This window comes from Magnolia sinica, chromosome 17, assembly GCF_029962835.1.
Source record: "Magnolia sinica isolate HGM2019 chromosome 17, MsV1, whole genome shotgun sequence".
Lineage (NCBI taxonomy): Eukaryota > Viridiplantae > Streptophyta > Magnoliopsida > Magnoliales > Magnoliaceae > Magnolia > Magnolia sinica.
Window position 1 is genome coordinate 27,458,190 of NC_080589.1, and position 72,089 is coordinate 27,530,278.

Here is a 72,089-nt window from a genome sequence, read left to right on the forward strand (position 1 = left end):
CTGGCGGGGCTTTGATAACCAATCCTCCATCCTCCAATAAGCATTGGAGGGATAAGTGATTCTGGCCCTACGAATGCTGGGAAACAACCGAACCAGAATTAATTCAACCTCTTATCCGCTGAGCCTTTTTCGAGCCAGGTCAATGTAGTAGTCATTTTAACTTCTGTTGGTCGGCCTTTATTGTCATCTGATTTTGCGTATGTGTCTTCCTCCACAACTATCCCTAAACACCCGTTGTTGCTCAACAGTGGCTCAGTAGCTCAGATCAGGGACTTGCGGGCCCTAAGTTGGGAGAGAAGATCTTGGAGAGTGCTTCTCCAACTAGAGTGACTCTTCCAGTCAGGCTTAGACACAGCTCTGACAGGTACGACCTTTGGTAAGACCTTCAGTTGAACCTCTAAACTCTGAATTTTGCTTTGAAAATGCTCCTCATGTATTGACGCATTATTCCGTGTTTTGATACAGAGATGTCTAAAGCTCGGCCTTTCCTTCGGCCAACCTCCAAAGTTTGCGCACCTCCTTGGGATGATACGTCCGCGCCGAGGAGGAAGAAACAGAAGACCTCCACCAAGAGTAAGGGGAAGGCTGGTCCTTTTTGCCGGATCGTCATAGAGGTCGTGGACGAGGGTGTGGAGGTAGCTCCTCCCGAGGCCTAAGAGGCTGCCGAACCCCCCCTAGGGTGTAGTCTTCGGGAAGGGAAGAGGTCGAGAAAGGACAAGGGAGCCTTTGTCGGACCATGGAGGGAATCCTCCCATGGGTAGATCGTCAGGGCGTGTCGAGTACTTCATCGGCTTGTTCGACTCTCCCATGGATCCAACCCTCGCGTGTATGACGACCACCCTTTTCTCGGTAAGAACTTCGTCAGATGTAAATTTTATTTATTTATTTATGAATTGCTCATCTTAACTTCCTTTCTCTTCTGCAGTTCGCCCCGTGTGCGCTGAAGGCCCACGCCGACCTTACTTAGGTGCATAGACGGGCAGAGAAGGTTGAAGCTCAGACTTCAACTGTTGAAGCCGAGCTAAGAGCGGCGAAGGCAGCTCTCGAAGCGTCTTCTGCCAAGAAGGTTGAGATGTCCTCGCGGTTGCAGGAGGCCAAGGTGTTGCATGATGAATGTCATGCTCAGCTCGTTGATACGAGCGCTAAGTTGGAAAGGCTAAAGACGGAGACCAAAGTCGTCCTCTCCATTGCACGAAGGGACGCTGTGAGGGGGTTTCAGTCGTCTCAAACATTCCTGGATGAGAGGGATAACCTTTATCATCAAGGTTATGCTGAGTGTGTGAAGGCGATGAAGGAGAGTTTTTCAGAGCTTGACCTCTCCGCCTTTGACGAGCTTGAGTCGGGCTTTGATGGGTCGGGCGATGAAGCGGCTCTCGAGGTGGCTCCGGAAGTGGCTTCTCAGACGGCCTCTTAAGCGGCGATCGAGTCTTGAAGTTAATTTTGTAGAGTAGTATTTCCTTCATCCTGCTCCCTTTTTTGGCTTCAGGCACTTCAAGCGCCAGAGCTTTAAGCACTTCAAGCACATCAAGTGCCCGAGCTTTAAGCACCTCCAGCACACTAGGCGTCATTCTTGTTCACATATTGTATTTTTGTTTTGCCCGTTATCCGATGTACAAACTTTGGAATTATAGTTAATGTAAGGCTAATGTAACCACACCATTATGGGTTTTATTAATGAAAATGTCCCCTTTTGAAGATCTATTTCCATTTTCCCTTTTTTCCATTGGATGAGTTACATAATAGATGTCGGCATCTATTAAAGTCTGTATAAGCAAGATAGTTTGGTAATAGCCCGGACGTAGGTCGGGCAAAGATCGTTTGTAGATCTGATCTAAGTCAGACATTGATCCGGATGTATCTCGGACATAGATCAGACATAGTTCATCTGTACATCTGACCGAAGGGTAGTAGATCTTCAAGTGCTCGACATTCCATGGATGATGGAGTAATTGGCCAGTTAGATCTTCTAGTAGGTATGTACCTGGTCGGACGGTACTCGAAACCACGTAGGGTCCTTCCCGATTTGGGCCCAAGGTCCTTATTCCTGCTTCCTTAGTGTTCTGGAATATCTTTCGGAGAACCAGGTCTCTGCTCGACACCTTCTGACCTTGACTCGAGCATTGTAGAATAGCGACACTTATTGTTGGCGAACAATGGTTCGAAGTCGAGCTTGCTCCCTTCGCTCTTTTAGAAGGTTGAGTTTGAGGGACACAAGCTCGTCGTTGGCCAGTTCATTGAACGAGCTTGTGCGGGTCATGGGTAGTCCGATCTCTACGAGAGCGACCGCCTCTGTTCCTTATGCCAGGGAGAATGGTGTTTCTCCAGTGGCCGTTCGGGCCATAGTCCGGTAGCCCCATAGGACTTTTGGGAAGTTCCTCGGCCCAGGCTCCTTTGGCATTTTTGAGCTTGGTTCATAGGTGATGTTTGACAATCTTGTTGACAACTTTGACTTGCCCGTTCGCTTACAGATTCGTGGTGACAAGTAAATGCTACGAATTCCAAGATTCTTGCACATTTCCTGGTTCTGTTTGTTGTCGAACTATTTCCTGTTGTCGGAAACGATAGTCTGAGGTATCCCGAAGCGACATATGATATTCTTCCAAACAAAATCTGTGATCTTTTGTTCGGTTATCTTTGCGAATGGTTCTGCCTCTGCCCATTTGGTGAAGTAATCTACAGCTACAACAGCGAACTAGGTTTAACCTTTTCCCATGGGGAACAACCCGATAATGTCGATCCCCCACTGAGTGAACGACCAAGGGTCGGCCATGGGGGTAAGTTCTTCCGGTGGCTATCGAGGAACATTCACAAACCTCTGACATTTTTCACATCTCTAGACGAGCTTCTGTGCGTCGTGCTAATGGTCGGCCAGTAGTAACCCTGTCAAATGACCTTATGAGCTAACGATCGCCCTCCAGAGTGATTCCCGCAAATTCCTTCGTGGATTTCTCTAAGGACGTATTCAGCTTCTTGCGGCCGGATGCATCTAAGTAAGGAAGGTAAAACATCTTCTTGTAGAGTATGTCATTAAGCATGGTATATTAGACGGCCTTAATCTTCATTCATAGTGCTTTCGCTCGACCTTAACCTTTCGGTCGGATTGATGTTTAGTCGGTGCGTGATAATGGTGGGGTCAATCCTCGGCATGTCCTCGTGGGACCATACAAAAACATCAGCATATCATCATAGTACGACTACCGGTTTATCCTTCAACGGCGGAGTCAAAGATGACCCAACTTGTATGGTCTTGGAGGGGTTGGACTCGTCCACTGGGATCTGAACAAGGTATTCCACAGGTTGACCTTGCTAGGGAGATTCCTCGCGCGGATCCAAGAACTCGATCGTCATTACCTCGGGTGGAGCTCTGTAGACACCCCACCCAGGCAAATATCTTGAGAAGGCTAAGACAATCCAGGAACTGTGATCTATCCAAAACCAAAATCCAAACCTGACCCGAATATGAAACCCTAATCTAAACCTTACCCGAACCCGAAACCCAAATCCAAATCTTACCCGAACCCGAAACCCTAATCCAAACCTTACCCGAACCCGAAACCCTAATCCAAACCGTACCCGAACCCGAAATCCTAATTTAAGTCATTAGAAACTCCCAAATCTAGAACCCATATAGAGTCAAGATAGCCTAGAAATACACCTGGCCAAGCCAAAAACTCGAAAAAGGGACCACCAGACAAACATGCATGCCACACGAGGACCGCACGTGCGAGGCCGGCCCGGGCGGTAATTGGACTACCGCCGGTGGTACTCCGATTACCACCGCTCGCCGAACACGTGTGTCCTCCGAGCAACAGCTGTCCCCTAGGCTGAAAGTCAACTTTCCTCTAAATTTACCCCTCTAGGGTTTACTATTTACCGTTTTATCAACCCTAAGAGCCAATGAGAGAGCGCCATGTGGAATTTCTCTCTCCTCAACCAACCATAACTTGCCTCCTCATCTTTTACCCCTCCGAAACCCTACAATTACCATAAGACCATTGGAGAAGGCTATAAATAGCCTTATCCTCTTTACACTTCAAGCATCCACTTCTCATTTCTAGAGCTAAGTGAGAGAGAGAGGGAGAGAGAGAGAGAGGAAGAGAGTGAGAGTGAGGAGGAGCTCCCAAGCCTCCAAATCCAGACTTTTCAGCTATCACCTTAGTCTACTCCCTACCTTCCTAACCATCCTAATCTCCAAATCTATCCCAGATTGGTCATGGCTCAGTCCATGTCTTAGCCTACTCAAGACCAAGCCAAAGATACATTCATTTTGCATAGAAGCATTCATCATGACATTTATTCCCTTCTCAACTCCCTTGCTTCTCTAGATCTTTAATGAATGCATGCTCTGTGACTTGTCGTACATCGGATCCTGTCACAACAAAAATTCCTAGTGATCTAGTCCATTTCTTTATCTCTTTGCATAAACATCATCACATCTGCCTTCTAGATACGCCGTTGGACGTATGCTCTGGGGCTTGTCGAAATCTCAGATCTTGCCGCATCAGAAATCCATGTGTGTGCGTAGTCCTATCTCAACCACATCATCCATCCCTTGAGATTGTTTACCACACAAAGTAGAGACTGTACGTTCGTACGGGCAGAGAGGGTGCCTAACACCTTCCCTCTTTGTAATCGAGGTCCCTTACCCGGAATCCCGAATCGTAGACCAGGAGTCAATTTAAGATAGGAGAGTCTTCAGATTTCTCAAACCTTACATATTCCGCGGGTTCTAGCCGACTGCGGGATTCTGAGATTAATTGGCTAGTAGCGACTCCAACATCTACAAACCAGTCTAATCACCCCCCACTACCAAAACCATAACATTTAAATCAACGTGAACGCCGATTTCCAGTGTCCACAAGCTCTCAAGGTCATTGCATAGCATCGTCGAGCATCGTGTTGGTCGCCCTTAACAACTCCCACGCCCTACTCAGTTGGGAATTTCATGGAGAGGTAGTAGGCCAACACTATTGCTTGGAGGAGGTACAATGACGGTCGTCCAAGAATAGCATTATAGATAGACGATTGATCGACCACCAGGAAATCGACCATCATAGTGGTTTGATTTTGCCCGTCTCCAGCTGAAAGAGGGAGCTGGATGGCTCCTTCGGGTAGGATATCAAGGGAGTTCTCACTGGTCAGAGTGTGGACCGATCAATACCCATCTTGTCAAAGGCTTAAGTGAAAAGCAAGTCTGCAGACGACCCTATGTCGACGAGGACTCGAAATACCTTTCGATTGGCTATGGTCACTGAAATTACTAAGGCGTCGTCATAAGGGTGATGAACACCTCGGGCATCTTCATTGGTAATGGTCACATTTTACTTTTCCAGTTTTCTTTCTTTTGAAGGTCGGTCGAGGACCATAATTTCTCCCTCGGGGCGATTAATGCTCATTGCATGCATTTTTTGGGCATTGTTCGAATCACCTTCACCCTTGTGACCCCTAACGATCGTGCAGATCTCTCCAATTAACTGTTATCAATTGGGCGTTCCTCGGCAGTCGTGATCCAATTTCCTCCTCGGTCCACATGTTCTTTGAGGTGGCCCTCTCTGATGAGTCTTTCAATCTCTTGCTTGAGGTTATAGAAGTCGCTCGTGTTATGTCCGTGGTCCCGGTGAAAATAACAATATTTATTCTTACTTATTCGATAGGGATTACTTCGTAACTTGTTCGGCCAGTGGATGAAGCATTTACTTTTTATCTTCATCAGGACATGCTCATGGGATTTGTTGAGTGGGGTGTAAGTAGTGAACTTATTGTCAGGTCGCTTGTTCGACCTACAATCGTCCCAAGATCGATCATCTTTTCACTTTTTGCTTATGTTGGTCGAATCGGGCTCTTTCTTCGCTTGTTCTTTGGCCAGGGCATTTTTGCTTTGAGCCGCGTCCCGCAAGATCTGGGATTCCTCGACATTGGCATATTTTTGTGACCGGTTCATGAACTCGGCCAACGTAGTAGGAAGGTTCTTATCCAGAGAAAAGAGGAATGGTTTGTCCCTTAATCCACTCATGATGGCATTCAGTGCGGTCTCATCCGAGTGCTTTCAAACCTCTAACACCTCCAGGTTAAAGTGCTTAATGTAATCCTTTAAGAGTTCACCATCTTTCTGAACGATGTTCATAAGGTTGGCCGGTGCTTTGAGCCTCTTTTTCCCCCAATGAAGTTCGTGACGAATGCCTCATTGAGTTCTAAGAATGAGCTAATGGACCTCGGCTTTAACTGTTTAAAGCAGAGCCGAGCAACGTCAGCTAAGGTCAGTGAGAAGGCTCAGCACATGACCATGTCCGATGCGTCATGTAGTTTCATGTAAGTCCCGAAGGACTCCATGTGCTCTGTTGGGTCGGTATTCCCTGTGTAGGGTATGATCTGGGGCAATCGAAACCTATATGGCAACCATGCTCGTATTATGTCGACTGTGAATGAAGACTCAGTCTTTTCTGCCACAGTCCTATTAACTTGATAGGTTTGCTTCATGTCCGCGATTTGCTTCTGCAGATTCTGGAGTTCGACCATCCATGGCTCCTCACTATCAGCCGTTGCTTCGACCAGAGGTTAGCTATGCATTCTCCGATCTATTTCATGACGTAAGTCGGATGTATGTAACGGGATAGTCCTTGAAACATGGGATGGGACAGGCTCGACCGGAACATGCTGCTGGCTTGATTGTGGGGTGGCCTGCGCAGTGGAAGGCCGAGGAGGGTTGGTGTATGGTTGGACATCGCTCAACTGTCCTCTCCTCTGATCAGACCCCAGCACTCGCTGAGGCTACATTTCCTCTAACATCTGTTTCATATAACCCAGGTCGACCTTGATATCTCCGACCTCCCTCTCGAGGGCATTCTGTCGCCCATTCCTTCTATGATTCTGTTGGCCGCGTCTGCTTGAACTTGAGGTGGCCTGATGCTACGGAGCGCCCTAATAGCTTTCCTGGTATTCAGGTCGTTCCATAGATCGCGGGGGCACGCTTTGGTGCGGGTGGAGTCGAAATCGGAATTGCTACTGGAGGGGATTGAGCTTTCTTTTTTCCCTTAGCCATTGCCGAATTTAAAAGATTCATTGGTAAAGCCGAGACAGCTTATAGACGTCGAATTCCCACATACATCGCCAAACTGTTGATGCAGTTTTCCGGCAGATTCCTTGCGCAAACCTTTCCTAGATCTGTAAAAGCATAAAAGAGGGACAAAGGAGGCCCTGGCTAGTGCAGAGGACTCTCCGATGCCTAAGTCAGGATCAGGGTCTTAAGAATAGGGTAGGATCTCTAAAAAAGAGATACTAGTAAGATTTTAGGGTTTCTCTGTGAACATACCTTGAATGGTGGGAAGTACCTCTATTTATAGGAGACACAGAATACCATTTTGGTTGGATTCTTCCCTGATTTCTTGGCTCTAATCTAGGATTTTCGTGAGATGAGCGGGTCTCGAAATTGTCGAGATCCAATATTATCCTTTGGAGATCTTAAAGGATCTTTTAGGGCGTTAGAAGATTATCTGAATGTTTAGGTCGGCTTTAGGTCGGAACCCGAGACAGGCCTTGACTTGATCAACGGATCAGCCCTCGCTATTTAAAAAGCTATTTGAGAGCATTGTTAATTTATGGCCGAGCGACGATTGATCTATAGTCGATCCATAATCAACTCGTGGCCGAATTGTAGTCAATCCGTAATCGACTTGAGGCCGATCTATAGTCGACCCGTAATCGACTGTCGGCTGAGTTATGGTCGATTCATAATCAACTTATGATCGACCTATGGGTTAGGTCGGTAACATATGACCACTAAAAGGGCTTATCGGTGGGCTCTTTTAGTGTCCTTAAAGTTGCATCAATCTCCTTGGAGGTTACGTTCTCTGGACATAAAGGCCTTGTTAGGCTTAGCGCTCGATGGGCCTGAGCCATTTCAGTAGAGTTGGTTCATTCCATAAGCCAACTTATCGACTTATCCAATTTTTCCCCAACAAGCCTTACATCTCACTATTTTCACTAGTGTCGTTCACTTAAGCTCTGGATCCGCATAATTTTTGAGATCATGCCCTAAAATGAGCTAGAAAAATGGAGATAGTGTGGATAAAACATATAATCATCGTGGTCCCACGGACCTTGGGTCACATGGTGCCGAAGACCTACCCTGATTAATGTCTTTTATCTACACCGCCCATCTGTTTTACTCCATTATTTTAGTGCATAAACCCAAACTTGAAGCATATCGAAATCTCAAGTGGACCCCACCACAGGAAACATTTTGAATTCAACGGTTATCATTGAAAACTTCCTGGGAGATAGTGGAAGTTTTGGATCAAGCTGGATATTTTTGTTTTCCCTTCATCCACGTAGGCGTGACCTTGTAAACAGATTTCCAATAAACATCATTGTGAGCCAAGGAGGGCTTCAATGGTGGAAATCGTTATTCAGACTGTTTACTGTCGTGTGTTCCACATGAGCTTTGGATACGATTCGTTTTTAGGATCGCATAATAAAATGATCTTCAAAAATAGATGTACGGAGTGGATAAGATACATACATCATTGGTGGCCCACAGCGTACCCAGTAACTCAGTACGCATTCCGCATTCCCCGTGCGGGTGTCACCGGCAATCCGCTTCCGTTGCACTAATCACTAATCGGGGGTGCCACACGTGCTTGGAGAAATGGACCAGAATGCCCTTACTTTGGAAAAGACCAAATTACCCTTATCCATTTCCATGGCTAATAATAGACGTCAGAAGAACGTTACTTATCCCCATTCAAATCCAACCACCCAATCCAAATCCAAGCCACCCAAATTCGAAAAAGTAAGAAAATAAATAAATAAATAAATAAAAGAAGCAAGCACCTCTTCTTTTTCGACCATTCCCCGCATTTCCCCTTCTCTCTCTTCCATGGAAGCCATCTTTTCCCCTCCCTCTTTCTGCTCTCTCTTCAATCCAAAACCACCCATTTCGAAGACCGTCTTCTCTCCTTCTCTCCAACCTAATTCCCATTCTCCCTCTCTCCTCAAAACCCCCATCTGTAATCTCGGAAAGCCGCCTTCTCCTTCTATAATACCGCCACCCAAGAGCTGGTTTTCATATGCGCACCATGGACTGGCTGCACTGGCACTCTCTCTTGCCATCAATTTCTGTCCGATCACGCCCATCAATCAGGCAGTCGCCTCTGAATTCGATGTCCTCAATGGGGGCCCGCCAACTGAATCATATGTCGTAGATGATGCGGGAGTATTAAGCCGAGTGACGAAATCTGATTTGAAGCAGTTGTTGTCAGATGTGGAATCGAGGAAGAATCTCCACATAAATTTCGTCACAGTTCGAAAGCTCACAGTAAGCTCCTACTATTTTGCCTTTTATCTTTGATCGTGGTGGTTTTAGCGGCATTATATAATGCTTTTCCGAAATTATCAGGTTGGCCTTCTTTTGGATGGGAATGAATAAAAGCAAAGAGAGAGAGAAAAAAAAACATTCATTGGGCAGTGAAATACATCCAATCAGTGGAATTCTGCCCATTACGTACAAACCGTTGGAAATTCTTTTATTTAATCGTTCTGCTTACGGGCCTGTAATCCAAATGTTAGGATTGTTCGATGGGGGAGTTTTTGTTGCAGCATCGCCTATCCATGGTGTGTCTCACCAGATTAATAGTCCAGATTAGTGTAAGGTGGGCCCCACCTCTGCATGATGGTCGGAACAAAGCACCCGTGGTTAGAGTAGAGCATCCTGTGTTTGCTCATACCCATGACTAGAGTAGAGCATCCCGTGTTTGCTCATATGTTTCTGCTGCTTCTGTGGTTTGTGTTTTTATCTTGCAGTCTTGTTTTCTTGGAACCCCCATTTGATAATTCGAGCATTGAAGATGTTAATTTGTGTTTTCTTATGCATTTCATTCAGAATTGTGAAACTGTGGAATGACGATGAGATTGCAGAATATGGACTATTGAGTTCAAGTATTTTGGGTTCTCTTTCTCAGTCAGAACATGTTGGGTGAGAGACCGGATCCAATACAAAGCTTTGTACGTTAACCTTAACATACAACATGCATGCATCTAAGTGCTTCTAAGTACTTCATCTTAATGTAAAGTTAACCTAGTGTACTTAGACATACTGAAATGCACTTAGATGCATGTTGTATGTCAAGCTTAAAATACAAAGCTGTGTACTGGGTCCTGTCTATCCATCAAGTTATATCACTGGTCATAGGATGCATTTGGATCCCAAATCAAGTACGAAAACTATTTTGGCAAAATAGATAACCATTCATTCAATTGTAAGTTGGAGCGGAATGGAAACTGCTAACAACATTACCTGGGGTCCTGGGCTACCATTTTTTTGCATTTTCCCATCCCGTGTTCATACCCGGAACATTCCAAGTCCAACTTGAGACATTCCCATTATTGATTTGGATAGAAAAGATTCAAACCCAACTGAAAAGAGTTGAGAGTTCTAAAATGAAGCCTTGGGATTTTCCATTTGTTTATGGGCTTGGGTTTTTTGATATATATATATATATCCAAAAACCCAAGCCCATACACAAATGGAAAATCAGTAGAACAAGCCTCCACACTTTGTAGAAAACTCAACTAGTAATGTATTTGTTTTCTTCCTAATATCAGAAAGTATAGTAGATTTTCTTTTCCTTTCCATTCCTCCTCTGCTTTTCAATGTCACTTATAGCAGATCAAGTGGCATTCAAGGCTTTTGATTTTCTCATTTGAGTTTATGGTTTAAATTCCGGTTGCAGAGCAAAGCTGATGCTTTTGAGTATGCTGACCAAGTGTTGGAGCGTTGGTATCCAACCATTGAAGAAGGCAATAATAAGGGAATAGTTGTGCTGGTCACCAGTCAGAAAGAAGGGGCCATCACAGGTGGGCCAAAGTTTGTTCAAGCAGTGGGAGACACTGTTCTTGATGCCACTGTATCCGAGAACCTTCCTGGTAAGGCATTTGATTATTTGTTTATTTATTTATTTGATGCTTATATACATGTTGTTGTTGCCTGCCTTTTCCCATCTCCAGTGCTTTACATGAGGTCTGGTTGGTTTAGATTTATGAGAAGTTCTGATGATGAAAAACTACCTACTGGAAATTCATTTAATTGCTTTTAGTCCTTAGATACGGCATTGGTAAATGATGATTAGCAATGAAAAGTATGCCGTGGAGGCTGTAGGAGTGCCTCATTAATTCAACTCATGCATGTGGGCAGAAAGAGGATGTTGATAATGAGGTAGTACACAATGGAGGTAATAAGGAATTTTGATATTGAAATGATAGATTTGTAGGTTCAAATCTTAACTTAAATCATCAATATCTCAAGACTGCTTTCCCTGCCCTTTTCTGGATATTCCAGCAAGTGTAAAAGAAGGGAATGGTAAACTTTCTTCAAGATAGAATAAACTCACAGATATGAAATTTAAGACAAAGATTTACACATCCAAGTACTAAACAGATCTCCAAGTACTGTCAATCTGTCACTGATGCCTCAAAAATGTTCTCAAGTGGACAAATAAAGAGGGAGCAGAGATGAGGTTACTAGCCTGTGGATGGCTTGATCCGGGAATTTTGTGTGACATATCTTAAATTGAAATGTCCAGGATATATAAATTCTGTAGGGACACACGTGTGCCTATTCAGGAAATCCATACACTATTTCACGGACTCCAACCATCATGTCATTAATGGAAATGAGTTTTCTTGGAGCAGTTTTTTTTCCCCTCTCTTTTAGACAGATTATAACACAACAGTAAAAACCTGCTGATACATTGCAACATATGCAACGCCTACCTAAATCCTAGTCAGCCCAACTATCACCATACGTTCGGCATGTGTTGACGATGCCACGTATAAGGCCATATTTCAGGCACCCAACCAACACAGTGGTTGGATCCCTAACTCTATTCCCATGCACCTGTTGATTGAGCCACTTTATAGACTCTGGTTCAACTACGATCATACAATGGCTCAGATGGATCTGAACATTTTCCAAAAATTATAAGGCTCCTTGCAATGATACACAAGAGCAGCCCTACAGCCCATGCTACGCGTGCACCAACAGTCCCCCTACCACTAATCCACACAGGTATTTTTGAAAAAGTTTCCATATGTAATATATTTACTTCAAACATAAAATATTTTATTTTTGAAAATTATTTCTCTTAGCAAAAACACAATAGAGAAGTCCTTGGACCCCAAGTTCTGAGAAGTTGGGCCCATGGTTCGGTGAACACTAATGTTGATTCAAGGGCTCCAGCAGGAATGGACCATGCACAAAATTCCACAGATTCAAAGATTTCAACCATCAAATAATTGGTTTCTTATTCTGTTAAATGCAGAGTTGTCACATTTTTTACTTAATCATCTACTTCTAGGCCAACAATCGACATGTTAGAATTGTTCCATCTAGGAGATATTGGGGTATATCCATTAACAATGTAACCCATCTGACCCCTGGTTAGACCACTAAACCATCAGACCGGCTTGAATGATTCATGCTGTCAAGGATCATACAATTCTTTAGGAAGAAATTGGTCCAAAGTTGAGGATGAAGTAAAAGAATTGTTCTCAGAGATGAACTCAATAACTGCAGGTAGAAATCAATTCCCATACATGGAAATTAGAAAAACAAGCCGTTTTGTGCAATTTGACATCCAATTGTCAGTAAACTGCCTACATAAACAAGATCATGTTAGAAATGCCCAAAGAAGGTCACACCTTCTTGAAACCGAATTTAACAAATATTAAAAAGAAATATTTGGAAAAGAAAAAACAACAATGCCGTAATTGTTCATCTAGAACTCATGTTTTGGTAGATTATTATCTCTCTCTCTCTCTCTCTCTCTCTCTCTCTCTCTCTCCAACTGGCAAGTTCCCTGTTTGGCACAAAGCCTGTTCAAGTGGATCCCATGATTCAGGAATCCAAATTTGATATGACGGCACCGACCTTGGTTGGATGGTACCCTGAAACTTTTCCAATTTGGAATATCCTGGCCATCTGAGGTTTAGCTTTCTAATATTGAACTGTTGTATTTTTTTCAAAAATGTCTAATTGCAAGCCACCTCCACTGTTTCTTGTAGTAGGATCAGGGTATTCCCATCTTGAAATTTTTGAGGGATAGTCCATTCATGATGGGCCAGCAGATCAATGGTCTAGATCAAACCAGAACTCCACTTTTGTGAACTCTGTGCTGTAATAGGGAAGTTCCCTGTTTATCTCAAATACAAAGCTTAGGCTTGGTTTGCTGGCGGAATAGTCTCTCTCTCTCTCTCTCTCTCTCTCTCTCTCTCTCTCTCTCATCATTGTTTTTATTTTTATTTTAAATGCCTTGAATACATGCTAGTCTTTTCTTTTGAATAGTACATCTGCTAATAGAATAGAAATCCATACAAACCACTATGAGCTTGTAGATTATTTCTTAGAGTTGTACTGATGATCAAAGTGCTGGGTTATTGCTGCAGTCTTGGCTACGGATGAGAAGTACAATGAGGCAATACTAAGCAGTGCCAAACGACTAGTTGCTGCCATAGATGGACTGCCGGATCCAGGCGGGCCCAAGTTTAATGATAACAAGAGGGAATCCAACTTCAAATCAAGGGAAGAGACTGAAGAGAAGCGTGGACAATTTACTCTTGTGGTTGGAGGTTTACTAGTGATTGCGTTTGTGGTTCCAATGGCACAATACTATGCCTATGTCTCCAAGAAGTAGGTTTTGTTGGTGTGCAACAGTTGGTTGTACAAATTCTTATGTAGAGAGAATGATTGAAGAGTAGTTACTGATAAGCACACAAAAACAGTATTTTGTATTATATATGTATCTAGATTTTCATTGAATTTTTCATCCCACATTGTGTACTAGTATGATCCAAAGGGATTTCACTCTTACAGAAGAAAGGATGTGTACTGCCTGCAACAACAAGTGATGAAGATAACAAGAATTACGGATTGCAGCTTGACCATGTTCTTCATCATTTTCTTCTTTTAGGGCGTGTTTGGTATCTTGACATGCATTTGGGGGAATTATTTTCTGCCCAAAACTTATATCCCAGCTCATTTTGTCCAACATCAAATGCGTGGTATATTGATTCTGGGGAGAAAAGAAAGAGTAGTAGTAGTCTGCCTAATGCAGAACCTGCTTTCTGTGACATTCCAAAATGCGGTATCTTTTTAGAGCAAGGTGGCCACAAAACATTTCCACCAGAGAATAACTCCAAAAGCAGTCTTGTATCTTCCTTTGCCTCTTTTTTCCCCAAGTATTCACAATGAGGTGAAGCAACCTCTTAATGAGGGGTAGTAGGTCTCTAATTTCTTTCATGCCCCAACTTAAAAAGTAATGAGATTTCAATTTGGAGGCCAATCTGGTCTGTATTATCTTTTGGCCATGGAGGCTACTGTTTCATTTTATTTTTTCTTTTTAATCTTCTTATTAAGATCTTGATGTTCTCCACAAAAAATGAAAAAGAATGGAGGCCCTCCATATCAATGCTAAGGAAGGTGATAGCATTTTGGATTTTCCAGTTTCTTAGAGTACCAATTGCAATTCAATTTGTTACTGCATCCAATCACACCCTGTGTTCTTTCTAAATTGCCATCACAAGAAACTATCAAAAAGTTGTGATGTTGATCGCTTGCACAAGGAAATAATGCTAATAAAAGCAGATTCTTACTTATAGCATAAACACACTCCTAACAAGCAGAATATAGACAACACAGTGGGGTAGGAGAGCAACTCAACATTTGCGTATATGCATACATAGATAACACAGAGAAAAGATTCAGTGCATTAGGAAGCTTGGACAATTCTAGCAGTTGGTCTGAACTATCCATTAGGTGCATCATACATTTCATGGTTTACCATATAAAAAATCACACCAATCAGACAATTCCAAGTGTTTGATCAATGGCCTATAGAATGGATGGTCTTGATCATTTCAAAGAAGTAGGTTCAATCACTGATTTGAACAATCTATTTGTTTGAGCTTATCATGGATCACTTATGGCCCTGTCCACGGCCTGGAAATAAAAGGCTATAAAAATAAGGTAAATGGAACTGATAATCCTATCAGTATGGTTTTTGCTTGGTAGCGCATGAAATGTGTGCTGCACCTAGTGTAAGGTCCCGATCATCGATTGGATTGTGTTAAGCGTCCTGATGCAAGTATGAGCACTATAAATTATAGTGCGTTGAGAGAACTGGATCTATATGTTTGTTTCAAGCTATTTTAGTCCCTTCCAGACATTGTTATGCATTTTGCCACAATCGAAAACTTATTTGAAGTTCGTCATTTCCTTGATCATATTGAGTTTGATAATACATCTTGCCACCCTTTCCTACAATCAAAGTTCAACGTCTTGCCACCCTTTTCCTACAATCAAAGTTCAACGTCTTGCCACCCTTTCCTACAATCGAAGTTTAGAATGCCATAAGTTGGCAGTGTCACTTAAACAAGGTGACTGCGAGAGAGATGTGTAGTATGGGGTACACCAAACATACTATACATTTAGAATACATGTTTTTGTATGACTTAGCTGTGTGTGCTATGTGCTTTTTCATTTTGCCCTTTCGCTACCTCCCTCCATAGTTGATGCATTAGGGTATATATTCATCCTTTTCTATGGCCTCTCCTCAATATGGTATAGAGCGTATTGATTGGCTTGATTTCCTTTAGTCTTACATTATTTTCAGTTTCCTTTTATTGATTGCTGGAAGGGCTGTTTTCTCTCAATTGGTTGAAGATCTCTCTTCTCAGATTTGTATCCATTCATTTTTGGAGGCAAAAACTCATTTAAGTTAATTAAGTACCATAATTTGCCCTCCCTTTTCGCTGTATATCAACCCACATCTCAGTCAGCTCGTGAATAGTGTGATCTACGCAATTTTTTCTTGATATAGATTTAGATCTTGTTAGCTTGTGGATAGAGTGTCTCCTTTTTTATTGGATACTGATTTAGACTGTGTTGAACTCAGATCTGTATTACATTTTTCTTGAAGAGGTTGAATCTCTTAAATTATCTTCCTCCCAACAGGTGAAAATCTTCTTTTTTTTACTCCAACATTTGGGATTTTTTCTTTTAATGGCTGCTAGTGATTAGAGAGAATTTCCATTAAATTCTATTGCAAAAAATTATATTCAATGGGCCTTCTGTTTTCGTCACTTTATTAAGGCTAAGGGGTTGGGTTTCTAGATGGTTCATTGGTTAAACCTTCTGATAAAAAAGGACAAATTGAACAGAGCATTAACAATTCTAAGGTCATGACATGGATCCTAAACTCTGTGGATTTAAATATCGGATTTACTCTTCATCCCTTTTTTAAGGCTGCTAAGACGTGGGTCCATCTCAAAAAAAAATGGTATTAATAAACAAATAAGACCAGTAAATTTCATCTGGATTGTGAACTCTCTCAATATACTTAGAGAGAGAGAGAGAGAGAGAGAGAGAGAGAGAGAGAGAACTATCTGAGAATAATGGATTTTTGGCCCTATGGGCTGGAAAAGATTCCATGTTGGTTGTGTGACGCCCTGAAAATCGGGGGTCGAGTAGAAGTCCAACTCCCGAGTTCCAACGCATCACTTATGCAACATATTTGATGATGATTAAATGTTGTCTGTATTAGTGCATAAAACATGAATAAGATTAAGCCTAATCAGCAATACATAATCCAGGGACAGTTGTAATACGCAAGCGGAAGACTTACTCAAATATGTATAGCGTTATAACTCATTATAGGTCCCCAAAGTATGTATACATTGCCAGGCCAATAATTACATATTTTGTTTCAAACTACAAAATGTCAAAAATGTAATAGTCCATTACAAATATAACCCTGAAGCCCCGCCGTTCAGAACGGTTTATGTAAACCTGCCTGAATACTGTATATATGAGAAGGCATCCTCATCGTCTACGAAGTCCGCCTCTGCCTCATCAGTCGGGTCTCCATCTGCAACTAAGACAGAATCTGGTTGGTGTGTACAACACCGTCCCGAAACGTGGGAGTGAGTGATCAACTCAGTGGAACAATAAAGCAAAGGTTAACATGTTCTCAATTCAGTCAAGCAGTAATGATAAAACAATACAATCAAACATTCTTAAGTACTCTGATTAATGCAAGAATGGTATGAATAAATGATGCATGCCCTCGCCTGCACTCCCTCTGCGATCTTCATCTAACGATCGCGCATGTCAATCACTTCCTCAGTGTTCTGCCCAACGCCAAACGACACATGCAGTGCGGTGCATGAACGTGATTAACAAGTTCTTATTAGTTCTTTTCATACAGTAGGATTGAAAAGCTAAGGTACCTCCCTTATATCAATTCCCAAACGATGATCCAATCTAGGGTCGTCAATCCTAGTAAATCTCATACGATGTTACGGTTCTAGGTCGCTGCAAAGGGCTCATCACCTTATCAGTGCAGGCCTAGTGTACTTCTGTTGCTACGTAAGGGCTTATCGCCTCTACGCAGTCTTAGCGTACGCTCGAGGTCACTATAAAGGGCTCGTCACCTTATCAGTGTAGGCCGACAGCTCGAATACAGTGTCCCATACCACCGTATTCGGCTCATGAGTCTGGGTTGCTAACTGGTCACTACGGGGAGGCTCGTCACCCCAGCGTAGGCTGACAGCTTGATCATGGTGTCCCATACCACTATGCCCGGCTCATGAGTCTTAGCGGATCGAGGTACTAAGGTTTTAAAGGATTTTCACTGGTGAGTTTGGTACCTTAGATTTAAGCAATAGCGTCCATACATGGTGAACATACATCGGGTCAATCGGGTTACTTGATGAGCTCGACTAGTACGAGCACACATTGAGTTGATCGACATGAAGTGCGTAAGCACTCCGTGTGGCCTAATCACTGCCGTCATCCCAAGTACGACTCGGATTCATCGATCACGTCCTATGTGGCGAGACAACCTCAGCCACCAAATCAGAACCTGTTACCGATTGCTTGGACTATTTCATAGTCCCAAACACATTCAATTATAACAGATAATTATACAAGCTAATCAGAACAATAATGGATCAACAATTCCAATCATACAAGCATGTAAGCATTTGATGGATTTCAACTTAAACACGAATTCATAGATATGAAATCCCTAAGTAAAACAGACAAAGAAAGTAAGTTACATGGAGGAAATCATACACATCGTTAAGATAGTTGAGAATCTCTTCTCAACACCCATGTAAAGTACAAATACTACATGCCTGATCATTCAGACATTTCTACAAACACTTAGACCACATATTCCAACGTACATAGATTTATTTACTTAAAACGCATATTATAGCAAATCCTTTCACATAGGAGTTGCGACACATACAACGATCATGTATTAACAAACATCCATCATAACAAGTATTAATCATGATTCCATGTTCACTCAGACATTTCGACAAACACTTATTCTACACACTTCAACATACATGACGTATGTTGGCCGTAACACATACTGGGCCAAATCCTTTCACCAAGGAGTTGTTACACATACAACTAGTATAAGCACACGACGATTAATCATGGCAAACAGTTTTTCAAATTCCATACGTATACGACCCTTTCTACAAATACATGGAATACACTAAACTCCATATAGTTCATATATATCTGAAACGCGAAACAAACATCGCATTTGGCATGTGAAATAGCATCCACATCAGTAATAAACTATTAACCGACATTGAAAGCCTTGAAAACCATAACCTATACGTTTATAGTCCACACCTTTCGCAGGTAGACTCGTAGTGAACTCAGTTTTAAAAGTTAAGTCTTGTCTACGGCACCACAATAACCTATAACAGGAAATAGGTTAGCTAATTCATCTATTACGCTAGTTGGAAACCCTAAGACAAGTTAGGGTTGGGTTTTCTTACCTAAGTACGGAGTCGAAATTGCTTGTATAGCGATACAGGAGTGACAGTTGAGTGCGTGGAGTAGCGGGATCGGATCCCAGGAAGTATCTCCAACTCTCACACTCACTTTCTCTCTTTTCCCTTCTCTTTTCTCTTCTCTCTCTCCTAGGGTTTCTCAAATTCGTATGAGGTGAGAGAGTGAGGGTTTAAGGTCCTTATATAGGCCCAGGTTTGATGGGAATGACCCTAGGGCCAAGGTATACTTAGGTTATATCCAAACACGGACTGTTCCGGTCTAACGGAGCATTTCTGGTGACCCCTTTTCTACGTGCGGTCGGACTTAAGCTCCCTGACCATGGATCTAGGTCAGGCTGAGTTTTCGTTCCGATTGGGTTTGCGGATCAGCCGTGGTGGACCAGTTTCAGTTCAACGGTCACGGTCACTCGATCAGGGTCACAAGTAGACCGACATGTGTGGGACATTTCTCTTGATCCGAGGGTGTATTTGGGTCAGATTCTGACGGTCTGAATCCTTATATTTGACCCGCAAGTGACACGTCTCTGATTACTTAAATTTAGATTTTATTTCTAAATATTTTCACGTTTCTCACACACTTTGCTCCAGGCTTAAGTTGTGCATTTATAGACACAATTAAGACTTGATTTTCGAAGGGGTTGTCAAGTCTAGTAATGCGGTCATAATTGTATAGTTTCGCGGTCATCGGACTTTCGACGTGCGGTCCAGGTCCGATACGGAGTTTCGGTGTGCTCCCGAGAGCAACCGGGTTTAGGGATGGATTCTAGATTTCAGGGTAACGTAGCGTCAATGATACTGCACGGTTTGAATCTTGCAGATTGTATTTAAAGCGATTAGTGCTAATTTCATAAGCACTCTAGTGTAGCACTTGCTAACATTAACCTAATTTCTAAAGGTTTTAGTCCTGGGTGATTTCTGTCTGAGGTGGTACTCGGGTCCTTGTACGGATTTTTCCGAGACGTTATAGGTTGATTCTACCAGCAAACATCTTCTGCAAATGTTATGGAAATGCAAGCAGAATCTCATATCACTTTCCGATGAAAATGCAGCTGGAATTTGAGCCTATTCATGAACCTTTAATGGATAGAGAGACCAGGCTAGATCTTGAAACATGTGTCCAGGAAGCTCTTAGAGAAGAACTTCATTGGAAATCTCAAGCCATTTTGGATGGCCAACCTCAAGCATTGACATTTTTTGCATCTCCTTCGCAAGACGCTGCCTTTTTGGTACCTAGAGGCAAATGTAAACAGAGAAGGCAGGACATGAGTCAGATCAAGTGTTATGAATGACATGGTTTTGGCCATTTCACTATCCGGTGCAAGCAGGGAACTTTTGTATTTACTGCAACCGAACATGCCACATTATTACTGAATGTACTAGTCACCACAGAATCGCTCCACCCCTTAGACTGCATTTCAGACAGTACAATGGCTCCCAAAGTAAAAGAAGAAGGCAGTTCATTTCCATCAGATGCCTTCATGACTCCTGAGAACTATATATATATATAAGACTCACCGAGAATTTCAAGGAAATAATTCAATCTTCAGTTGCCTCTCCTCTGTTGCTTAAACTCTTTCTACCATGGGCATCACTAGTAAAAAAAAATCCCATTTTTCCAGTTCGCACTTCCTGTCCTTGGTTTATCTATTCAGGTTCTTCAAATAATATGACAGAAGTCCAACATGAGTTGGTCAATTCTCAGACTTAGACAGGAAATCAGCAGATTCTTACTGCTGATGTTGAGAAACAATTGATCTCTGGTGTTGGCTCTGTTCAACTCTCCGCAGGACAAGATAAACACTTGCCACTTCATGATGTCTACTTTGCCCCAAACTTGTCTACAAATCTAATTTCTGTGTACAACTTGTTGAAAATGATTGTAATATTACCTCCTCTCCTTTTGGTTGTTTTGTTCGAGATCGCAAAACTGGGAAAGTGATAAGGAGGGGGCATAGGCTTTGTCGCTATTTCTACTTTATTCGAATGTTTCCTGTTTTTTTTGGGTTCCTTACTATTGATTCCCGTTTTGGAAATAAAGTTTGGAACTTGTGCCATAAAAGTCTAGAACATCTTAATAATAAATGATTATACACATCGTTCTATTCTAGTTTGATATCCAATAAACATGAACTACATCCTTTTTCAATTAAAATTGTTTTACTTGGTGCAGGTATAAAAGCATTTCACTCCCCTTTTTAAGTAATACTCGAGTCACATCAACCTTTGACCTTGTCCATATCGACAATCTGTGGGAACCTGCATTTATCATAGGATGGTTAGGACCCAAATATTTTGTCACCTTCGTAGATGATCATAAGGGGACAGATATTTTGTCACCTCCATAGATTATCATACTCATTACACTTGGATTTATTTCCTGAGAACCAAGTCTCAAGTATTATCCCCTTTCAAATCCTCTGTAAGTATGGTCCAAACTCAATTTGGGAAATATATCCAGGTTTTACATTCTGATTCAGGGGGATGGTACATGTCCATGGAGTTCTAGGAATTTCTCAAAGATAATGGAATTTTATCTAGGAGTTTACCTCATACCCCTGAACAAAATCGAGTAGCAGAATGAAAAAATAAGCATATCTTGGAGATTGTCCATACTCTTCTCATTGATGCTATAAATCATCTTCCATCCAAAACTTCTTGAAAAGTAGAACTCCTTTCGAATGCCTTTTCAACTCATCTCTGTGTTTTCAGTTGCTTGTGTTTTGTGCAACTGCCAACTCATGAATGTACAAAACTCGCACCACAGGCTGCCAAATGTGCTTTTCTGGGGTACACTGATAAACAAAAGGTTTTTATTGTTATGATTCTCAATCTAGAAGAATTTGTATTTTCTGAAATCTAGTATTTTTGGAGGATGTTTATTTTTTCTCTGGTCTCTCTGAGCCAAAAAGCGTCACGGGCTTCATATCCTCCATTCTTTTCTGGGTCATCTTTTCCAAACAAAGTTGTTCCTGAACAGCTTCACTTCTGAAAAACAAGAAAGACTCCAATGCCAACACCAGCACCTCCAGCTTTTTCTGGTCCATCTAACAATACAAGTACTAGCTCCCTCCCTTTACAAAATCCTGTGCTTCTGAGGCATTCTGGATAATTTATCTTCTTGATTAGTTCTCTTTCACACCTTTAGAATCTATTGTCATCCCTTCCTCCCATAAACAGGGAAGCAAAGAGAAATGTTGGCAAGATGCCATGGCAGAAGAACTGCCGGCCTTAGAAGCAAATCACAATATGGGGCCTCGTTCAATGCCCTATTGGTGTTCAAATTATTAGGAGCAAACGGGCTATTCTGTCAAACTCATACCTGATGGGATTCTGGATAGACATAAGGCTAGGTTGGTTGCTTAAGGGTACAAAAGGAGTATGGGATCGACTTTGATGAAACGTTTACTCCCGTGGCAAAGATGACTACCATTCAAACCCTCCTTATTGTAGCTGATGCACATCGTTGGCCTTTATTTCAGATGTTTTTCCATATGGATGTATGGGAAACAGTCAACATTTCTCAACCTCCTGGGTATTCCTTTCCCACTAGCCTGCACTTGGTTTGTTGATTGAACAAATTCTTACATGGTCTAAAGCAGGCTTCACAAGCATGGTTCGCAAAAAATTTCACGCCACTGTTTTAGCAGTGAATTTTATACTGAGCAGTTATGATCACTCAGTATTTCATAGGAATACCTCTTATGGGCATACCACTTTGCTTATCTAGGTTGATGATATCATTATCACTGGGAATGAGTTCATAGTATGTAGAATTAAAGGAATTTCTCACTCATTCCTTTAAGATGGACCTAGGTCCTTTGACATATTTCTTAGGGCTTCAAATATTTAGATGCCCAACAGCAATATTTGTGAATCAACACACACACAAACACAGAACACACAACACACACAGACACACACACACACACACACACACACACACACACACACTATATCACTCACACATCTAATGGACATTCACCTCGCTGCAAAACCAATGGAAGTAAATGTCAAAGTTTCGAGACGATGAAGGAGGCCCTTCAGATGATCCCACTCAATATAGACAACTTATGGGAAAATCTCATTTTTTTACCATGACTCGCCCTAATATTGCACATGCAGTTAATGTAGTCAGCCAGTTTGTTTCAGATCCCCATTGCCCCTATCTCAGCATTGTACCAGGTATCTTCAAGGTACTACTAGTCAGGGTCTACTACTATTCACCTGAGTGCTTATGCTGATGTAGACTGGGCCTGAAACTTGAAAATCTACTTCTGCTGGGTGTACACTCCTTGGTTCTTCTCTCATTTCATGGAAATGGGAAAACAGCAAACTATCTCTTAATATTCAGCTGAGGCTAAATATAGGGGAATGACATCTACAACTAGAGAAATTATTTGGCTTCGTGGGCTTCTTGAAGAATTTTGCATTTCAATTACAATTCCTATACCTCTTCACACTGACAACACCAATGTGACGCAGGGGAGGACGTGAGGTCGAGCACCATCTTCCTCAAGAGGATAACTATTCTGAATCCACGGAACTTCTCTGGACTCCTCATAGAGACTTCTCGAATCCACTAGGAAAGAAAGCAGAAAATAGAAATAAATTCTAATAAATTCGAAATTGATTAATGAATGAATAAAAATGAGTTTACAACCCTTTAAATAGGGGAACCAAGCAATGGGAAAGAAATCAGAATCAAACTACAATTAAAACTCCTAGAATTCGTGACTTACTATAAATAGTAAACTTACTATTTATAGACAGTCGTGATGTCTACTAGTGCGCAAGGTTTTCAGCCAAAAATAGTAAGTGTCCTATTTGGCTTCACCAAACCGTTCTCCTAATTATTCTAAGCTCTTTTCACGTTGGGCGCAACTCCTAAAGCCCGACGGATGAAGAGTTATAATCAAACTAAAACTTACTATTTATAGTAAAAATGAAATTAAAACAGGGAAACGACCGTCGATCCAGGGCTTTTTCGCAATTCCAGGCTGCGTAACCCGGCACAGAAGGGTTGGTTGGCTAAAGTAGCTCGTTCTACCCCAAAATCATATATTTTACGTTAGATAACTCATTCTGGATTGTGAGATATGCCCGATTTAAGGTCCGATGGTCTAGATCACTTCTGTCGTCGACCGGGCCTTTTCTGATCCATCTTGGCCATGTAACTGTCCGAGACCCACTCTACATCACAATGCCATTCAAATCACTTCTAATCCAGTTTTCCATGAACAAACTAAGCACATTGAAAGTTGTTTGTCACTTCATCTGCCAACACTATTCTGCAGGATGTATCAACTCACCACGTCTTATCTCAGTATCAGCTAGCCAAGCTCTTCACTAAAGCCATGAAAATTTTGTCACGTGTTCCTTATCGGTAAATTGATGCCACATGATTCCCTGCATCAATTTGAGGGGAAGAGAAAGAGATGAATAGTATGGGGTACACCTTTGGTGTATCAACAATAGGTGCTTTTATACTATTTTCCTTAGCTAGTTGTGCTAGTGCTTTTTCCAGTGTTGCACTTGTACTGCATTCCCTCTATAGTTGATACATAAGGGGATGTATGTAATTTCTCAAATCAAGAGCAATAATATAAGCCATGTAACCCAAAGAAGGGGGAATGCACAAGTTTTATGGCACGTACCCTCTTCCTCATTCATCCTTTTCTATTGCCTCTCCTAATAGTAACTTGTATGCTATATGTAATTCTAGAGATGGAATGAACAGGATACTGTGAATTGTGTATAAAATTACTAGGTATCTAGCAATGAGGACCCTCTCCTCAAGTCAAAGTTCGCAATAACAATCATTCGCTTGTAAAAGGAAGGAAATCCTTTTCGAGCCTTTTCTTTTTTGTGGCTTCCCTTTTTAATAAAATTTCCATCACAATAAAAAAAATGAATAGTTTGCTTGAAACATGCCTCATAATAGCAATCCTCATAAACAATTATCCGACTCACACAATGGCAAAAATAAAATAAATGAAAATGATATTAATCTAATGAGTGTTTAAGAGTGATATCAAAATGATAACCTATGACTACTTACTGATCTTCATTTTAAATAATCATAGAGCTAAGCATTAGAGAAAAGGAATTATTAGAACCGCATACACTGAAAATCACTGAAGCATTTGGATCCTTAGAACTTGAGTTTGGGAAGGAATGGCATCTTATTGGAGAATGGCGGGTTGGAATAGTTTCCAGTGAGTATTTGCTGCGACACATAAAGATTTGCCGCCTCTGTGTAATGGATTCCGTCCCAATTAATATAGTCATTAGCATTGTCACAGCCTTCTGCCATCACTGAGCTCCCATTCAAATTCTTTGTCTGCCCACAAAAGATCCGAGCATCATAGTTTAGTGGTGGGCCGCCATATCCACAGCAAGCTGTTGTGGGATGTTTGAATCCTGAAAATCATTGTTCATTGTTCATGCAAACAAAACAAAAGAAAAATCACTTCTACTTTATGGGCAGATATTGAAGCCGAAATCAGACGTCCATTAGACCTGATCCTAGGAAAATCAGGAGCAAGTTGTTCAGAAGTCTTATGACTCTTATCACTATTATTGAAGAATTATATGAACATCAACCCAAGGTTATAAGTGGGCCCCTTGGTTCAGTGATGAAACCGTTTGCCTGATGGGCTCCATGGCTGGACCATGCCCAAAAATATTCCAGATTGGAAGATCATCTAATACTTTTTAACCAAACTGAATGCAGACTGTTTTTGCATTATTTACTTCTCCCGTGACTTTTGGTCGTTATCCATCCATGTGGGTCCATCAGATCGAAGGTTTGGATCATCAAACCATGGGCCCACTTGCACAAACTGAAGACACATATGCTAAGGTTAAGGATCATATAATTCCTCCTATTGTGAGTTAGACATCATACAAATAGATTTTTTGGTATAAAAGAGACAACGTTGAAAATGGTACATGGTTTACCATTTCTCGAAAAATTTGCAATGAGGCTGAATTTTATTGAAAACACGTCGACGTAAGTGATGTTTGCATCTATGAATTCTCCCTGCAACTTTCTACAGAGAGCATAAAGCTGCAAATTGAAGACCTTTGAAGCACGATTGTGTGAGCTCACGCATCCGAGCTCATCAAGCTTTGAAGGATTTCCCCCAAACTTGGCAATATTTTGAGGCAAGCATCCAAGGGGACCTGTGTTATGAATCCAAAACCTCCTTGCACCTTGGTCATACAATTTCTGAAAATGAACGAATGAGGACAGGCTGAGAATAGTGCTATTATGCAAAATGTCATCACAAAAAACTAATGTAAGGAAAAAAAAAACAAAGAAAAAAGTAAAAAGAGAGGAATACAGATTAAAAATAGGAACATTTAGTATTTTGGTTTGTATTTATATGCAATTGTAATTTCTTGTGGACAACTTAAAAATGCAAACTTCAAGCAATGAGGACAGTGTTCGAATTTTTGCTTACTTCCCCTATTGGATCCCAAAGGCCCAATTCTGAAGAAATTTCAAGAGTAATCAAGGTTTGGCGGGTGTCAAAGTCATTGTCTGAGACTGCTTAGGAGTTCTAAGATTGACCCATCCGATCTTTTAGCCATCATGGATTTGAATGGGTTGGAGGCGTGTGTTACATTCCTAGGATTCGATTTCTATGGGCTGGATGTCATTTGTCGAATAAATCCTGACTTTGCAATATGACAAGTCAAGACTTTATCCATTCAAATTGGGTTCCTTTCAATGACACAAACCATGCATGTGATAGGGATATATTCCCATGGATGGGGGATGCCTCAAAAATCTCTCAAATAGAATATTTCAAACCTTTGATTATACAAAGGTTCCAGTGACGGTTCATTTTCTAATCTAAAGAGAAAAATTTTAACGTTAAAATAATCAAATTTGAGAGATTTAATTTGTTGTCTATCCACCATATAAGGTGAGACACATCACAAAAATGGTTTGGATCATTGGAAGATACCCCGGATCCAAAGGCTAAAGTCCCGACGTATCGACCTGTAATACTTTGGGATGTTAATGCAGGGGCATTTTCACACCGGGCTCGACTGGGGTCGCCTGTGGGATGTAGGGGTACACTAGGGGTGGGTGGGGCCCACTGAGGAGGTCTAATGCTTGAGACTCCTCACCGGGGGTGATTAATGCACATTTTACACCGGGATCGAGTGGGGTAGCCTATGGGATGCAGGAACACACTCAGGGTGGGTGGCCCGTGTGAGGCGGTACCCATGTGATTTGGGGCCCACGAGGGGGGTTTGGCTAAGGTCTTAACCTATGAGATGTGGGGCCTGGGCTATGAGATAAAGAGATTAATTTGTCATGCTCTAACAGTTCGAGCTTTTAGAGAAATTGATTAATTGTCCTGCATCAAATTGGTATCAGAGTGGGAGGTATCGTGTTCGAGACTCCTTACCGAGGGTGATTAATGCAGGGGCATTTTCACACCGGGCTCGAGTGGGGTCCCCTATGGGATGTAGGGGCACACTCGGAGTGGGTTGGGCCCACGGGGGAGGTCTCGTATTCGAGACTCCTCATCAGGGGTGATTAATGCCAATTTCACATCAGGCTCGAGTGGGGTAGCCTGTGGGATGCGGGAACACACTCGGGGTAGGCGGCAATGATATATTTTTATTTCTGTTTCTATTTTCATTTTTGGTTTCTTATCAGGTTTGTTACAATGATTAGCCAAAATGATTTTTAAAGTTGACCAAAAGTAGCATGCATAAGGCTATGATGATGATGATGATGACAGTGATGATGATTGGTATTATTATAATTCACTACTTCAACATAGTAAGTAATCGTTGTAATGATTGCAACCAATTTGGGAAAAAAATTTAAAATTTCAAAAATTTCCCAATTTTTCTCAACTCAACCTAGTGTTCAAAATATTAGTATCGCATTACTTATCGCACCCTTGGGATATAGATACGCATTAGTTATTGCATGGGATATATCGTTTGTATTGGGTAATTTATTGCACTTTTTAGGAAACATGGGGAAACATTGTGCAAATGATTGAATTTTTAAATGAAACTTCAGGGATTGTTAAAAAAGGCACTTTTAAATTATAACATCTTAAAAAAGAACTGCATATAATAGGTTTCCTTTATACAAGGCCCTAAGTTATGCATTGTCTGACTAAATTAATGCAACTATATTCAATTTAAATGCATGACATTTAGAGTATATGCAATAATCATTTCATCAAACACACCTAAATACTTAGAAATTAGTCTCAATTGACAGAAGGTTAAAGAGAATTTTTGAAAAAAAATAATATTTTAATATTTTATTATTATTAATTTTTAATTAAAAATGATTTTTATTTTCTGAAAATTGATAAGGATTTAAGAAATCAGTAAATCAACCCTCATACATGTTTGTTTTAATGTTTGGAGTGCAACATTACAAGCAATTTGGGAGAATTTGGAAAATTTTTGAATTTTCCCCAAATTAGACAACCTATGCTCAAATTTCAAAATTAGACTGATATGATTATCATTTCATCAAATACTCCTAAATACTTTGAAATTAGTCTCAATTGATAGCTGGTTGAAAGAAAATTTTGAAAAATAAATAAATATGGAGAACATGAAGAACCAATGGACATCGAAATCAAAGCTCCTGCAAAACATGAAGAACCAATGGGTTTTTAAACATCTGACACTGATTTAACATAATTTTAATTTAAAAAAAGGATCGAAAATTGAAAATGCTCACTGGATCGAACATGTGGGATATGTGGGCACTACTCGTGTGTTTTGCATCGCACAAGCGAGATACAAGATATATGATGGGATATATCGGACGATATCGTCGATATTTAAAACATTCTTTTTTATCAAATGTTGTTCTTACAGCCTACTATCTGATCAGTTGTCTACCCACTAACTTGCTTTCTGAAAAATCTCACAATTGAATTTTTTCTCCCTTCTATCCAATCTCTGACATTCCCTTATATGTCTTTGGGTGTATATGTTATGTCTATATCATTGATCCTCTTAGAAACAAATAGTCAAATAGAGTTGATGAATGCATTTTCTTAAGATATACATCTTCACGAAATGGATATAAATGTCTTGATCCACATATTAAAAAGCACTATGTCTCTATGGATGTTAAATTTTGTGAAAGATGCTCCATTCTTTTCTAATAAAAAGGGGGAGATACATTTTATGGTTCTTCCTATTCCTGTTCTTAAGTCTAATTAGATAGTGTCTATCTCTTTTAAACCTGACAATACTAGAAAGTATATGAATGAAGGATGTTTGTACACCCATTATTTCTCAGGATAACATGAAGCATGCTCCTTTGGCTATAGGTACTAACACTGTTCGTCGATTGCCTATTTATGATGATCCTTAGAATCTACCGTAGATTTACCTCTCGTTGTGAGAAAAACAAAAAGATGTACCTCTAATCCTATTCAAAGGTTTGTTTCCTATCATTCCTTGTCCCTTCAACATTAATCCTTTGTTTTGGCTATTAAGTGTTTTCCCTCCACCATTCCTAGAAATCTTAAAGGGGTTCTTACTTCTCCTCTGTTGCGCTGAGCTATGAAGGAGATGGTAGCTCTTGAAAAGAATCATATATGGGAGATGACTGAGTTACCAACTGAAAAAAAAAAGGTTATTATAACGCCCCACCCTCCAATACTCGGGTATTGGATGCCCTTGGGCATTACTAGGATGACTTTTCGACCTATTGCATGATTTCACGAGTGCGCGCATGTGTTTGCAATCTGGAAACTTAAAATTTTGATCAAAAACCATAACCTTGAAAATCCTTAGCGTGAATTGACATTGTACGTCAGTGAACCTGAATAACATGAAAATTTGATAGCAAAACCCAGTCCTGGAAACCCAAAACTTGATGGACTCCACACCCAATCAGACCTCACCATAGCGTGACTAACTACGGGATGCGGATCATAAGATTCCTTATCCATTAACCCTAGGACATTCGAGTAGGTAAAACCCACTTCAAATCATTGAATTAAGTATTCGACCCTTGTGTTGGCTCATCCATTCAATTTGATCGGCTTTTCAATTCCTGTAGCGTTTGAGATCTCGATAACCATATCCCTAGAGCTTTAGGTTAATCTGTAGAGTAAGGAGGTTAGACTGTGGGGCCTTGGAGAGGTTAAAGGGCCCAAATTGTTAATGGAACCATATTCAGTCAGTCCAACTGGCAACCTTGTCGATTTGGCCAGTCTATGTAGCTCGTAAAGCTGAGGAAACCGTGTTATCGGTCTGACCAACATAAATGCCGGTTCCAGCCAGTCCAATGACATACCCTGCCGGTCCGACGGACAATCCTTGAGTTTCAATACTCTTGTGAACCACCGAAGCTCTGGTTGGGCTATGTAAGGCCCCTTCGCCCTTTTTTCTTTCATTTTCGGTCCCCATGGTAACTTAGAGAGAGAGGGAGAGAGAGAGAGAGAGAGAGAGAGAGAGAGAGAGAGAGAGAGAGAGAGAGTAAGACCAAGTGTGAGGAAGAGCGACACAACACATGCGCATGCATGCCCTTCGCTAGTTGGATGCCTACTCCCAGTGCCTTTTTCGGCGGGTGCATGCAAGGTTCCCGACATTGTCGAAGTTTGTAGTTGTTGCCTAGCTATGTGTTGGAGTTTCCTGGTAGTGTGGCAGCATTAGATCATCCCATCGAGCCCGAATTTGGGGGTCGAGTTGTCGAGCTGTCAACTCAAGAAGTAGCTAGGTAAGTAGGATTGCTTGACTAGCTTTTTAAGTTAGGGTTGACTTAGAGTAATTAGAGTTCCGATTTTAGATTGTGACCCTAGGGTTTGGTGTTCCCCGAAACCCCCAATTTTCGGGGGGAGGAGCCGCAATCCGGCAGCGAGATCAGGTTGGAGAGCTCAAATCTAGGAAACCCTGACCATGATAAGGTGAAGAATTACCCTTCAAGGTTTCCACGACGTTCTAGCTGATGTCTGTTCATATGTAATTGATTTTGTGTTCTCTCATTAAGCATGTGTAGGTTTCATTGATGATCTTGGATGGTAATATGTTGTGAATTGTTCTTCTTTGATAAATTAATTAAGCACCATAAATTAGGACCGTTAGGAATTACTTAGATCAGTCAACTATCGATTTTATGAATTGTTATATGGCCTGATTGTTGCCATTATGAACTATCTATATGCATGTGTAGTTGTTCGCCACTTTTAGGAAATAATTGTATGCCTTGACGGTCGTTTCTAGGAGATGCATATGTAGACTAGGCAACTATTGTCACAAGTCATGCACATGGGTTAACCATTGTATTTATGAAGTTATTCAAGTGTATTTAATTATTACCTTTACGAATCATATGAAGGAAGCTTTGGATTAACAACTGTAAGGCCCGTATCTTAGTCCATACCGTTTTGTAAGCTTACGTAGTCCTCCCGGTCGAATTTCGGTAACCCTCAATCTGTATCCGATGTTTGTGTGCGATCCTAAGCCGAGTCTTTCATACCAAAGTCAGCTCAACCCGAAACTTGTACCCTAGTGACCGCGCTGTCGCCGCGGTTCCAATGCCGTGACTCGCGCACCGATCCGATACTCGGGCCAGGAGATGTGGGCCCGCGTTCATTCCGAAGAAACACCGCGCGTTGCGAATTCTGAGAGAATTCTATGACCCGTCACATCAAATCAAGTCAAGTACACCACCATACCTCAATGCCATCTCACCTTATCCCAAGTACAAATGCCCACTTCCTCTTTTCCACAAGTCAACTCTCTCTCTCTCTCTCTCTCTCTCTCTCTCTCTCTTTCTCTCTCTCTATCTCCCAACCCATCCCTCTTTTTCCAAATTTCAAACAAAACCTTACCTCTCCATCCCCTTCCTTACAACACCCATCCCATATCAATCCATCATTCCTCTCTCTCTCTCTCTCTCTCTCTCTCTCTCTCTCTCTCATTCTCTAAGCAATTCCCAAATCCCATGAGAGCTTCCAACGTCTAAGCTCTCTCTCCCAAAAACTAAGTGTGGCCCACCTTCTCATCTCCCATCTCAACCACTCATTCTCCATCAACCTCCATCAAAGTTGAAGGCAAGGAGCATACAAGTCCAAGGAGCTAAAGAAAGAGGCTGATAGGTGAGTGATCTACTGTCGATTTGCATTTGAGGGCCCACTTGTAGGTGGGACCCATTTTGATGTATGAATTGTAATCATGAGGGACCCATAGTGGCGGGGCCCCTCCATCACCGTCTCTCTCTCCCTCTCTCTCTCTTCCTCTCTCTTTCTATCCGTTTTGATGAAGTGGGCCCCACTAATTTGTGTTTCATCCGCACCATCCATCATGAATGGTGGGACTCCACCATGAAGTGGATCCGCATCCAGGCAGTCTAGGGCATGGACACACCCAGATCCATAGCTCAACTGGCAGATTGAGGGGAGATACCTCGTTTCAACACTTGAGGTCTTGGTATCGATCCCTAGCAAGGGTGTGTAACATGGAGTGTGTGTACTGACGTCACCAAGCTGGTGTATGTGGGCCGCAGTGTATGATGTATGTGTTACATTAAAACCGTCCATCTGTATCCAGCCGTCCAATTGTCTGGACATGCTCTCGGGACCCACCAGGACGTCAATGTTCCACGTGCCATGTGGGGCCTACCCTGATGTATGCGATTACATTCAGACCGTCCGTTAGACGGACGTCCACCCTCTGGATGCTGGATCTGTTTTAAAAAAAAAGAGAAGAAGAAGTAATGTAATACTAATATAATATAATATATAATATTATATAATATATATTTATATATATTTAAGGGAGAGGAATGGAGTGGGTGGCCCACCACGTGGGACCCACCCTGGGGTATGTATTGGATATCCCCTATATCCATCTGTTGATCTAGACCGTTGGACGGTCTGGACGTGGGGCACCACCATGCGTGATGTATGGGTCTTATCCTCACCGTCCAGTTGCAAAGACGGTGGGAACCCACCTTGTTGAGATTGTCCACACCGTCTGTCCATTTTGGTTGGACATGTGGCCAGCACCTAGCTGCTATACTCAGCAGTTTTGATGGCCCATCATAATATATGTGTTATATCTTCACCATCCATGTGATGCTGGACGGTGGGGCCTGCTGTATGTGTGGCAGTCCACACTGTCCAGTCCACTGGACGTGGACCCCACCTAAATGTATATATTCTATATCCACCGTCCAGATGGGCAGGACGGTGGGGTCCACCTTAATGTATGTGTTTTATATGGGCCACATGTGTGGACCCCTTGATGTATGTGCTTTAATCCACACCGTCTAAACGGTGGGACCTACCAGATGTACGTGTTATATCCAATTCGTTCACCATTGCAAACCCATTAGGTTATAAGGTTTTCGACCAATATGATATTTGTTTTTCCTCTTTGACCAGGTCCTTGTGACCTTGTGAACAGACTGGATGGAAATTAAGTGTTATGGTGGGCCCACTGGAATTTGATAGTGGGAAACCTTTATCACCACTATTATTTGTGGTATGGTCCAGATGATCCTCTGGATATGATTTTTAAATAATGCTCTAAAATGATCTCTAACAATGGATGAAGGGTGTAGTTGGTACGACCCATTGGTATGGCCCATTTAACATATTAGGAGCCCATTTGATGAGGCCCAATTTGATTTATTTGGGGACCTATTTGACTCGGCACATTTGTATCGGCCCAATTAACTTGGCCCATTTGATTCGGCCTATCGACTCAGCCAATTTGTTTCAGCCCATTTGATTCGGCCCATTGACTTGGCCCAATTGATTTGGCCCATTTGTACCGGCCCATTTGATTCGACACGTTGATACGGCTTGATGTTATATACATTGGCCCATGAGTGAGGCCCAATGTGATGCGTATATGCCCCATAAGCGAGGCCCATGATGACGTATATTAGACCCTTGTATGAGACTGTTGACCCATTATACGATTGACCCTATGAGCGTCATTCCTTGGGAGCAATGTTGGTTAAAGGTCCACATTGATGGGCAATGATGGTTGGACGCCCACATTGTGACCTTCCCTTAAGCCTTGTTAGGCCCTTCCTCATCATTCTCTCATGGGTTAACCCTAATCTGTGGGCCCCATTCACCTTAGACGGATGGTTTCGCGCTATCGAGTTTGATATAACCATGACCGAGAGCCGATCTTTATATTATGGTTCAATCGGCCGTTCATATATGGACCCTGCTTTGCTTATAGGCCGATTATTGGTGCCGATTATCGATGTTGATTATTGGTGTCGATTATCGAGGCCGATTGTTGAGGCCGATTTCGATTGTCGAGTTCGATTCCAACTATCGAGGCCGATTCTGACTATTGAGGCCGATTTTGATTATCGAGGCTGATTGCCGAGACCCATTGTGATGTATATGCGGCCCGCATTTGAGGCCCATTCTGATGAGCATTCGGCCTCGACTTGATGTATTTGATGCCTATATAATGTATGTGAGGCCTATGTGATGAGGCCCATTATTGTGCATTTGAGGGTCAGGCGACAGAGCCCGTTGTATTGTATATTAGGCCCATGTGAGAGGTCCATTGTGATGTATATTAAACTCTTGAGTAAGGCCCATGGTGTCGTATATTAGGCCATTGTGTGAGGCCATTCCTAGGAGGCAATGTTGGTTAAATGTCCACATTGTCGATGCTGGTTATTGATACCGATTATGAGTATGTGACAGCATAACATCATGATACATGCCCATACGCATCATCTGCATATTTGTTATGAGATGTGGTTGATTATTGCATATGTCATTAGGTAGGTTATTATGAGACTCCCTAATAGGTGGAGATTGTCTCACATGAGCGCATGGTATGTGAAGGATTAATGCATGACTGGATTGTATGACTCATGCATCTAGCATTATGTATTGTGATTACTGTATGCCCTAGCGACATCAGGTCCGTAACCTCCACAGACATATTGTGGATGGCTAGATGAGACACCGAAAATATATTATTAGCATCGGGCTGCCATAGATGGCCCTGGGTGGAAATCCCTAAACCCTCTTGGTACCAGAGGACGCCCCAACGTCGAGACCGAGTGGATATATATGAGCACATGAGGGTCGTATACCAGTAGGTCGTGTCTCTCACTGTGTCGTGGTCGGTTGGGAGGGGATGTGGCCTTACCCGCCTGAGGGAGTAAGCATAGCTAAGCTGAGTTTGATCAGCTCGTGAATGAGTCCGCTATCGACGTGCCGGGTAGATATTGGCCGACTACTGGCTAGGCGGATAGTGAGGTCTTTTTCACTTACCTAGTTGTGTGCTTGATGGGGCAGCAAGCTAATATAGAGTGTACTAGACCCCGGTGATGATCCTAGAGATGAACAGTACTGATATGTGGACTTATTGGGTAGAAGTTGCATACTTATTCATTTATTCATTCACTATCCACTCGGGTTGGTGGTGCACAACTATTTGTTACGTGTGTCTTCGCAATGGCCAGGATTTCGGTTAGGGCACGCGACTAACCTGAGATCAGGAGTTTACCACATTGAGTTTGACTATCCAAATTTAGGTATGAGACTGGTTTGGATAAAAGTTCCTTGTGATGGACCCCATAGGCTGCGATACTATGTACTATAATCCCGACTTCACACTCCAGCATGGTCATTCCATTCACATCGCATATTGCATTACACTCACGACATATGGTATTTTGGGTTACTGTGTTTCTGCATTTATATAGTCTAGATACGACATCTGATATTTGGTTCTTTATGACTCCTCATTTGTATAGCTGATCCGTATTGCGTACTCTGATATTGTTTGACTCATGGACTTATCAGTATTTCCGCTTACTCTGATGTCGTATGATTCATGATCTTACATGTATTTTTGACATTGTATGATTGTGACGTTGTATTTGTGTGCTTGGCACTTATCTTGCGCATACACTATCACCACCCTCTAAGCTTTCTATAAGCTTATGCACGATAGATGCGTGCAAGTGATGTTAGGTTGCAACATCGTGGAGCTTAGAGCATGTAGCTAACTTCTGGAGTTTTGATTTTAACATATGTATTTCCCTTTCAACATTGTATTCAAATGTTTATATTAGTGGATATGTGATGATGATGTTGCCTTTTTGATTTGGGTAAACTTGTGGTTATACCTCTTATGAGATAAATGCACGTTAGAAAATCCTCCTTGTAGGATCCCATAATAGGAACCTAGGATAATGGGCGCTGGGAGCCGAGAATGGGGCACTACGGAGGCTGTCGGCACCGGATTGGGCAATCGAGATTCCTGTGAATCTGATTTTCAAGTTTGAGGCATGACAACAACCCTGTTTAACAGTCGGAAGATCCCCATTTTGATGTTCTACCCCTCGTGGTTTTTCTTGAGAAAACCCATTGTTCCCCTTTCCATGGACTTTCTCGGCCAAGGTTGCCTTTGGGTTGGACCCCCCTTTTCTTTTATGCTAATAGCGCCGTTAATCGAAAGGATTCCTTACATAATTCGGTGGCTATAGATTAGGCTGTTTGTAATTGGGATTAGTAGCGGTCGGCTGAGACACACCCAAGGCATGTAGATTTTATCGGGTACTTAACCAGTGCGAGCATACTTTTCTATTTTACAAGTTGGTTAGCCACTATGGACGTCGCATGCCACTGGGTGTGCATCATCCAACCTCAAATCGTTAAAAGATAAGGCACGTGTAAATAAGGCTTAAGATCATAATAAATGGATTGTTTGGGAATTGGATTGTAAGGTGCTTCAAGTTAATAATAGTTGATGATACACATCTGAGGCATATAGATGATATGGGCTTTGTATGCCAACTGGATGTGCATCGTCCACTCAGAAGTATGGTAGGATGGTTGTTGTGGCTTAGGTAGTTGTTGGTTGATGACGGGCATCCGAAGCATGTGGATTTTACCGAGCGCCTAACCTGTGTGTATGTTTTACCGGGTAGCTAGTTTACTATGTGTGTCTCTTTTTGTTGTGGATTTTACTGAGTGACTAATTAGTATAGACATGCCCTTCGTACTTTACCAATAGATTAGTTGCTAGGGACCATTGTATGCCAGCTAGATGCATACCTTCAACCTTGAGACCTATTCGTAAACCCTACGCACTAGATAGGATTCACCTCATGTGATTCTTGCACTATGCTTTTTCATTACATTTCACATGTGCATGCTAAGTAAGAATTGCATATTGTAAAATTTTGGTTTATTCATAACCAGTGTTCAAAATATCAGTATCACACCCGTGGGATATGGATATGTATCGGTTATTGTATGAGATATATTATTTGTATCGCGTAATGTATCGCTGTTATTGGAAACATTGGAAATTAGTCAATTTTTTTAACAAAATTTCAGTGATTGTTAAAAAAGACATCAATACACACTTGCAAATCAAAACGTTACAAAAAACAAGTGCACATAATAGTTTTTTTTTTTTTTTGTATGGGGTCCTAATCTATGCGTTGTCTAATTGAATTGATGCAAGTATATTCAAAGTCTATTCATATAATTTATAAATGTAAGAAGACGTGTGGAAACACAAGCAATACATTCAAAAGCAATAGAAGAATCACTGGATTAGGTTACATTTTGATTATGATTTTTTTCAATTTTCCTTGATCCTTCTCCAAATCTCAAAATTGAAGATCCCAATCCATGATATTGCATACAAAACATGAAAATCATGGACTTGTAACAATTTGACACCGATTTAACATGATTTACACAAAAAAAATATCGAAAATAAAAAATACTCGCCGGATCAAATATGTGGGATATATCCCACTACTTGTGTGTTTTGTACTGCACGGGTGGGATACAAGATATATCGTGGGATTTATCAGCCGATATCGTCGATATTTAAAACATTGTTCATAACCATGATCTGCATTATGTTGTGTGCTAACCTTGGGGGTACTTTTCACTATGTAGGCCTCTGATGCCTTCCATTTGACTTATGCAGGAATTTTAGAGGTAGGGCAAGACCTCTGGAGCTAGCGTAGCGTCCGGCTAGGAGCAGAGTGTGGAAGAGATTGTTTTTCTTTGTTAACTTATATTCTGTCTAATTTTTTTTTATTGTAGCTATGTTATCCCCAATTGGAGGATTTATACTTGATTACATTTTGGATAATTACCTTGACATTCTTTGGTTTAGTTATCTATGCCCACATTTGTTTATTGTTGTGCCAACATACGCGACTCTGATTTTTTATTCTTGAGTTTAGTCACTAAATTGACTACTCAGGCATTTGGGTGATGCCCCACGTGCATTTCTAATTAAAACTCACACCCTAACCTCGGGATCTGGGCATTGCTGCTTGGGTGCCTGGGTTTGGGGCATGATAGTTGTCGTTAAGTATATATAAAAGTACAATCTGACAAAAGTATAGCTCACCATAAAGCCCGTATTGTAGCTAAAGGTTTTAAACAAACCTTTGGTGAGGATTATTCTGAGACATTTGCTCTTGTTGATAAGATGAACTCTATACGGGTGATTATTTCTCTTACTACCAAATTGAATTGACCCTTTCATCAATTGGATGATAAGAATGCTTTTTTAAATAATGATTTGACCGAGGAGATCTATATGCTTCATTTTATTGGATTTGCTCAAAAGGTGGAAGAGAGGAATGTATGTCATCTGAAGAAGGTGATATATGGGTTGAAGTAGGCTCATTGAGCCTACTTTGAAAGGTTTAGTTAACCTTATTTGCATTGGCTTCACTCATATCTATTATGATCATTTTTGTGTTTGTTAAGCGGCATGTGAAGGGGATTATTATTGTGAGTGTATATGTGGATGATATTCTTATTATAGGTGTTGATGTTAATGGCATATGAGAGCTAAAATTATATCTGAGGAAGCCATTTGATGTCAATGATTTGGGACTATTAAAATATATTTTTTAATTGAAATCTCTCAGTCCAAGAAGGGCATAGTTCTATCTTAACAGAAATGTGTTATTGATTTGTTGACTTCAACTTAATCTTGGTGTCAAACCTATTGATTCTCTATTGGAGTTAATAAGAAGCTCAAGGTAGATGATGGGGAACTTCTTGATAATCCTCGCATGTATCAATGCTTGGTTGGAAGATTGATATATTTGACGATTACTCAACTAGATTTGTTTCATGTAGTAAGTTAGGTTAGTCAGTTCCTACATGCTCCCTGTTTTAGTCATCTTAAAGGCATTGTTCTGATCTCGTGCTACATCAAATCATCCCGAGGCATGGTGTCCTCTATAGTCGTCTCATAATCTTAATATCGAGGGTATTCTGATGCAAATTAGTCAGGTTCCCTGGATGATCATCGCTCTACATCAGGCTACTGCTATTGAGAAAATAAAAGTTCCACTTATATCTCCAAACACTATTAAAAATCTATTTTTTTCCTTTTAAAAAACATTACACTATTTTTACAAATGCCAATTGCCCATTTCATAGGAAAAATCTCCTTACCCTAACTCCCGCCTCAAATTCTAACAAAATGGTTGGAATCGAAGCAAGTACTTGGTCCTCTGATTTGGAATAAAATGCGCCGGCAAGATCATTCTGACCTATATCAAACATGTACAGCCCCAACTTGAAATAATCTTCTTGAGGAAGGAATTTATCGGTCTTTCCACCTGTATCGTGTACAACAAAGTATAATTAGTTATGTTCCCTTTTATTGACAATACAAATGACCTTGACTTTTTAAGATTTAACTCCCCTTTTCAAGAATTTCTTTAATATTTCGTGGTTACTATTAAGAAAAAGATAACCTTTTATCTTTTGCCAACCTTTTATAATTCATAGTTCATGCAAATTGCAACTGCAAAAAGCTATTAGAAGCTTACCAGTAAAAGAAAAATTAACATAACCAAGAATATGATGATTGTCTAACCTCATCTGAAGTTGGGATCATGTCCTATGAATTGATAGATTTTCTCCTCATTTCTTTGGTGATTAGAGTTTCACTTTGATTCTTATGACAATTGCTAGAAATATCTACAAATATCACTAGTCCACCTCAATATGGTTTTGGGGAGCATGAAATAGTGGACTCGTTGCAAAATTTAGAACTTCGATCATCATAGTATAGAATTGCAACCTTTGTAAAGAGAAGGTGAAACCAAGGAAACTCCCAAGAAATTTTTGTTTATGGATGTTTACTTTCGGAACTGAATGTTCAGTTATTTTCCATTTCACTGTTTTGATAGAAATTACTAAATTCAAACAATTACATAGGAGTAAGTAATAGACCTATTACTATGGAACCTAGCTTGATCCTAGTTAGAAGTTCAGAACAAACATGTTAGTCTAGTTAAAATTAATTTATTAAATTAATAACTATTATTAAAGAACTATTTTTCTAATGGAAAAAATTTATTAAAACAAGCTGAAAAGGCAAAAGGCCAAACAAACAGGCGAGTATGATGAGAGATCATCCTGCAACTAAAAGGGGAGAGTGAAAACCCCAAGCAACATTGAAAGGTTTCCCTATTACAACTTAAGAACATCTTGAGGCATGGGGCCTAGAAAATTACTCTGTTCTTGGCTTTAAGTAACACTTGCCTAGAAGATTCGACCTTGTTACAAGACTGACAATTCCTTTCTTTACGAACTGACCGAAGGCTTGCAAGGATGTATACTCTCCAATATCTCTTGTCTTCCCCTTAAATTCCGCTTCCAAGCTTTGAAAACAAGAATAAATCTTGGCAGGCGTAACCCACAAAATTCAAATTCATTGATGAATCTCCAACAAACTTCAAAGGAGAAATGAGGTGAATGAAGAGATGATCTACAATTCCCTCGGCCCAAAGACAGAAATTGAGTGTTGGGAATTATGAGATTTTTGCACCACAAATGATTGACAGTGAGAACTTTGTTCCTTCCCACAAGCCAACTAATGGCAATCACCTGGGAGGACTTGGTACCTTCCAAATAGGCCATTGAGTCAAGCACCTGATTTCTTTAAGCCCTCTTCATCAAAGGTTAGAAGGACTTAACAAAGAAGCGTCCATTCTTTTCTAAGGTCTAAGACCAAGAATCCATTTCCCCTTTGTGAGTTCAACAAGGATTGAGAAGATCCAAAAAGCGCAAAACTTGACAAAGGCTATTGGGGTAAGCACCTAATTTCTCAATGCCTTCTTGAACAAAAATTAGAAGGACTTAATAGAAAGTCACCCATTCTTTTCTAAGGTCTAAGACCAAGAGTCCATTTCCCCTCTGTGAGTTCAATAAGGATTGAGAAGATACAAAAAGCACAGGAACTTGAAAGGCCGTTGGGCAAGCACCTGATTTCTCAATGTGATGTATTCCTGGCCCATAAGATGCAGCCCATTGTGATATATATAGGCCCAGGTATGTGGCCTGTTGTAATGAATTTGTGGCCCATTTTCCGAGGCCTGATGTGGTGTATATGTGGCCCTTGAGTGAGGCCCATTGCGATGTATATTAGGCCTTTGTGTGAGGCCATGGGCCCATTATACGTTTGGCTCTATGTGGGCCACTCCTTAGGAGCAATGTGGGTTAAATGTCAACATTGATGGGCAATGATGGTTTAATGTCCACATTGTGACCTTCCCCTTAGGCCTTGTTCGTCTGATTATCGAGACCAATTATTGATCGATTCCGATTGTTGTGGCCGATTGTCAATTAACAATCGAGGTTGATTATCGTGACCGATGACCGATTTCGATTTGTCGAGGCCGATTATATAGGCCGATTCTGATTGTCGAGGCCGAGTATCGAGGCCGATTCCGATCTGTCGAGGTCGATTGTATAGGCCGATCCCGATTGTCAAGGCCGATTATCGAGGCCGATCCTGATTGTTAAGGCCAATTATCGAGGCCGATTCCGTTTGGTCAAGGCCGATCCCGATTGTCAAGGCCGATTATTGAGGTCGATCCTGATTGTCAAGGCCGATTCCGTTTGTTGAGGCCGATTCCATTGTTGAGGCCGATCATCGAGGTCGATCCTGATTGTCAAAGCCTAATGTAATATATATAAGGCTATGAAGCCCTTTGTGGTGTATATTAGGCCCGTGTTAGAGGCTCATTGTGATGTATATGTGGCCCCATGTGATGCTACCCACTTGATGTATATGAGGCCCAATGTGACGTATTTATGGCCATCCATTGAGGCCCACCTCGATGTGATGCATAATGGACCCGTGTGAGAGACCCATTGCGATGTGCTTGGGATCCATGGGTTGTGGCCCATTGTAATGTATTCAGGGCCCATAAGACATGACCCATCCGATGTATATAGGCCCATGTGATGCAGCCCATGTGATGTGTATTAGGCCCATGTGACGTGGCCCATTATAATTGTATGAGGCCCATTATGGTGTATTTGAGGGCCAGGCTATGGAGCCCATTGTGATGTATGTTAAGCCCATGTGAAAGGCCTATCATGATGTGTATTAAGCTCTTAAGTGAGGTCCATGTTGTTGTAATTTTGTCCCTCTTGTGAGGCCATGGGTCCACCACATGTTAGGCTCTATGTGGGCCATTCCTTGGGGGCAATGTTGGTTAAATGCCCACGTTGTTGAGGTCAATTATTGATACCGGTTACTGATACCGATTATGAGTATGTGACAACATAGCATTATGATACATGCCTATGCGCATCATCTGCATGTTTGTTATGAGACGTGGTTGATTATTGCATATGTCATTGGGCAGGTTGTTATGAGACTCCCTAATAGGTGGAGATTGTCTCACATGAGCGCACGGTATGCGCAGGATTGATGCATGACTGGATTGTATGACTCATGCATTTGGCATTGTGTGTTGTGATTACTGTATGCCCTAGCGACATCAGGTCCGTGGCCTCCACAAGCATATTATGGATGGCCAGATGGGACACCGAAAATATGTTATTAGCATCGGGCTGCCATAGATGGCCCTGAGTGAAAATTTCTAAACCCTCTTGGTACTAGAGAATGCCCCAACGTCAAGACCGAGTGGATACATGAGCGCCCGAGTGCTGAATATCAGGAGGCCGCGTCTCCCACTGTGTCGTCGTCGGTTGGGAGAGGGTGTGGCCTTACCCGTTCGAGGGTAGGGGGTATAGCTAGGCTGAGTTTGACCAGCTCGTAAATGGGTCTGCTATCAACGTGCCGGTTAGGCATCGACAGACTATTGGTCAAGCGGATAGTGAGGTTTCTTACGCTCACTTGGACTATGCCACTAGGAGAGGGGCAGTGCCACTTGGAGTATACTAAATCTCGGTGATGATCTCAGAGATGAATTGTACTGATATGTGGACTTATTGAGCAATAGTTGCATACTCATTCATTCATTCACTATCCACTCGGGCTGGTGGTGCGCAACTATTTGTTACGTGTGCCTTCGCAATGACCAGAATTTTGGTTGGGGCGCGTGACTAACCTGAGATCAGGAGTTCACCACATTGAGTCTGACTATCCAAATTTAGGTATGAGACTGTTTTGGATAGAAGTCCCTTGTGATGGACCCCATAGCCTGCGATACTACGTACTATCATCCCGACTTCACACTTCAGCATGGTCATTCCATTCGCACTGCATATTGCATTACATCCGCAGCATATGACATTTTGGATTACTGTGTTTCTAAATTTATGTGGCCTAAGTACGACTGACGCTATTTGTGAACTCATCAGGAATTGTATATTTCACTGCATCATCAGCATCTGATATTTGGCTCTTTATGATTCCTCATTTGCATAGCTGATCTATATTGAGTATTTTGATATCGATTGACTCATGGACTTGTCAGTATTTCCGCTTACTCTGATATCGTACGGTTCATGATCTTACTAGTATTTCCGATATTGTATGATTATAGTATTGTATTGAATACTTGGCACTTACCTTATGCACACACTTACATCACCCTGTAAGCTTTCTATAAGCTTATGCATGATAGATGCGTGCAGGTAATGTTAGGTTGCAGCAGTGTCGAGCTTGGAGCATGCAGCCGTTTTCTGGAGTTTTGATTTTTGATATATATATTTCCCTTTCAGCACTGTATTCAAATGTTTATATTAGTAGATATGTGATGATGATGTTGCCTTTGTGATTTGGGTATAATTGTGGTTATGCTTCTTACGAGTAAAATGTACATTGGAAAATCCTCCTAGTAGGATCCCAGGATCGGAACCTGGCATATGGGCGCTGGGAGCCGAGAATAAGATACTACGGAGGCTGTCGGCACCAGATTCGACGATCGTGATTCCTGTGAATCCGATTTTCGGGTTTGGGGTGTGACACTCAATGCCTCCTTAAACAAAAATTAGGACTTAAAACGAGAAGTTTCCATTTCTAAGGTCTAAGACCAACAGTCCATTTCTCCTTTATCAAGTTTAATAAGGATTGAGAAGATCCAAAAAAAAGTTCAGGAATTTGACAAAGGCCGCTGGGCAAGCACCTAATTTCTCAATACCCCCTTCAACAAAGATTAGAACTTAACAGAAAAGTGCCCATTCTTTTTTAAGGTCCAAGAGTCCATTTTTCCCTTTTCAAGTTTAATAAGGACTGAGAGATCCAAAAAGCTCAGGAACTTGACAAAGGCCACTGGGGCAAGCACCTGATTTCTCAATGCCCCCTTCAACAAAGATTGAAAGGACTTAACAGAAAGGTGCCGATTCTTAATGAAGTCTAAGACTAAGAATCCATTTCCACTTTGCAAGTTCGATAAGGATTGAGAAGATGCAAAAAGCGTAGGAACTTGATAAAGGCCATTGGGGCAAGCACCTTATTTCTTAATTCCCACTTTAACAAAGATTAGGACTTAACAGAAAAGCGCTCATTCTTTTTTGAGGTCTACGGCCAGTAGTCCATTTGCTCTTTTCAAGGTCAATAAGGACTGAGAAGGTCCAAAAAACACAGGAAATCCTAAAATTCGTCATCTAAAAGAGGTCTTCTAAAGTAGGGACACCACAAACCTTGGCCAACATCAAGACTAAAATCTTTGATGATCGTTGCACTTGCACCTTTATCAACTGCCAACTTGAATAAGTTCTAAAAACCCATGTCATTGAGTTTGAAAGTCACACCAAACATCATCGCAAAATCGAGTCTGCAAGCCATCTCTGATAACTCCCACATTACCTTTGAAAATCCATCTTATTGCTACAAATCACTTTCCACAACCAAGAAGCCCTGTAATGAGGAGAATCCCTAGTGAACCAACCACTTGCTTATACCATACTTGCTCAAAATCACCTCCTTCACAATGAATCCCCTTCTGTCCCAAGCATCCAAAGGCATTTCCCGAGGAGAGAAAGATTCATAAATCTAAGGGATCTAATCCCTAACCCACCTAAGGATTCAGGTTTCAAACCTTAGCTAATCCAACAAATCAAATTTGTTATGGGTAAAATGAGGCTAAAATAAATGTATGAGATAGAGGAGTCGAGCGGCCAGACTTGATGACTATGGATTTTTCATTTATTGATCCCATCTTTCACGGAATCGATCCCCTTTTTGACTGTACAAGAATATGTGGAGCTCAGTGCTTGAGGGCCAGAAAATCACCCCGACTTTTTGTGGCAACCAATGACTTTGGAGGTCGGTCTTGTTCGCCGACCTTAAGAGATGACATCGACCTCAGGTACCGATCTCAACCTAGGAGGTCGGCCTCGAATACCAACCTCGGCCTCGAGTACTGACCTCGGCCTCGGGTACTAACCTCAACTCAGATATCGACCACCAGATAGGAATAGAAATATCCTTACAATATATAAAGATAAGATTACCCTCTGAGATCTTCGTCGAGGATCATACCGATCGAGGTAAAATCGGAGATATTCTTGAAGTTAGAGTCCGACTCCAATATGGGCCCCTTAAATCAACTCAGATACGCTGACTGCCTAGAAAGCCTATAAATACACCCCCTGCCAAGGGTAAAAAAGACAAAAATACACTTATTCTATTACACCTACTGTGAATCTATAAGCTTGACTTAGGCATCGGAAGATCCCCAACATTAACCGACGCCCCCAGTGTCTTCTTTTGTTCTCCATTAAATCACAGGTACTCTGGCTAGCAGGAGGTGAGGTAGGATCGACTAGATTTCAGAATCAACAAAATTTATGTTTTTTAGATGTACCTTTACATATGAAGTCTCTTTGTAAAGAGAAGCCTTGGAATTGGATGAATTAAAATGAGGTTAGAAAATGAGCAGCAACAGACCCTGTAAAATTCAGAAATTGTAATCCATATGCAAGAGAGAAACCTCTTCTGGCTAAGTTGTTGTGTTGAGAACACGGTCTCAAATCTCAACCAAGTATTCAAAAATGTCAATAAGTTAATTCGACTTGTTTAAGATGGGTTGAGTTATTCATGTTACTTTGTTTTTTTCTGGAACTATAGAAAGCTTAAAACTTAAAAAGTTGAACTACCTACAAATGTGCCCATGTTTCAGATTACAGCTAAAAGCTGTAATCTGATTACAATTTACTGATTTTACAGACATCCAAACGACCCCTGAGATCAATGACTAAATACAGGGTCTGTTTGAAAAGAATCAAGAATAAATGGTTCAAAACAATGTAAGATATTATACACATGAGGTTCAATCCTTTGTTAAGTAGCTTGAAGTCAGTGAACACTTTGTATGGGTTTTTATCACCATGTTATTGCTGAAATTAAGAGATAGATAGCTTAAACTTGATGATTCGTTCACTAGATCAGTTTGCATGTTGTGGGGGTTTGAGTGAACTTTGTAGTTGTGTGGAACCAACTTCCGTAAGCGTTTCATAATCATACAATGTTCGATTCAAGCATTTAACAGGGACACCAATCTGCACATGCAGGTCCAGCTTTTGGCAATTCAAATCATTTGTATGGTATGTGGATGCGAGATAAGCCAAAGTTTTCCCCCCATTGGATGATCCTAACCATTCAATGGGCACTCATTGCTTGTGCAGTTTGGTTATAATTGTCCATTTTCATTGGATGGCTAGCATGATTTGATTGGGATGTATAAGATGGTCCATCCCATGGTGGGGCCCACCATATTTAATGGATTACATTACAGACAGGTGGGCCCCAACTTACCGGTCGAATAAAAAAGAAGCAGCCTCTTTCGTTGGCCTTGACTGTGAATTGAATTTGATTGGGAAGATTCAGGAGGGGCTAGATAGGAAATCAAAATAATATAGAATTTCATGAAAACCAACATATCTTCAGGCACCGAGTTATTATGAAATTTTCATAATAAATTATACTAAGCACAGTTTCCAAACTTTCACCATAGCGTTGTTGCCTTCAGTTCAGCATCGATGCATGAAAAGCAAACACAACCAAACACAAGTAAACAATAATAGCTGTCGCATATTCACATAAATTCAATATGGTCACTACTCACAAGTATGATGGATTTACCTAACAATTCAAGAACGCGGGCTTTGAAACGGAAAAACTGGGCCACTTGAATCCCAAAAGAAAATGGACTGATCGACACAGCAGTTGACGGGAGTATGGTAGATCCTGCTACTGCAAAATTACAACCTCTGCGAAATTCCGGAGCACCAACAGAGTCCAAATACGAGTTGAGAAATGGCAAATTCATTGCACGCACTGAGCCAAAAAAAGAGGAAGAAGAAGAAGCAGAAATCAAAGTCAAATACAGATTACAGAGATGGAAATAAAACGTAGTGATGGTCTAATGATCAGGGCCGTCCGTCTTCTGGGTGCTATGCTTAATGGCCTATGATCCGTTAATCATGTTCATGGTTGCCGTTGGATGTAAATACGAAGAAAAGGAAATCACAATTTGGTTATTTCCACTTCATTACACTAGTTATTGCAATGCAATTTGATGTTGCACCCAAACACACACTAGCCCTTGATGCTGGTCGTATGCCATTTTCTTTTTAATGGTTCAAACGCAACTATGCAAATCAATGATCAGAATCATCCACTCAGATTAACATTCTCACTGTCGCCCTTATGGGGTAGCACCCAGATGATGGACAGTTCCAGTCATCAGCCCATCTCTCCACATGGGCCCCACAGGCAACACATGCCTGTGATCCAAAGTCACAACATGGGCAGATCAAACTGTTTGAGACAAGCATAGAGACTTTACTAAGAAAATCAATGATCAGACGGCCATCAGAAAACCGGCCAGATGGCTTGTGGAAGTATGTCTGTCCATTAGGTGGGTAAAGGTGACCGCCAAGGCCGGCGATCAGCCCGCCAGTATCGGAATTCGAGTCGCCGAAGTTGAATATGGCCTGATATTCGATGTCGACGGGGCTAACAAGAACTAGAAAGGGGAGAATTGAGTAGAAAAGAGAGAAAATCAACAACATTAATTTCATAGCCATTGCACAATCAACTACTTGTGGAGTGCAGTTGCTGCAACTAGCCTATGAGCAATTTAAATGGAATGTTTGGTGGGAGAAGGGTCCGTTACAAACTATAGTAAATTACCATTTTACCCTTTAGATTTCTACAAATGACTAGATTGCTCTCATGGGCTTGTTGAGCTAGCTATCCTTTGATATGGTCAGAGCTGTCTGACCCAAGTTCCAGACTCTTATGTTAGTTCTGCACCATTTAAGAAATAGTGGTGACTCCACATACTCACAAGTGGCACTGATGTACGGCTATCTGGACCATCCAAATTGTAGGTTCCAATTTGGATGGAGCATATGTATAAAATCACACTGATCAAGCAATGTTAACCATCCATTTCATGGCGATCCAATCATTCAAATTCAAAGCAAAAATCAGATAGTTGATATTATCTTAGCAATGCTTTTTTTGTTAATAGCTCGCTTCATCCACAGTTGATCAGTGATTTGGGCGGTCTGGAATGTCTTAGAACTAACGGTATGTGTAGGTTTGAGGAATCACCACCATTTTCTGAATGGTGCAGAACTAACGTACTTCTGACTTTTAACATCATTTGTTTGACACTGATTACAGTGAGAAATTTATCCAACCAGTGTGATTTTTGGAATATAGTCCATTCGCCGTCCAACTAATTAAGCGAACGGTTTGGATCTAATCCATGAAATCTACGTGTGCAGAAAGGACATGAAGGAATACTGAATTGGTGGTCCCGCAAAGTTTTGTCGAATCAGATCCACGCCCGTGACTTTTAGAAGCGACAGACTCTCGTGAGAGGGGATTTGGCAATTGGCATTTGGCAGTGGGCGTTATACGATACTCTGGCATCTCATGATGCCTGCTACGCAGGCATTCAGAACTTGTACATGTGGCATACACTAAACCAAGCTAAACCAACTAAATTATGTAAACCACTCACCGTGGGTCATAGTTCCAAAATTCGATTGATCGAACAATCCTAGCCTCTGATTCATATATGCTTGTTTGTTAAAATAGGATCATTGGATATTTTAAAATACCAACCGTCCAATAAATGACAACCAATCTAATGGTTAGATAACCATATAAATTCAAATAATTTTTTTTTTCTCGTGATACATCTAAGCTGGGAACTGTAATTTCAACGGTTTAATTTGACTTGTTTGATGGATATGCAATTTGCAAGTGCATGTGTATCATCGGTAACACTCTGTCAGAGGATCAAAGTGTTTCTTTCGAGCCGATGATGATGCCTCTTTTGGGCGTATGGTGGGGAGCCCGAGCCATCCCTCCAAAGCACGCTATGCAGGACTGGGCCAACGGGGCCGCCCATCTGACAAAAGCGATTCCATCCTACGGAGATAAGCACTGGGTTAGTAGCCTCCAAATGACGTTAATGTAAAAAAAAATAAGGGTTGTTTAAATGTCTTGAAATTATTTAGGGTTGGTGCTTGTAAAGCCGTCCAGTTATAATATTATGATTACAGGTGTAGAGTGTTTACATGAAATCTGGTTTAGCTTTAAGTTGTAATTTACAAGAAACGGTGGTACGTGTCTGGATAACTTGAAATCTATTTAAAGCCTATAATTAGTTATTCAGTTATAACAGAGCTTAGAGTGATAAATGCTTTAAAAACAAACAAACGGCATATAAAGCTTTTATGTAAGATAAATCATTAGAATAAGCTCAACTAAATAAAGTCTGTGGCCAATTTCTGTAGTAAATAAATCATTTTGTGAGCTACAGAAGTTGGCCCACTAATCCAAACATATATAACCCATATATGGCCCACGAACCTTTCTCGGCCCACTTGCTTTTACCTTCCAAGAATAAGCCCCACCTGTATGGACAGCTTTTCTCAGGTCAAAAATGCCCCTACTTTTCCTTTCGAAAGCGGATCGGCTGGTGCTCGAAAATGAGCGCTGACGCTCCTTGAACTCCGAGTTGTAGGAATGGTTCAAAAGAGATCAAAGTTACATGGGCGCCACAGTTATGTATTTATTATATCCACAACGTTCATCCATATTTCGAGATCATTTTGGAGCATTATATATATATATATATATATATATATATAATCATATCCAAAGATCAACTGGACCACACCACAAAGAGCAGTGGGAAAATTGATTTTCACCGTTAAAAATTTTGTAGGACCAACCGTAACATTTATTTTCCATCCAATCTATTCATAAGGTCACAGAGACCTGGATGAAGAGGAAAAACAAATTTCATAATGATCCAAAACTTCTGTGACCCCTAAAAGGGTTTCAATGGTAGATGTTCAATCCCCACTACCTTTTACAGTGTGGTCCACTTGATAGCTAGATCTGTCTTATTTTTCGTCTCAAGCTGTAATATGAGTTCACCAAATAGATGGATGGTTTAGATATAACACATACATCGTAATGGCCACAAAAAATGGTGGGGATTATAGCAGGGGAAAAAAAAAGCCAGTGAGTCGAGGTCGACCGGGTTGGGTCATATGGCTACGAATTATAACCGCAGCCATAACCGTAGTGTTGCGGTAGTCTATGCACTGTTTTATTTTATTTTATTTTATTTTTAATTTTTTTAATTACATGGAGAACTTTATGCTACATACATTGTTCTCTAATACATATTTATATAAATATGTATATATAAGCATATAAAAAAAAATTCTCTGTTTTTTTTTTTTTTTTTCCATTTGACAAGAATATCTTCTAAACCAAAATTAGTTGACGTACCATATGATTTTGGGGTAGGAGAAGCTACTTTAGCCAACCAACCTAGTTATTTTCCAAGATTTCATCAGGTCGATAGTTGAAAATCTATTTCATTCACTTCACGGTCAATTTCATTAACTTCGCGGTTAATTTCATTCACTTCGCGGTCAATTTCAACACTTCACGGTCAATTCCCTTCATTTCACGGTCAATTTCATGCAGTTCACGGTCAATTCCAAAGATTCCCCTTCACTTCATGGTCAATTCAATTCATTTCACGGTCAATTCCCTTTACTTCATGGTCAATTCAATTCATTTCACGGTCAATTCCCTTCACTTCACGGTCAATTCCATGCATTTCACGGTCAATTCCGGCGATTCCCCTTCACTGCACGGTCAATTCAATTCATTTCACGGTCAAGTCCCTTCACTTCATGGTCAATTCAATTCATTTCACGGTCAATTCCCTTCACTTCACGATCAATTTCATCCATTTCAGAGTAAATTCTGGCAATTCCCCTTCACTTCACGGTCAACTCAATTCATTTCACGGTCAATTCCCTTCACTTCACGGTGAATTCCATGCATTTCGCAATCAATTCCCTTCACTTTATGGTCAATTCCATGCATTTCACGGTTAATTCCGGTGATTCCCCTTCGCTTCACAGTCAATTCCATGCATTTCACAATCAATTCCCTTCACTTCACGATTATTCCCATTCATTTCACGGTCAATTCCCTTCACTTCACAGTCAATTCCATGCACACCATGGTCAATCCCGGCGATTCCCCTTCACTTCACGGTCATTTCCATGCATTTCACGGTCATTCTCCTTCACTTCATGGTTATTTCCATGCATTTCACGGTCAAACCCCTTCACTTCATGGTCAATTCCATGCATTTCACGGTCAATTTCGGTGATGATGACGAATATGTTTCTAGGTGACTTCTTTCACAAAATTACAAATTAATTTTGAAGACATTGATGCTATCATAGGATAAAGAACCTGCCAGGAAGAAAATATGATGATGGAACAATGTTTAACTTCTGCTGTAGCTCAATTGTATAATTTTTACAATTTCACCTTCCAATCAAGATCTTTCAACCTCTGATGCAATTAAGATGTCTTGAGAAGTAGATCATAAAGGTATGTGTTCATAGCTGGCAAGTGCAAAAAGGATTCTTTCCTTGATGACTGTGTAGCTGTTATAGTCAAGGTGTTTACTTTTTAGCATGTGCAAAAAGATTGAATCTAGCTTAATGTAGAATTATTGATGTTGCTAATCATATGTTGAAAGTCGTTCAATTCATATGCTTTATTCAATGTACTGTTATCCTAAACAAACACAATAATATAACTCGTTTAGTATTCACATTTATAAGGTGTATTTTACCTTGTAGTAGGAAATCCACAGTTGTACTAGCTCAAATATGACTGACTTATCGGTCAGATTTTCAAAGTTCTCAATTGCAGGGATGTATGCCACTCAGTTCACGATGATTTTCACTCACTTCACGGTTAATATCCCTCACTTCTAGGTCAATTTTCCCTTCACTTCGCGATGAATTTCACTCAATTCTAGGGCAGGTTCACTCACTTCGCAAAGTGAGTGAACTTAAGGGAACTGAATTGACCGTGAAGTGAAGAGGAAATGATGGAATTGACCATGAGAAGTGAAGGGAATTGACCGTGAAGTGAAGAGAATTGACCGTGAAATGCATGGAATTGACCATGAAGTGAAAGGGATTGACCGTGAAATGAATTGAATTGACCGTGAAGTGAAGGGGAATTGCCGGAATTGACCGTGAAGTGAAGGGAAATGACCGTGAAATGCATGGAATTGACCATGAAGTGAAGGGAATTGTTCGCGAAGTGAATTGAATTGACTGTGAAGTGAGGGGGAATCGCATGGAATTAATCGTGAAATGCGTAGAATTAACCGTGAAGTGAAGGGAATTATTGACTGTAAAATGAATGTCTTATTAGAAATTTGAATCGTAATGGTAAGAAATTCGCAATTCCAAGCAACAAATGTATTTAATATATAACATTCAAAGTCATATTACAAAATTGTACTACAAATTCACAGTCATAATACAAAAAAGCACTACAATTTGACGGTAAAACACTGTTCATACCCCAAGTATAGGGTTGTGATGTAGTAATAAACTCGGTAAGACTGAGGTCGAATCCACAGGGACTGAACCTTGTATGTATTCTGAAAATAACTCGAACTAGAACTAGGCAAAGATGTATTCTAAATCAGAAAGAATTAAGAGAGTAATGGTGAATTATTAACTAAAACTTGGAAAATCTAAAGGTGGGAAACTAGGGTGTCAAGGATCCACTTGTAGAGATTAGGGAGATCTATGCTTGATTCACGAACACAACTGGAATCAGAGTCCCATCTTCATCCACTTGGAAGATATTATATTAAAAACTAAAGCTGAACTTCCTTTGATCTAGTTTTCAAGAGATGGGAGATATGAGAATTAGAATTGATTTCATCATAAAACTATGCCCATGAGACAAAGCAAACAACAGAATTTAGCCAATCCACATCCAATCTAAGGGATGTATGAATGTTAGGAAGGATTCCATCATCCAACCATGCCTAGGAGACAATAGTGAATAATAGGGTTCCCAAATTGACAAACCTTATAATGCTAAGAACATGCTCAAAGCTATCGCAGATCCATTGTAATTTAAGTCACAACAAACCATTAAAAACTGAAAGCATTCCTATTAATATAAGTATAATAAAAAAGAGTTCAAGTAACATGAATCAAACCCATAGAACCAATCCTAATCACACTACAAGCTTCACCTCTTAGTCCTAGCTAAGAGGTGACATGATCAGGCTAAAACCTAGAAAAAGAAGAAAAATGAAGATAAGGGAAGGAAAACTTGTGCTCCCTCGCTCCAAGATGCCTCCACGGTTGCCCCAAAAGATCTGATGCCCCTCTTCACGTTTTCCTTTCCTTTTATAGGCATGAAGGGCGGTGGAGAACTCCTTATGCAGCAACGGAACATGCGCATCGAAGAAAACGTAGCCGACCGACTTGCGTTTGGGGTGGATTTTCGGACGATGTACGCTCTAAGAATAAATTTTGACTCCATGGTTGGGGTAAAAACCCCCTTACCAATATTTTGAACGGTTTGGAACTTGCATCCGATCGTTGTTGTGATCATAGAATGGCCCATGGAGGAGATAGCGTCCAGTGTGCGTATTTTGACGATTTTCTTATGCTGACGTGTTCGGTGGCCCCCACATTGGTGTTTTAGGAGAAATCCGACCCGTTCATTGGATTCCTGACGAGATTTCAGTAGGAAAGGAGTGGTTTTTATCGGGTTTTGGTGCGGTCCACTGTATAAAATCAATTCGCTGTCCATCCTACGTTTTTCAACGATCCATGTGTGTATGTGTGTATGGAGCCAAAAGGACACCTTGGCGAGGGTTAAGCCCCCCTTATGGAGTGAATGGACGGCTCGGATCATGCAATGGGGTGGAGAATGGACCCCACTACTCAGAATCGGCGGACACTCGTCCGCTCGCTGGTTTATTTTTGAATTGGAAAAGGAGAGTCGGTTAGCGTGCGCCGACCGACTTTGGGAAATTCGGGGCATGGCCGGTGCACTTGTGCACCGTGCACACGCGCTATACGTGTGAGTCCCATGGAGTTGTTCATGAGAAATCTGCTCTGTCCATCCAATTTGTCACCTTGTTTAAGGGGTTAAGACCGAATTTGAAGCATATACAGATATCAGGAGGGCCCTAAAGCAGGATTTTAGGAGTTGATCTATCCGTTGGGACACTTCCAGAGGGATCGAAGGGCTGAATTTCAACATGTACAGATAATTTATGGTCCTCAGGCCATATATGAAGTTTCGAGCCGAGCGGATGGTGGGAACCCTCTGATCTTGCATTCTGGACGATTTTTGGGCCCGTTTAATGTGAGTGGCTTGATTTTTTCAAATTTCTGGCGTGTAATTTCTTCGATCTCGGTCCCCTGGGGTCCGTCCCTTACCTCGGTGCTTCTTGAGCATTAAATCTATGCCTTTAGCATTCTTTTCAATCCAAGCTCCTAAATACACCTTGCATCACAAACATGATCAAAATGGGCCGTTAAACCGTATCATATTCGTAAAATCAGGTAATAAATGGGGTCTAATATGTAATATTTGACCCTCAACACAACCCCCAACCAGCATTTTGCTAGTCCCGAGCAAAGTATGCAAAAAATAAGCTGAGAATTACAGGACAATTTCTATAAACTCGAGTGATTTTTAAAAAACAATCCAGATACGAGAATTCTAAGATTCATGAATGTTGGGCATTACTTTTTCTTAGACTTAAGTACATGGTAAACTTCATAGTCAAGTTCAAAGCATTAATCCATCCATTAGAGAAAGTCTAAACATTGAGTTCCATGGGTGTATAGTGCAACCTTGACTTATCACAATTAAAGGTCCAATCGTCAATCTTCATGATAACATTGATAACCAGAAGGAACACTCCGGATAACCAAACCTAAAAAAAAACTTGTCTTATAGTTCAATTTCTTTCTTTTTTCTATCAACGGTTTTCACGCCGTGTCAACCTTGGGGAATCGAATCCTCACCTCTAGGGAGCAGACCAGTGGTGAAGACCGTTCGCCCACAACCACATGTATCGGGTAGAGCCAAGGAGGGAAATCGAACCCTCACCTATAGGGAGCAAACCTATGGTAAAGATCATTTGCCCAACCCTTTCTAAATACCTTTTTTCTTTGAACATGATGGACAAATTTCCCAGGTTGGCTCCTTCCATGCCTAGTGATCGCCAAGTTAACAATTCAATATCGAACTGAAACCTTAATGTATAAACTAGGTGTGATATGTGAAATCATGACTCAATCAATGTTTAAAACTTCTAATCATGAATTAACAAGTTGAACTTAACTGTGAAATCTAACAGATGACTGAATCTAAGAGTCATAAATTACCAATATTACGAATCTTATACTTTTAAAATCAAGATGGCCCTTAAAATCACTTCGAATTCACAACAATTTTTAAAAAAATTGTAAATTTGCTCAAGACCAAAGAAATACTGATTAGGTAATCTAATCTCCCACCCCCAACTTAAAATCTACACTATCCTCAATGTAAAAGAAATAAGCATGTAATGCACATGAGACAATGAAATTGAAAGAGAAGTGATGGGAAGATAGTACCTGACGAGGAGATTCAACGGCTTCTTTCAAAGAAATCTCAGCATGAAAGCGGGTCAGCACAAGAGTGAAACCAACAAAAGCAACCTATCCTAAAACAACTTAGAAAACAAACTAACCTAATGGCATAAAGCCGATTATCCTAGAACAACATAAAGCAAACTACCCTAGTCCTATGAAAGCAGGGGAAAAGCTACTCAGTCATGCTGCAAGGTTCCTCTTCTGGCCAGTATCATGATAAATTTCTTAGTAGATTTCTCAACAGGATCATCTAAAAGCCCTTTTTGCAATAGGCTTGGATGCCCTGGAGCTTGACTTTCTAGAGAAACTTATGTACCTCATCAAAAATTTACCGTTGATTCGCGTAAGGTATCCAAAGTATATATGATTCACCCGTGTCAGAAAAAGTTTCAAAGTTAGTATCCCATGGTGAATCAGAGACTAAAAGTAAAGAGAATTCAGAAAAAATTTCAAAAAGTGATGTAGTCTCAACACAATTTGAAGTTTCAGACTCTGGTTCAATTCTTAGCTCCTCCTTTAATGGTAAGCATTCAAGATTTATGGAGGGAAGGATTTCAGAGTAAGGGTTCCCTCGGTCCGTGATAACCATCGAGGTGTTGTTTTGTAATGCATCTACTATTTCTTTTATCATGAGATCATTTGAATATGCAAAGTGTGCCAAGCAATTATCTAAAGAGATGGAAAATTCAGCTGAGAGTGACTCATTTTCCATATTGAAGCCCGTGATGATCTGTCCAAGGATTCCATCGTCTCTAAAAGTGAATGGACGCATGCTCTCTTGCTCTTGCCCTGCACAGACAGATTGAAAATCAACAAGGGAAGCATTGATGTGAACACTCTGTTCACTGAAACTACTCAGTAGAGGCATTGAATCGTCAAAAGTGTACAACTCAGATGGTGGCCTCAACTGGGTGGTTTCAAATTCCAGAGTTGTATCGAGCAACTTATCTTTCTCCTGACTCATATCATCATTCAATTCAAGGGAGTGGTCTAAACATATTTCACAAGAGTTAGAAGGATTGATTGTAAGGGGCTCATCCTCCAAATTTAAATCAGGCATATCAGATGAGTGGAGTAGATCCTTATGACCGATCACTTCGTGTACTTCTTGATCACTGACCTAGACCATACTTGAGATTGTTTCTAGGAAAATTTGGGCTGAACATTCATGATTGTCATCCCAATACGCATCATCGTCTAATTCCGTGCAGTGCACACTTGGGATGAGATCGCTTTCCTTATGTTCTATTCCTAAATTAGGTTGAGGTTCGAATATACTAACCTCTCCCTCATCATTGAAATCATGTGTGTCATGTAAGTGAAGTCTGTCACTATCATCATACTGGAAAGACACCCATGTCTCTTAATCATTCCTTTGGACCATTATCGAGATCGACTCTTCGAAAAATTGAACCATATGCTCATTAACATAATTCAAGTCTTCACTCTAAATTTTAGAGTTCTTCAAAAGCGAGTTAGGATCACTTTTCTCGCATTGTATTTATTGATTGGGTTGTGGTTGGGATGAATGAGCTTCCTCTATCTTATCGAGGCGCGAATTAAGTGCTTCCAACGTTTTTCAAATTTCCGTAAGATAGTCTATATTACACTGAAATGAATAATCTTGGATCATTTCTTATTGGATCTCAAAGGTAGGGTATCCAAGAGAATAATTATTATAATATGTTGTTGGTTCATCTTCCTAGTTTTGATGTTTTCACTGGTTATAGTCATACTGATCACATGTGGGAGAATATGGTGGTTGATAATAGTCCTCATTCCCATAATTATGATCGCGCAAGGACTTCGTAACCGATGGAGCATAATATTCTGATCGTTCCTCGATGATGGTTTGAGAAAAATCTTGAGATATAGGTTGAATTACATCATAATCATTATACATCCCTCCCCAATATCTTTTGTCCATCTCAGTATATTGTCGTACCCACTCTTCCATGGTGAAACCCTAACTCTGAATCTAATCCTAAAAGAAAATAAAAGAAAATTCCTACAGCAATGTGGAAAGTAGGTAGAGGAGAAGTTAGAAAGAAGTTACCAGATTGGAGTTCCTATGTTAACATCCTGCAAAATAAAATAAAAAAAATTAGTTTCTAAAAATAGGAATCCTAAAGTTAAAAAGTTCTAAAAGAAATAGAAAGATGAGTTAGTTTTTTTTTTTTTTTTAAAAAGAAGACCTAAAATTAAAAAGTTTCTAAAATAGAAAAGCTAAACCCTAAAATTAGAAAGTAATGTTAGTTTCTAAAATTTTAAAAAAAAATCTAAAATTAGAAAAATAAAAACTAATCCTAAAGTTAGAGAACCCTAATCTTAACCTAATTCTAAAACTAGTCAATTAAAAAAAAAAAAACGTAACCGTCAATCCCCGACAATGGTGCCAAAAACTTATTCACACACCAAGTATAGGATTATGATGTAGTAATAAACTCGGTAAGACCGAGCTCGAATCTACAGGTACCGAACCTTGTACGTATTCTGAAAATAACTCGAACTAGAACTAGGCGAAGATGTAATCTAAATCAGAAAGAATTAAGAGAGTAATGGTGAATTATTAACTAAAACTTGAAAAATCTAAAGGTGGGAAACTAGGGTGCCAAGGATCCACTTGTAGAGATCAAGGAGATCTATGCTTGATTCATGAACACAACTGGAATCAGAGTCCCATCTTCATCCAGTTGGAAGATATCACATTAAAAACCAAAGCTGAACTTCCTTTGATCTAGTTTTCAAGAGATGAGAGGTATGAGAATTAGAATTGATTCCATCACAAAACCATACCCATGAGACAAAGCAAACAATAAAATTTAGCCAATTCACATCCAATCTAAGGGATATCTGAATGTTAGGAAGGATTCCATCATCCAACCATGCCCAGGAGATGATGGTGAATAATAGGGTTCCCAAATTCACAAACCCTATAACGCTAAGAACATGCTCAAAGCTATCGCAGATCCATTGTAATTTAAGTCACAACAAGCCATTAAAAACTGAAAGCATTCCTATTAATCAAACTATAATCAAAGAGAGTTCAAGTAACATGAATCAAAGCCATAGAACCAATCATAATCATACTACAAGCTTCACCTCTTAGCCCTAGCTAAGAGGTTTAGCCCGACACGATCAAGCTAAAACCTGAAAAAAGAAGAAAAACGAAGATAAGGGAAGGAAAACTTGTGCTCCCTCGCTCCAAGATGCCTCCACGGCTGCCCCAAAAGATCTGATTCCCCTCTCCACATTTTTCTTTCCTTTTATAGGCGGCGGTGGAGAGCTCCTTACGCAGCAACGGAACGTGCGCAGCAAAGAACACGCAGCCGACTTGCGTTTGGGGTGGATTTTCGAACGATGTACGCTCCAAGAATGAATTTGGACTCCATGGTTGAGGTAAAAACCCCCTTAACAAGATTTTGAACGGTTTGGATCTTGCATCCGACCGTTGTTGTGATCACAGAATGGCCCACAGAGGAGACAGCGTCCGGCGTGCGTATTTTGACTATTTTCTTCCGCTGACGTGTTCGATGGGCTCCACATTAGTGTTTTAAGAGAAATCTGATCCGTTAATTGGATTACTGGCGAGATTTCAGTTAGGAATGAGTAGTTTTTATCTGGTTTTTGTGCGCTCCACTGTATAAAATCAATTCGTCTAGCTGGCCTTTTTCTATGATCCACGTGTGTATGTGTAAGGGGCCAAAAGGACATCTAGGTGAGGGTTAAGTCCCTCCTATGGAGTGAATGGACGGCTCGGATCATGCAATGGAGAGGAGAGTGGGCCCCACTACTCAAAATCGGCAGACGCTCGCTGACCTTCTTTGGGAAATTCGGTGCACGGCCGGTGCACTTATGCACCATGCACACTCTCTGTACGTGTGAGTCCCATGGAGTTGTTCGTGAGAAATTTGCTCCGTCCATTCATTTTTTTCACCCTATTTAAGGGTTGAGACCGAATTTAAAGCATATCCAAATATCAGGAGGGCCCTAAATCAGGATTTTAGGGCCTAATCTGTCTGTTGGGACACTTCTAGAGGGATCCAAGGGTGAAATTTCTGTGTACGGTTAATTTATGGTCCTCAGGATGTATATGAATTTTTGAGCCGAACGGATGGTGGAAACCCTCTGATCTTGCATTCTGGACGATTTTCGGGCCCGTTTAACGTGAGTGGCCTGATTTTCTAGAATTTATGGCGTGTAATTTCTTCGATCTCGCTTCCCTGGGGTCCGTCTCTTGTCTTGATGCTTCTTGAGTATTAAAGTCATGCCTTTAACATTCTTTTCAGTTCAGGCTCCTAAATACACCTTGCATCACAAACATGATCAAAATGGGCCGTTAAATCGTATCATGTTCATAAAATGTAACGACCTTGGAAAATTTGTGTTAATTTTTCCTTAAGTAGTTGTTTTTGGGGTAATTAGCGCTATAGTCGATTGCTTGTGAAATCTGCATCAATCACTTTAAATTGTATCTGCATAGTTCAAAACTTGTAGATGAGTTAGCGCTATGTTACTCTGAAATCTGGGATCCATCGCTAAATCCAGTTGTTCTGGGAGATTTTTGGAAGATCTGGATCGGACCTGGACCGCGCGTCGAAAGTCCGATAGCGTTGATTTTAGGCTATTGCGGTCACCATGTTGGGCTTGGTCATCACCTCGAAAATCAAGTCCATGTGATGTTCTGGGTCGATTTGATTGAGTTCGGAGTGAAGAGTGTAAGAACGGTTGGAAATTTAATAAGCTTTTATAAAATCTGAGTCGTGTCGCTTGCGCGACGATTTTAAGCTATCTGACCGTTGGATTCTGACCCAATTTCACCCTCTGATCAGGGAAGGTGGCCGAGGCATGTCCTTGTGCTTGTGGACCTGATCGAGATCGTGTGACCGTTGAATTGAGTGTGGTCTGCCACGGCTGATCTGAAGAGCCGGTCGGTACAAAAACTCAGCTTGACCTAGATCCATGGTCAGTGAGCTTAAGTCCGACCTTTCGTGGTTATAGGCCCACCAGAAGTGCTTCATTAGATCGTGAGAGTCTGGTTTTGGTTATACCCTAAGTATACCTTGGCCCTGGGGTTATTCTCATCAATTTTAGGCTTATTTATAGTCCTTAAACCCTAGCTCTCATTTCCATACGAATTTTCTCTAACCCTAGCTTGGAAAGAGAGTGGAAAAGAGAGAGAAAGTGAGAGTGAAGTTGGTGAATCATCCTAAATTCTTTCTTGTTCTTCTTCATCCTTGAACCTTCACTTTGAATCGTTATTCTGACGATTCTGAGTTCATCTTTGGATAAGTTAACCTAACCCTAGTCTGTGTTAGAGCTTAGAATAGTCTTAGTGTTGTTGTATCTCATTTCTATTCCTGTCTTAGGTTATTCTGTCACCGTTGACGAAGACAACTCGTCTGAAATCAGTTCGGTGTTTCTTTTCTGGCTTAAGGTGCGGACTTTAAGCGTATAGGTTATGGTTTTCAAGGCTTTCAATGCCAGTGAATGATTTATTCTTGTTATGGATGAGATTTCACATGCCAAATGTTACGTTTGTGTTGCGTTCCTGATATGCATGCGTTATATTGAGATTTGTGTATTCTATGTGTATTTATAAAGTACCGTATGCGTATAAAATATGAACATGTGATTGCCATGATTATTTGTCGTGTATGTATGGTAGATGTATGTGCGACAACTCCTTGGTAAAAGGAATTGTCCAAATGCATGTTTTTCAACATACGTCATGTATGTTGTATTATGTATTCTAAGTGTTTGTAGAAATGTCTGAATGATCTAATATGTGATATTTGAACCTAGTAAGGGCGTTGAGAAGCGATTCTCAACTCTCCCAATAGTGTGTGTGATTTTTTTCTTACAAGTTACATTCCTCGTGGTTTAAATTCAGGCATTACTTATGCTTACATTTATGTTAAGTTGATATTCTTTAAATGTTTGAGTACCACATGATTTGAGTTGTTGTTCCATTACTGTTCTTCATTTAATACGAATATCTGTTGTAGTGTAATGTGTTTGGGACTATGCATTAGTCTAGGAAATCAGAAATCTGCCTTATGACCGTGGCTGAGACTGCTTTCGCCACGTAGGACGTATTAGACGAACCCGAGCCGTATTAGAGTTGGCGGCAGTGGTTTGGCCACGCGGAGTGTTTGCGCACTCTATGTCGTTATACTCAAAGTGCGCTTGTGCTAGTCGAGTTCGTCAAGTAACTCGATTGTCCGATGTATGTTCACCATGTATGGACGCTACTGTTTGAATATAGGGTACCGAACTTACCAGTGAAATCCTATTAACCATGGTACCTTGATCCGCTAAGACTCATGAGCCGGACATGGTGGTATGGGACACCGTGGTCATGCTGTCGGCCTACGCTGGGGTGACAAGCCTCCCCGTAGTGACCAGTGAGCAACTGAACTCGTGAGCCGATTATGGTGGTATGGGACACTATATTCATGCTTTCGGCCTACATTGATTGGTGACGAGCCCTTTGTAGTGACCTCGAGCATGCTTGGATACCGCAAGGAGGTGACGAGCCGAACTGTGGTAATAAAGGTGTGATAGGCATGCATTGATTGGTGACGAGCCCTTTGCTACGACCTCAAACCATATGATCGTATGAGATGCCTAGGATTGAAGACCCTAGATTAGATCACTGTTTGGATGGTGATATGAGGAAGGTATCTTAGCTTTCCAATCCTGCTGTGTGAAATGGACTAATAACAACATGGTAATCATATCCATGCACCGCATTTGCATGTGCTTTGTAGATGTGGCGCACTTTGAGGTGGTGTCATGCGTAACGTAAGATGAAGACGCTAAGGGTGTACGCGTGAGGGCACGCATCATTTTGCATACATCCTTGCATTAACAAGAGTACTTATGTTATATTTAATTGTTCTGCTTTATCATTACTGCTTGATTGAACTGATAACATGTTAACCAGTGCCTTATTGTTCCACTGAGTTGATCACTCACTCCCACATTCTGGGGCGGTGTTAAACACCCACCAGACTCTGTCTTAGGTTCTGATGTTGCAGATGTGGATGCGACTTCTGAGGCAGAGCGGGAGATGGATGATGATGAGGCTGCTTTCTCTTATATGCAGTTTTCAGACGGGTTCTAGCGAGCCTGGTTCTGATGCGTGGGACTCTGGGATTATTTTGGGATTTAAAATGATGTAACCTAATACTTGTAATTTTGATAAGTAACACTTTCATATGACCTGGTTTGTATATGTACTTCAGGGATCTGCACTTGTACACATATATTTCTATAAGTCTTTCACTTTCTTTCTTCACTTATCCCTGAATTATATCTGTATTTTGGCTTAATCTATTCCATGTTTTATGCACTAATACAGTCAACATACATCCATCCTTAAATATGTTGCATAAGTGATGTTTTGAAACTCGGGAGCTGAGTTATGCTCGACCCCCGAATTTCAGGGCATTACAAGTTGGTATCAGAGCATGATCTGGATTAAACCGGACCTGGGTTATGGTCACACACCACATGTTGTCGCCACTTTAGTGTATTTAGGTGCGGGTCTATCGTAGATTTTGTGTTTGTGCTCTGTAGCTTCTATCGGCGAAAGTTTCTTAAAAACGTTCGCCGAGATCGAGTCTGTGCTCTCTCCTGATCACACACAGCGACCCGAAACCTTCCCTAGACCATCTATTAATGAGTGTAGATGATCTATCTTCCCTTTTCAACCCTTAAATTTTCAAGAAATCTTTATTTGAATCAGATTTATGTCAGAATGGCCCGATAGGCGTCAAATCATGCAAGGGGCCGATCGGGGCATTTCCTGTGGGGCCCAGGGGGGAACCACACCTTTTTGAGCATGGGGGACCAGGAGGACCTCGCCCAAACGGCGAGGCATCACCGTTCAATCCAGAGACCGGCGATGCCATCGCCGGTTCGGCGAGGGCTCGCCGATCAGCAGGCCAGGCAGGCCAGGCCGGCGCGGGACGATGTTTTCTAGGCCTAGTGTGGCCCACCCCTCCACTGTTTTCTGTTTAAAACCTCTCCTTTAACCTATTTCCTTCACAATCATCCCTCCCAAGCTCTCCCTTTCTTGAAAACCCTCTCTAATCTTCTCCAAATCTCTTCTAAATCATCTTCTTCTTCCATTTTCGTGCAAACCCCATCACCCCATCTTAAAACCCTCACTCCCATTGCTGATTTCACTCATTTTCCTTCTCATTTGAGCTCTCATATCCCTTTTTGAGCTCTCAAGTGTGTGAAAGCTTCGCCATCTTCCTATTTCTCTCTTTCTCTCATTTCTCATGGCCCTATTCGAGATTGTTACGGCCATCTTTTTCATTTCTTCCCTTCTTTCTTTGATGGGGAAGAAGAGTGCGCTCGTGGATGAAGCCGGGCCTAGCCGTCCAACCCGTGCACGGAGGCCGAGAGGTGCCGTCGCTAGCACGTCCGCCACTCGTGAATTCCAGACCAAGCGGGACCTCGATCCTCGAGCTCCCATTGGTAGGACTTTGTTGGCGGAGTTGTCTCATGGAGTCTATGAAGGCCGTAGGGTCCTTTTTGAGGCTCATGTTGATCCGTGGCTGTTTGGTGAGTTTATGTTGTTGGAGGCCTAGAAGGGGCTGGTTGGAGTCCCTTGTTCGAAGGCGAGTATCGCGCGAATGCTAGTACTGTTCGAGCCTTTTATGCCAATATTCGTGATCCTTCGCTGGAGCCTCTGCATTTCAAGATCCCCTGTGGTAGCGGTCGAGTGGGCATTGTCAATGTTGCTTTGATATCCCGACTCCTGAATGTGCCACTTGGTGAAGTGCATGCCAGCGAGAAGAATTTGAACAGTATGCGCGAGAGGGATCGTCGCACCCGATCCTTATGTGGTCGTCTGGTCGAATGGCAGCCGAATAGGAGTCTTCTGGCTACCAACATGACAGACGACTTCCGTTTGCTTCACCACATGTTTACGTTCAATGTATATCCAAGGTGGAGCAACCGCAGTGAGTGTACGCCCCTGATGGTGGATTTTCTATATCAGGTGGGATAGGAAGCGAAGTTATGTGTGCCAACGTACGTCCTGTGCCAGATTATTCTCATCGCTCGTTCGACTAGGAGGACCGAGTCGCTTCCTTTTAGCCGCCTCATTTGTAAGCTTGCTCATGAGTTTGGCTATAGGATTGGAGCAGAGAAGCCGGTTCATGTTCGTCATATTGATCTGAGGACTCTTAAGCTGATGGAGATTGGTTCTGGTCGGCATACCTCAGAGGGTGAGGCTGAGTCAGAGAGCAATGATGAAGAGAGTTTTGCTGAAGAAGGTGCCGAGATTGAGGAAGAAACAGAGCAGGACGAGGAAGAAGATGAGGCACAGGATTCGAGTGATAGCTCCCATCCTGTGGCGCCAGAGCAGAGCGCAAAGCAGGCTGCCAGAAATGCCCGTATTGTACAGCTTGAAGAAGGGCAGGCTGTTTTACGCCAGGATATTATTGATCTTCGAGGCCTTGTTAAACATAAGTTTAAGAAGGTGACTCGAACTCTGAAGTCTATCCTGTGTTGCTTGCAGGATAAGGGTGCCCCGCCTCCATCTCCTGATTCCGACGAGTAGCAGTCGTCGTGGCCGTCCTTTGCTTTGTTTATTGTTTTCTTTCTGTGTGTAGCTGTTGTTGGCTTTGTAGTTGGAGTTGTTGTAGTTGTTTATTGTTGTTGTGGTTGTTTGAAGTGTTAGATGTGGTTGTTTACATGCTTTCCTAGTCGTGATTCATGTATTGTTGCACTACTTGTATTGCGACGATTTTGATTAATGGAATGCATGTTGTTTGTCTTTGGAGTTGTGCTGTGTTGCTGTGTGGATGGATTATGTGACGTAGAATCTAACACGTTGCATCCTCTGTTGAATGTAGGGATGCTTCCTAAGGGTTCGAAGTCTTCGGCCTGTCTCTCTTTGGTTGAGTCGCTTGCTGGGGTTCCTCTCTTGAGCGATAGCCAGACGGATCCACAGGCGGGCCCGTCTCATGCCGGTGTTGGGCCGACACCTATGGCTCCTCCAGTCATGCCCTCGGTTCTTGAGCTGAGCCGTGCGCCTTCGTCTGCTCCACCTGCTGATAGGTTTGAGCAGATGATGTTGTTGATGCAGCAGCAGCAGCAGCACCAACAGCAGGAGTTTCTCTCTTCCATGGCTGTCATCTTTGCTCAGTCAGTGGGGGCGACTCCACCTGCTTCACCTATGCCTCCATCTGGGAGCGCCAGTGCCAACGGCACTTTCGAGCGATTCCAGCGCTTGCGACCTCCTACATTTACGGGTTCTCATAGACCCGAGGAGGCCAAGTATTGGATCGACCGCATCTCTAAGAAGCTGAAACCGCTGCATTGTTCTTAGGTTGAGCAGGTTGAGCTTGCCTCCTTCATGTTTGAGAAGGAGGCCAGTCTGTGGTGGGACAGTGTTCTTCGCACTGTCGAGGAAGGCTTTGTGTGGTCGTGGTAGGTGTTTGAGGCACGCTACCATGAGAAGTATTTTTCGATTACGTACCGACATAAGAAGGAGAGTGAGTTCCTTCGCCTCCGCCAGGGAGGATTGTCGGTGACGGAGTATGAGAACCAGTTTACTGAGCTGGGTCGGTATGTTCCTTTGATCCTGGGCGATCAGCCGATAAGGATGCGGCGTTTCTCTGGGGGATTGAGACCTAAGATCCGATCAAAGATTTACTGTGCTAGCATTTCTTCTTATGCGGAGCTGGTGAGCATGTCCTTGCGAGCAGAGCAGGACGGAGATAGATCGTCCCGCATGCGAGCACCGATGGTTCCTAGGCCGCAACCAGACTTTCAGGGTGCCCCTTTCCTTGGCAAGAGGCCGCGAGCAGATTCTCTTCTTAGGCGTTTAGTGCCGCCCGCTCAGCAGATGAGAGCTGATCTTCGATGTTCCTATTGTGGGAAGACAGGGCATTTAGACCGTTTTTGCTTATCCCGTATGCGAGCTAGTGGTTTTACTCCACCACAGAGGATTAGCCGTCCGATGCCTCAGGTTATTTCTCCTCCACCTCTTCGATCAGCGCCAGCTCATCCATCCTTTAGACCTACAGTTCCTAGCTTTAGGCCACCTCAGCGGCCCATGGTTCGAATCGTCAGCAGCAGGCTCGAGTTCATGCGCTTTCAGCTGAAGCACCTATGTCTGACTTGGTGCCGAGGTCCTTCGAGGTGACGGCGCACATTGAAGGTATTCGTGTTGGTGGATACAGGGTCCACTACTTCTCTTATATCTTATGCGGCAGTTAGGCGTTTGGGTTTGAGATCTGTTCCTATGCAAGGAGTGACGCTTACTACCGCTACAAGGATTTTCTCTGCTTTGGGCAAGCGTTGTATGGATTGTTTGGTCGATCTGGGGAGTGGATCGATCCGTGTTGATTTCTTAGTCGCACCGCTTTATCATTACGATGTTATTATGGGTATGGATTGGCTCACGAGGATGCGAGCTGAGATTGATTGTGAAGCTAGATCAGTGACGATCCATGGACCTGAGGGCGAGACTGTTACTTTCCCAGTTCAGATCAGTTACCCTCTTCGTATTGATTATTATTCTTCTCTGTTGGAGAGTTTGGCCGAATCGGCGTTAGTTAGTACGCCGGTAGTTCGGGAATTTGAAGATGTGTTTGAATCGATTCCTGGATTACCTCCTCAGCGTGAGATTGATTTTGCTATCGACCTCATGCCTGGTGCGGCGCCCATTTCATTACCCACCTATCATATGCCTCCGAGTGAAATGGAGGAGTTGAGGAAGCAGATAGATGGTTTACTGGATTTGAATTTTATTCGGCCTAGTGTGTCTCCTTGGGGAGCACCTGTTCTGTTTGTGAAGAAGAAGGATGGTTCCTTGCAATTGTGTATTGATTATCGCAGGCTGAATTTGGTAACTGTGAAGAATAAGTACCCTTTGCCCAGGATTGATGATTTGTTTGATCAATTGAAGGGGGCACGGTACTTTTCGAAGGTTGATCTGCAGTCAGGGTATCATCAGTTGCGCGTCAAGGATGGGGACGTGCAGAAGACCACTTTCAGGACTAGCTTCGGTCATTATGAGTTCCTTGTGATGTCGTTCGGTCTGACGAACGCACCGGCCGTGTTCATGGATCTGATGAACAGGGTGTTTCGGCCATTCTTGTTCCGATTCGTCATTGTTTTTGTCGATGACATCTTGAATTATTCGGCGAGCCGGGAAGAACACGAGGAGCACTTAAGAGTTGTTTTGGATACTCTTAGGAAGAATCAGCTTTTCGCGCAGTTCAAGAAGTGTGATTTCTGGAAAGAGGAAGTCAAGTTCCTGGGACATGTGGTGTCCAAGGAAGGGATAGCCGTCGATCTTGCTAAGGTAGCTGCAGTGCAGGAAGCGCTGGTTCAGTTACTGAGGTAAGGAGTTTTCTGAGTCTTGCAGGCTATTATCGACGCTTCATTCAAGACTTCTCGAAGATTGCCAGACCGTTGTCGCAGCTGACACGGAAGGATTTGAAGTTTGCTTGGAATGAGTAGACGGAGTTAGCTTTTCAGGAGCTGAAGGACAAGTTGACGTCCGCCCCTGTGCTAGTATTGCCAGAGCAAAGGGTTAAGTATATTATATATACTAATGCCTCTCGCGTTGGTCTGGGTTGTGTCCTTATGCAGAAGGACAGGGTAATTGCTTATGCTTCGCATCAGTTGAGGAAACACGAAGAGAATTACCCCACGCACGACCTGGAGTTAGCAGCTGTCATATTCGCATTAAAGCTTTGGAGACATTACCTCTATGGTGAGGAGTTCGAGCTCTTTTGCGACTACAAGAGCCTTAAGTATATTTTCACGCAGCGTGATTTGAATATGAGGCAGCGCCGATGGATGGAAACATTGAAGGACTTTAAGTTCGATGTTTCTTACCATCCGGGCAAGGCGAACCTTGTGGCAGATGCGTTGAGTCGCAAGAAGGCTATTGAGTTTGCGGTTCCGCTGATGATAGCAGAGTGGGATATATTGGAGTTCGTGCAAGATTATGAGCAGAAGCTTACGGTGGTTGAACCGTATGAGGTTATCGCACACATTCGTGTATAGCCCCTTATCGACGAGAGGATCGTTGCAGCTCAGGCAGATGATGAGCTTTTGGTGAAGATGAGGAAGCGGGTTGGTACAGATGAGAACTCCGACTGGAGTGTTAGTTCTGATGGGGGCCTACGTTTTCGTGGCCGGTTATGTGTTCCTGACATCCCTGACTTGAGACGGGAGGTTCTCGAGTTAGCCCATAGTTCTAAACTTGCGATGCATCCAGGTAGCACGAAGATATATCAGGATATGAGGAAATGTTATTGGTGGGACAATATGAAGGTCCAGATTGCTAAATTTGTTTCTCGTTGTCTCACGTGTCAGCAGGTCAAGGCAGAGCATCGCCGACCTCCTGGGTTATTGCAGCCCATGCCCATAGCTGAATGGAAGTGGGACTTCATCTCTATGGATTTTATTTCTGGGTTGCCGAGAACGAGAAAGGGATATGACTCTATTTGGGCGATCGTCGACCGATTAACGAAGTCGGCGCATTTCTTACCGATCAAAGTCACTTACTCTGCAGACGAGTTGGCTAGGTTGTATATTAAGGAGATAGTACGTCTGCATGGAGTTCCCCTGGAGATTGTGTCTGATAAAGACATGCATTTCACATCTATCTTCTGGACTCGTATTCAGGAAGCGATGGGTGTGAAACTGAAGTTCAGCACCGCGTTTCATCCGCAAACAGATGGGCAGACGGAGCGTGTGAATCAAGTCCTAGAAGATATGTTGCGAGCTTGTATTTTGGATTTCAAGGACAGTTGGGTGATTGTCTTCAGTATGCAGAGTTCGCGTATAATAATAGTTTCCAGGCGAGTATCGGCATGGCTCCCTATGAGGCGTTATATGGTCGCCCGTGCAGAGCACCACATTGCTGGGCAGAGATTAGTGAGCGCAGTTTGCTTGGCCTGGAGTTGGTGCAGGTGACTTCAGAGAAAGTTGACATCATTCGACGTAGACTTCTAACAGCCCAGAGTAGGCAGAAGAGTTATGCTGATACGAGGTGTCGACCGCTGGAGTTTGAGGTTGGAGACCATGTTTTTCTGAAAGTCTCTCCTATGAAGGGAGTTCTGCAATTCGATAAGAAGGGGAAGCTGATGCCGAGATTTATTAGTCCATTTCAAGTCCTGGATCGAGTGGGAGCGGTAGCATACCGCCTTGCTTTGCCCACACCTCTTGCGGGCGTGCATAACATATTTCATGTTTCTATGCTAAAGAAGTACGTTCTTGATCCTTCGCATATTATCAGTTGGGAGCAAGTGTAGTTGAGTGAGGATGCCACTTATGTACTGCGACGGACCCGTATTCTCGACAGGAAGGAGCGGGTTTTGCGTAGCAAGGTTATCCCTCTTGTGAATGTGCTATGGACGCATCATGGTGTGGAAGAGCCTACTTGGGAATCTGAAGCTGAGGTTAGGAAGACCTACCCTCTGATCTTTGAGGATTATATGAAGGTATGAATTTTGAGGACGAAATTTTCTTTAAGGGGGGTAGATTGTAACGACCTTGGAAAATTTGTGCTAATTTTTCCTTAAGTAGTTGCTTTTGGGGTAATTAGCACTATACTCGATTGCTTGTGAAATCTGCATCAATCACTTTAAATTGTATCTGCATGGCTCAAAACTTGTAAATTAGTTAGCGCTATGTTACTCTGAAATCTGGGATCCATCGCTAAATCCAGTTGTTCTGGAAAATTTTTGGAAGATTTGGATCGAACCTGGACCGCGCGTCGAAAGTCCGATAGCGTTGATCTTAGGCTGTTCCGGTCACCATGTTGGGCTTGGTCATCACCTCGAAAATCAAGTCCATGTGATATTCTGGGTCGATTTGATTGAGTTCGGAGTGAAGAGTGTGAGAACGGTTGAAAATTTAATAAGCTTTTATGAAATCTGAGTCGTGTCGCTTGCGCGACGATTTTAAGCTATTTGACCGTTGGATTCTGACCCAATTTCACCCTCTGATCAGTGAAGGTGGCCCAGGCATGTCCTTATGCTTGTGGACCTGGTCGAGATCCTGTGACCGTTGATTTGAGTGTGGTCCGCCACGGCTGATCTGAAGAGCCGGTTGGTACTAAAACTCAGCTTGACTTAGATCCATGGTCAGTGAGCTTAAGTCCGACCTTTCATGGTTATAGGCCCACCAGAAGTGCTTCGTTGGATCGTGAGAGTCTGGTTTTGGTTATACCCTAAGTATACCTTGGCCCTGGGGTTATTCTCATCAATTTTAGGCCTATTTATAGTCCTTAAACCCTAGCTCTCATTTCCATACGAATTTTCTCTAACCCTAGCTTGGAAAGAGAGTGGAAAAGAGAGAGAAAGTGAGAGTGAAGTTGGTGAATCATCCTAGATTCTTTCTTGTTCTTCTTCATCCTTGAACCTTCACTTTGAATCGTTATTCTGACGATTCTGAGTTCATCTTTGGGTAAGTTAACCTAACCGTAATCTGTGTTAGAGCTTAGAATAGTCTTGGTGTTGTTATATCTCATTTCTATTCCTGTCTTAGGTTATTCTGTCGCCGTTGACGAAGACAACTCGTCTGAAATCAGTTCGGTGTTTCTTTTCTGGCTTAAGGTGCGGACTTTAAGCGTATAGGTTATGGTTTTCAAGGCTTTCAATGCCAGTGAATGATTTATTCTTGTTATGGATGAGATTTCACATGCCAAATGTTACGTTTATGTTGCGTTCCTGATATGCATGCGTTATATTGAGATTTGTGTATTCTATGTGTATTTATAAAGTACCGTATGCGTATAAATATGAACATGTGATTGCCATGATTATTTGTCGTGTATGTATGCTAGATGTATGTGCGACAACTCCTTGGTAAAAGGAATTGTCCAAATGCATGTTTTTCAACATACGTCATGTATGTTGTATTATGTATTCTAAGTGTTTGTAGAAATGTCTGAATGATCTAATATGTGATATTTGA

General features: G+C 41.7%; 2 protein-coding genes and 1 long non-coding RNA gene across 4 annotated transcripts; 2 read left to right on the plus strand and 1 right to left on the minus strand.

Annotated features, from left to right (window-relative positions):
- The first annotated feature begins 8,823 nt into the window (after positions 1-8,823).
- LOC131231098 (UPF0603 protein At1g54780, chloroplastic) lies at positions 8,824-13,932 on the plus strand. Its single transcript, XM_058227191.1, has 3 exons — positions 8,824-9,313; positions 10,728-10,920; positions 13,438-13,932. The coding sequence occupies exons 1-3, from the start codon at positions 8,876-8,878 to the stop codon at positions 13,683-13,685; spliced, it is 879 nt and encodes a 292-aa protein (XP_058083174.1). The 5' UTR covers positions 8,824-8,875; the 3' UTR covers positions 13,686-13,932.
- A 6,957-nt stretch (positions 13,933-20,889) lies between these two features.
- On the minus strand, positions 20,890-48,202 carry LOC131231509 (GDSL esterase/lipase At1g54790-like). Of its 2 annotated transcripts, XM_058227732.1 has the most exons (6): positions 47,930-48,202; positions 47,224-47,418; positions 39,324-39,490; positions 25,828-26,098; positions 24,991-25,287; positions 20,890-21,123 (listed from the first exon to the last, which is right to left on the minus strand). In XM_058227732.1, the coding sequence occupies exons 1-5, from the start codon at positions 48,168-48,170 to the stop codon at positions 25,019-25,021; spliced, it is 1,143 nt and encodes a 380-aa protein (XP_058083715.1). In that variant the 5' UTR covers positions 48,171-48,202; the 3' UTR covers positions 20,890-21,123; positions 24,991-25,018. The 2 variants fall into 2 exon arrangements, with proteins under 2 accessions (XP_058083715.1, XP_058083714.1); XM_058227731.1 differs by lacking the exon at positions 20,890-21,123 and having other exon boundaries at positions 24,685-25,287.
- LOC131231510 (uncharacterized) lies at positions 30,334-38,042 on the plus strand. Its single transcript, XR_009164398.1, has 2 exons — positions 30,334-30,788; positions 37,828-38,042. It is a non-coding gene; the product is annotated as an uncharacterized LOC131231510 (long non-coding RNA).
- Positions 48,203-72,089: the final 23,887 nt, after the last annotated feature.

Bases quoted from the DNA above. Each gene is read 5' to 3' on its own strand.
- LOC131231098 (XM_058227191.1), top strand. From the start codon at position 8,876: ATGGAAGCCATCTTTTCCCCTCCCTCTTTCTGCTCTCTCTTCAATCCA. The intron at 9,314-10,727 runs GTAAGCTCCTAC...TTCCGGTTGCAG, and splicing joins TCACAGTTCGAAAGCTCACA to AGCAAAGCTGATGCTTTTGA. The intron at 10,921-13,437 runs GTAAGGCATTTG...TTATTGCTGCAG, and splicing joins TGTATCCGAGAACCTTCCTG to TCTTGGCTACGGATGAGAAG.
- LOC131231509 (XM_058227732.1), bottom strand. From the start codon at position 48,170: ATGGCTATGAAATTAATGTTGTTGATTTTCTCTCTTTTCTACTCAATT. The intron at 47,419-47,929 runs GTAAAGTCTCTA...TTTTTGGCTCAG, and splicing joins TCTGATCATTGATTTTCTTA to TGCGTGCAATGAATTTGCCA. The intron at 26,099-39,323 runs GTAAGGAGATTT...GTTCATTTTCAG, and splicing joins AATTTGAGGCGGGAGTTAGG to AAATTGTATGACCAAGGTGC.